Source organism: Spinacia oleracea, chromosome 1 (assembly GCF_020520425.1).
Source record: "Spinacia oleracea cultivar Varoflay chromosome 1, BTI_SOV_V1, whole genome shotgun sequence".
Taxonomy (NCBI): domain Eukaryota; kingdom Viridiplantae; phylum Streptophyta; class Magnoliopsida; order Caryophyllales; family Amaranthaceae; genus Spinacia; species Spinacia oleracea.
In genome coordinates this window covers 104,205,578-104,264,674 of record NC_079487.1, presented here as the reverse complement: position 1 = coordinate 104,264,674, position 59,097 = coordinate 104,205,578, and the positions used below count along the sequence as shown (strand labels likewise).

At 34.2% G+C, this 59,097-nt stretch overlaps 4 protein-coding genes and 1 long non-coding RNA gene across 12 annotated transcripts in view; 2 read left to right on the top strand and 3 right to left on the bottom strand.

Annotated features, from left to right (window-relative positions):
• Window positions 1-5,959: 5,959 nt before the first annotated feature.
• Window positions 5,960-10,508, bottom strand: LOC110786690 (WAT1-related protein At2g37460). Of its 2 annotated transcripts, none has more exons than XM_021991256.2 (7): window positions 10,167-10,508; window positions 9,940-10,002; window positions 9,715-9,831; window positions 9,360-9,606; window positions 8,639-8,800; window positions 7,761-7,912; window positions 5,960-6,917 (listed from the first exon to the last, which is right to left on the bottom strand). In XM_021991256.2, exons 1-7 carry the CDS (start codon window positions 10,358-10,360, stop codon window positions 6,821-6,823), a joined length of 1,032 nt encoding a protein of 343 aa, XP_021846948.2. In that variant the 5' UTR covers window positions 10,361-10,508; the 3' UTR covers window positions 5,960-6,820. The 2 variants fall into 2 exon arrangements, with proteins under 2 accessions (XP_021846948.2, XP_021846947.2); XM_021991255.2 differs by having other exon boundaries at window positions 5,963-6,477; window positions 10,167-10,503.
• A 2,854-nt stretch (window positions 10,509-13,362) lies between these two features.
• On the bottom strand, window positions 13,363-18,784 carry LOC110786689 (ras-related protein RAB1BV). Of its 2 annotated transcripts, XM_021991254.2 has the most exons (9): window positions 18,632-18,784; window positions 18,406-18,534; window positions 16,508-16,580; window positions 16,322-16,422; window positions 14,927-14,992; window positions 14,604-14,701; window positions 14,451-14,513; window positions 14,274-14,369; window positions 13,363-13,856 (listed from the first exon to the last, which is right to left on the bottom strand). In XM_021991254.2, the coding sequence occupies exons 2-9, from the start codon at window positions 18,476-18,478 to the stop codon at window positions 13,773-13,775; spliced, it is 654 nt and encodes a 217-aa protein (XP_021846946.1). In that variant the 5' UTR covers window positions 18,479-18,534; window positions 18,632-18,784; the 3' UTR covers window positions 13,363-13,772. The 2 variants fall into 2 exon arrangements, with proteins under 2 accessions (XP_021846946.1, XP_056694059.1); XM_056838081.1 differs by lacking the exon at window positions 18,632-18,784 and having other exon boundaries at window positions 18,406-18,625.
• Window positions 18,785-23,038: 4,254 nt separating this feature from the next.
• On the bottom strand, window positions 23,039-26,483 carry LOC130466087 (uncharacterized). 2 transcript variants are annotated; one of them, XR_008926109.1, is made up of 7 exons: window positions 26,191-26,483; window positions 25,549-25,614; window positions 25,387-25,446; window positions 25,211-25,256; window positions 25,043-25,113; window positions 23,937-24,162; window positions 23,039-23,268 (listed from the first exon to the last, which is right to left on the bottom strand). It is a non-coding gene; the product is annotated as an uncharacterized lncRNA (long non-coding RNA). The 2 variants fall into 2 exon arrangements; XR_008926108.1 differs by having other exon boundaries at window positions 24,101-24,162.
• A 5,404-nt stretch (window positions 26,484-31,887) lies between these two features.
• Window positions 31,888-50,312, top strand: LOC110786687 (uncharacterized). Of its 4 annotated transcripts, XM_056838070.1 has the most exons (21): window positions 31,889-32,189; window positions 32,332-33,254; window positions 33,346-33,414; window positions 33,499-33,688; window positions 33,807-33,876; window positions 39,766-39,843; window positions 39,949-40,017; window positions 40,300-40,381; window positions 40,525-40,584; window positions 40,675-40,727; window positions 40,827-40,993; window positions 44,411-44,576; window positions 45,829-45,886; window positions 46,004-46,060; window positions 46,139-46,384; window positions 46,982-47,043; window positions 47,875-47,961; window positions 48,554-48,610; window positions 49,085-49,178; window positions 49,332-49,472; window positions 49,811-50,312. In XM_056838070.1, exons 2-21 carry the CDS (start codon window positions 32,487-32,489, stop codon window positions 49,895-49,897), a joined length of 2,661 nt encoding a protein of 886 aa, XP_056694048.1. In that variant the 5' UTR covers window positions 31,889-32,189; window positions 32,332-32,486; the 3' UTR covers window positions 49,898-50,312. The 4 variants fall into 4 exon arrangements, with proteins under 4 accessions (XP_056694051.1, XP_056694048.1, XP_021846943.2 ...); XM_056838073.1 differs by lacking the exon at window positions 39,766-39,843 and having other exon boundaries at window positions 31,888-32,189; XM_021991251.2 differs by lacking the exon at window positions 47,875-47,961 and having other exon boundaries at window positions 31,891-32,189.
• Window positions 50,313-52,623: 2,311 nt separating this feature from the next.
• Window positions 52,624-59,097, top strand: part of LOC110786686 (uncharacterized) — a 9,852-nt gene continuing 3,378 nt past the window's right edge. The window contains exons 1-4 of one of the 2 annotated variants that reach the window (XM_021991250.2): window positions 52,624-53,295; window positions 54,151-54,208; window positions 54,297-54,414; window positions 54,518-54,626. In XM_021991250.2, coding sequence (XP_021846942.1) covers window positions 52,774-53,295; window positions 54,151-54,208; window positions 54,297-54,414; window positions 54,518-54,626 — 807 coding nt within the window. In that variant the 5' untranslated portion in view covers window positions 52,624-52,773. Of the gene's footprint in view, window positions 53,296-54,150; window positions 54,209-54,296; window positions 54,415-54,508; window positions 54,627-59,097 lie in introns of both variants that reach the window. The other variant, XM_021991249.2, reaches the window with a different exon arrangement.

The window sequence follows — 59,097 nt, the reverse complement described above, 5'->3', positions numbered from 1 at the left end:
TGATTTTTTTGGAATTTTCAGGTCCACAACAAAACCAACAATTTCAAAAATCAAAGGTTTCAATTTCCCTAGAAAAAGAAGATTAAGTGCTGCGTTTCGTGGAATGAGTTGAATGATTATATCCATGCAGCATCATGAGTCGACTTCATGAGTGGGAGAAGCTTAAACATTACTGTAAATTAAAGCAATTGAGTATATATTGCCTAATGCCTATCCGGCTATCCCTATCCCCTATTGCTTCTTTAACGTTTTGATCGAGCCTTTAAAAAATCAACAAGTATTAGATAAATGTAACGAGTACTTGTAAAAAAACAGATTACTCAAAGAGTCAAGAATCAAGATATGAATAAAAACTAGTATGATACAAGTTAAAATGATCAAGTACTCATAATTTGGACACCAAGTACTAAAAGGTTTTGTAGTACTTTTTCTTTTCTACCCTAAAAGTTACGTAGTAATCTCTCCGTCTCAAAATTATAGTCATGTATGTATTTTAATGGGTGTCCTATAATTAGAATTTTGTTTCTTTATTCGAATAAAAAATACTTTTCATATTACCCTCATTTGATACCACACAAAAAAAAATGCATTGAAAACCTCCTCATGTACTATATTCCATTTCCCCGTGTATTTCATTCCTTTTTACAAGTACTATATTCTACTTTCTCATACAAATTTATCATCAATGTACTATATTTCAATTTCCCACACACTATATTTCACTTTTCTTAAAATCTGTGTTTTTAGTTAAACAAGACTATAATTTTAGGACGGATGGAGTACTGCTTAAAAAAGAATGTACTTTCCACTAATTTTCTTATTAGTATTGTTTCTATTGTAATACTCTCTCCGTCTCTTTTTGTTTTTTACGTTTTCCTTTTTTGGTATTTCAAAATGTTCTTTACATTTCCTTTTATATTATCACATAAATGACTTATTATTCTATCAAAATTTGTATCCAATTAAATTCATTGGGACATTAAAATTTTCACACTTTTTCATTGGGACATTAAATTTTTCTCATTTCCCAATATCAGAATTTTGATAAAAGTGAAAACATTATAAATAAACGTAATTTATCTTGTTTAAATAAAAGAATTGAGGAATCTCGATGAAAATTAATTAATCGTTAAAACGTGTGAAAAATACCAAACGTAAAAAACAAAAAGAGACGGAGGAAGTACGAAGTACTACGAGAAAATAAGATAAGGGAGTTGTAGGTGTTAGTAAATTCCAATTGATCGACGTACTTAATATTTAAAAAACAGCCCAATAAAACTTTTTTGTCTGAATAAGCCGCAAGCAAATTACAAATTGAGAGAGAGTGTGTTTGGATGTGTGATTTATCGTACACATGTCCTTAGTCTTAATTATTAGGCGCGCAAAAACCTCATTCATACGCCTACTAATTGATCCATTCTCAAGCTTAATGCAACTTATGGAGCTCGATTTTGTGACCTCCACATCATTCAAGTCACAAGTTGCGTAAGAGCATCAATTGTAACCCACTCTTAACCCCCTCTTAAAGAGAGAGAAAATTTAAGAGTTACCTCTTAAAAAATATGAGTTAACTCTTAGCTACCTCTTATTTAGAGGTTGATTGAGACTTCCTCTAAATAAGAGGTAGCTCTTAAAAATAATAGGGGGGTGAGGTGGATGGTTGTGGGGAAAATGTGCATGCTTTTGATATTTTTGTTTTTTTTTTAATAGAAAATACATGTAAAAGTTGTTTAAGAGGGAGTAAATAAGAGATAGTTATTTTTTAGATTTTTGATAGATAACTCTTATTAAGAGAGGGTGATGAGGTGGATGAAGAGAGAGATTAAGAGTGGGTAAATAAGAGGTACCCTTACAATTGATGCTCTAAGTTTCTTGCCAACTTGTACTTGTTATTGAACTTATGCATTACTTGGGTAGACAATTGCACTATTCAAACTAATATGTTGACCTTTTTCAACGGACACGTCAATACCGAAGACATAAATCTCTTAGTACTACCTCCGTTTCAGAAAGTTCTTTACGCTTTGGAAAATGTGTCCAAAGTATAAAAACTTTGACCGTAAATTCTCACAATTATATACATAAAAACGTTACATGTAAGATCTTGTTAGATTGGTCTCGGAATGTATTTTCAAAATATCAAATTTTTATAATTTTTTCACATACGAAATTGGATATATTAGTAGTTAAATATTGCATTGGAGTCCGTGAAAATAGTAACTGTAAAGATTTTTTTGAAACGGAGGTAGTATTAGATTTCATTCTCCAATAAAAGGAATGAGACATTTCAAAGCTCCTTAATACCATTTCACATGATATGGTTCAAAAAATCAAAGGAATTCCTATCTCTCAACTTGACATAAACGACACCCCTATATGGGGGCTCACGAATTCGGGTGTTTTCTCTGTTAAATCAATAACCTGGTTAGCTCAGGATATCCCAAATAATCAACCCCAATGGGAATCTCGTTGCATTTGGAAATTGGAACTCCCACCAAGGATCCAGATCTTCCTCTGGCAAACTTGCGACAAAAGTCTCCCTACTCGGGACAATATCTTTAGAAGGAATATTTTTCCTTTTGATGTTTGTCCTCTTTGTGACACTTACATTGAAACTATTAATCACTTTTTTTATCAGTGTCCAACTGCATAACAGGTTTGGACACTCGATAATACTAAAACTTGGTTAGAGTTCGCTAACCCTCACCATAACTTTTTTAATACCATTATGTATCTAAAAAACTTCCAAACAACTCTTTGTAAATTTTTATTTAATGTTTGGGCTCTATGGATAGAAAGAAATGAATGCATTTTTAACAATGGTTATTTTAATACTCATAGAGTTTTCTTTAAGGCTAGTATAGCCCATAAAGAATGGCAACTTCAACTTATATCAACCTGCATCAATTTAAGGGCACCTCTTTCACTTCACTCGCACACAAACACTACAGTAACCACACTCCTCATATTCAAGTTCGATGGTATCCTCCTCCACCGGGTACGTTCAAGCTCAATTTTGACGGATACGGATCGTGCAAAACTTCATCAGCAACAACAGAATTTATTATTCGCAACAACAATGGCGCCTCGGTCAGTGCCCACATTCACAATCTGGGCATTACACATGCTTTCATGGCAGAAACAATTGTGCTCTTCACAAAGGACTCCAAGAAGCAAGACGCCTCAACATGCATCAAGTATATTAGTATTGGAGGAGACAATTTGATGGTCATTAACGCAGTGAACAGAAGCGTGAAAGCTTCACTTCATTATTCAAGATATCAAGAATATTCTCACCTTCTTCGACAATTGGGATATTAAGCACGTCTACCAAGAAGCTAATCGAGCAGTGGATTGGATCGCAAATGTTGGTCACTAAATTAGCAACACCATGAGTATAGAATCTTATAATAGTCCCCAACTACTTTACATTTTAGACAGTAATTACTTAGGAGTAACCCTAGTGTAGTAGTGTGGAAGGACTCCGGGCTAATGTACTACGTACTCCTTTTACCAAAAGCAAGAAAAAGAACTGCGTCGGTATTGCGCCCTTATACATGACATGTAGCTACGGTAGGTGTATCCATTATATCTCAATCATCGAATTTCAACATTTGAATACTTGAGTGGCTTAGACAAATAGACAATAAAAGTAGAAAAGCAACAAGATTTGTTTTTAAAAATGTGGTTGCCAATACAACATTATATAGATACGCAACACTTGTTCAATAGTATTTGAATCTTCTTGTATCATGCATGCATGTATGATGGAAGATGACTCCTCACCAAAGCGTTTGTTTTATGTCCTACGCTTTGGCCTTTCCATTCCAACTTGAAACCCTTTTACATTAATCGCATCCAAGTTGAAGCCTACACACTACCCATCTCAACGTCTTCCACCATAATAATACATTAATATTCCACTTTTGTCTTCTTATTTTTCATTCATCTTACCTTTTTTTCTCACTCTGTTAAGAATAAAATACACATTTGACTCGAGACTAATTGTTCCACATAAAATAAGAGGGAGAATGATTAACATATGAAATTGATGAGCTACTATATCTATTACCAGTTGGTTTATAATACTCCATATCAGACTTATATGTAATTTGACTCTCCTACGACGATCTATCTAAAAAGGTTGCCACTAAACTTCAAGCCTCGCTTCAACCTCCAAGGCTCCAACCTAAGAATACTTGCTCTAACCTAGCCATTATGTTGAGTACTCATGAATAGTTAGTAGCTAGTGCCTAGTACTAGGAGGTATTCGATTGGTCATCTATTCATATCACTTCAATTCAATTCATGTCAATTAACGTAACTGTTAATATTCGATAAATCAGTATCCATTACAGATTAACTTTAAATCAAGTCGGTCATTTTAATTTGGAATGATTTATGTTTGAAGGCGGATAAGTTCTTACAAGCAACGTCTTATCCTAAAGATATGCATGGAGTAGAACACGAAGAATAATTTAAAATGCATCAAATAATTACCCATTTTTGTAGCTACAATAAAGTTTCTATAATAGTAGTTGTCACGATCATCATGGCTAGAAGCCTAGAACTCTCATTTAATATTGTAAATGTAAAAGTAGTTTAATATAGGCATAGATTCGGAATCTCTCCCTTGAAAAGTTAACGATGTCTTATTAAATATTCCTATGCATGTTTGGTGTAATTTCACTTAGCACAAGGAATCAAACATATATTAAATTGTTGTTATCTTTCTTTCGATTGTCACTATGTGAAACAATTATACTCGGCAGTCGGCACAATTTCAATGGAAAGAAGAAACCGTCACTTTGAAACAATGAAACGTTAATGTTGTTAAAAGTTTGAGAAAAACTAGTAGTTACTACTATAACATACGAAGTCCTAGGGAGTATCTAGCTAGGGATGGCAGTGGTAATGGACCCGACCCGGATCCGTTTTTAGCGGATCTGAATCCTCAATTTTTGGACCCGACGGATCCGGGTAGGATCTGGATTATTGGTTTTAAAAACGGATCTGGATCGGGTCCTAAGTCATTACCCGGATCCGGATCCGTTTACCCATTTTTATAAAAATTAAAATTAAAATATAAAAATAAAGACTTAAGATTTGTAGCATTATTGAAGTTTGTTGAACTTTTAATATTATTTATGTTGGATTTGTTAAATTTGATTTTAGTGAATGCTTGTATGGACAAATAGTGTTGTTATTGAAGTTTAATTAAACTATGTTTTAAGGTTAAAATGAAAATTAGGGTCGTTTGATGAAAAAATAAGTTAGGATCCATTTTGGATCCGTTTTGGACCCGGATCCGTAGGATCCGTCGGATCTGGATCTGGATCCTCAATTTCATTACCCAACGGATCCGGATAGGATCTGGATCCTTGCCTAAAAAACGGATCTGGATCTGGATCCTAGAGACCGGTCCAGATCCTACCCGTTGCCATCCCTATATCTAGCTCTATCGATAACTACCCGTTACTTAAACCATTATCCTATTAAACACTTCTAAATTTCCTAATTAGCCGGTTTGCTCTAGTTAAAGAGTTACATGCTACCTAAAAATGCTATCACCAAACATGGCACTGAGCTTATTAATTTCTTTTCATCTAGAGCTTTTGTTTACGACTAAATGACTTCTTAAAGCACATAATTTCATAATCAATCACCGAGATAAACTCGGCCTAATGGAAAGGTCAACATTTTTTCAACCTAAAGGTTGGCCTATTGGGGTTTCAATTCCATTACAGGCACTTTGAGGGTGTGGATTCAGAATGAGCACTCTTGCATATTAGCGACAAGAGTGATGGTCGATGGCCGATCGGGGGTGTTTGCGTATGCACAACAGGCACAATAGGGATCGACAACAAGAATGTATCAGTTTTGGGAAGACTTTGTTGAGTCTTGAAAAACTTAAAAATGAGCAACAACACACAAATAACTAAGCAAATACAACTTTTAATGAGAGATATTGGTCTATCCATGAACAAAGTCGATTTTTCATTAACACAAGGTTAGTATTCTAATACAGAGTACGTGAAATTATTAGACGATATATCCATGTTTCATTTTTAAAACTCAACTAGCAGAATGTACGTACAAATTAAAATCAACAAACAAGTGATCAAGTTGTACACCATAGGATCACTTGTACACCATATATACGTACATAACTTATGTAATTTAAAATTGAAACTGGACTCCATCTCCTCCATCAATCATCAAAAATAATGTTGGTTATTATTTTAATTACTCAATTATTTTTGTTGATTAGTACGAAAAAATTAACTCTATACATGAATATGATCTCGATTAATTTGCAATCCTTGAAAATTGTTGTTGGGATCCTTCTCTTGTTCTTGTAATTGAATTTGTGTGTCAATTTTTTGGGCTTCATGAGGTGGAGGAATGTCATAATCTTTGCCTTTACCCCAAATCACCATGTATAAGCCTACCACAATTACAATTGCACCAAGTAACCTGCAAATTTAATTAAATTTATGTTTAATTAATTAGTTGCCTTCATGTATTTACCACTCCCATTTCCTAGTCAATTCATGATCGAGTCACATTACAAAAATTAAAGTAAAATCTTTATTGAACAACAAACTATTTTCTTATTAGTTCCCCACAAGAAATGACCTCAATACACAAGAATCAAGATGGCCCACACAAAATAGCACACAAATTAGGGTCCACTTGGCAAGAAAATTGAGTTGTTAAGATACTTATGAAAATAGAGTGTTTTATGTCACACGAAAAAAAAGAAATTTAAAAAATAGTGTGTTGGGCAAGGGCCAAGGCTTCCTCAACGGAAACTTGATCATCGTATACAGACACACCAAGAAATTGACTCATACTCCCTCCGTCCCGGAATACTTGACCTGTTTTCCTTATCGAGCCGTCCCTTAATACTTGACCTGTTTCTAAAAATGGAAATATTCTAACAATATTATATCATTTCTCACTCCACCCCTATTAACCCGCCTACCCCCTACTCCACACAAAAAATAATTAAAAATTCAACCCCTACTCTCCCCCAACCCCACCTCTTAACCCACCTCCCACTAACTACAATAAAATAATACCCCACTATCAACTACTACCTATTAAATTAAATAAGTCAATTCAAATCCCTTAAACTCTGTGCCGGCCAAACCGGGTCGAGTATTCCGGGACGGAGCGAGTATATAGATAGTAAATTTTCTTATTTTTTATCTTTCGATAAGTTAGGATATAGTCTTGAGAGAAGACTATCCTAACTTTTATTGTATTTTTCTGTTTTTTTTAAAAAAATAAACGTAAACTCGATGACATAAATAATGTGTTATTCTTTTATATGTTGTTCATCATCAATAATGTGTTGGTCTAATAGTTATATCCGTCAACACATTATACACAATAGTTCAAGGGTACAATTATATCCGTCTTCTCCTTTTATAATTTGTATTGCTTTTGTGTCTTATACGCACTCAAAAGAAATATGTTATTCAATTCATTATTCTTCTTATTTTTTTACTATTTTAAAAAAAATATTGGATAACTAATCTCAACTTGTAAATATTCTTTAACATAATTACTTTTATTTTTTTTACCAAATTTTGGAAAAAAAATGTAAGGAACGTAAAATTCTCACACAAGGCAACCTTGTCATTGAAAAGTGTACTTGTATTTAACACCTTTTTACAGGCTAAACTTTAAACTTTTTATTGGCGTAAAAAGTAAGAGTAAATTATTAATATAGTGAGAATTAAGAAGATTACCTTCCAAGATAGGTCTTTTCTGCCATAAAAATTGCACTCAAAATAGCTACGATAACCATGCACAGAGGACTGAAAGCTGTGACGAAAACGGGGCCTCTTACTTTCATTACAACTCCTTGAATAAAATACAATAATCCTGAACAAAATATACCCTACAATAATCAACATGAACATTACATAAGTTACTCATGTCATTCGCTAATGTACCCTATAATAATAAAACGTGAACACAATATAATTAATCATGTTATTCGCTAATTATCATGTGAAGTACGCGCGCTATCCATTACCTACACTTAAATAAATGGGAAAAAATGTGACCTAACAGAATAAAAATTCTAAAAAGCAACATAACGCCGCATAAGTTAATTAAACAACATTTATTGTATTAGTTTTTTTTTTTCTTCCTTTCTATCTAACGTCATAAATAATGCATACTACGTTCATGAGAATTTTTTATACGGCTTAATATTAAGAAAATAATATCACGTTAGTAATGTGATTGATATAACACCGGATATTTTCCAAACCATTAATTTCCAACCGTATTTCGTTACATGATGTTATATTTTAGTTGATGACACAAGAATACCATTTTTGTTCTCTAGCTAAACTTGTTTGTTTAAATTAGTTCATGCAGTTTGCATTTTAAAAGAAACTCTTTGTGCAAAACAATACTTATATTTAAATGTCTATAGTTCTCTCGACTTAATTAAAAACATATTCAACACAAAGTTTGTTAAAATATTCTATCTCATATGATATTTTATCCTCTATAATAACTACGTTATATATGTTCAACCAATATCAGTTTAGAATTATATACGGAGTAAATAAATTAAATATTGTTTTTTTTAAGGCGGATAGGAGAAACATACACTATAGACAGCAGCCAATAAATTGGCATCCCAACCAATTGCCCAAACAGAGGATCTTCCCTTCTCCATAACTAGGGCAACTGCCGTACCCTCTAGTGTCCCTAGCAAACATATCCATGCCGTAAGAGATAGCTCCACCGGGTACGTCCTCAAAGTTATAGCCTACATCAACAAAAAAGACAAAAAAAAAAAAAAAAAAAGTGTTAAAACTGTCAGATTTTTTATTTTGAAAGTCATATGATTTAGATTTTACGGTAATCGTGTTGATTTTAAAAACCTTAAACAAAAAAACTACATTTTATGGTTTTCATATTTTTATTTTAGTTTTCTAATAAACAAAAAATGATACTGGACAAGGTTTTCATAATTAGTTTTTATTGTTTGTAATTAGTTACATAAATGAAGAAAGTGCAAAGTATAGAATTACTCACTACTCCCTCAGTTGTTGAATACTTGAACAGATTAACTTTTGCACTATTCATACATTAATTTAGACCAAAATTTCTTACTATTGAGTAATATATAAAATTCAAATGTTATTGTGTACATTTTTCAAATATCAATTTTTTTAAGTTTTAACTGATATGTACTTAATACCATTACCGTCAAACTAGTATATTGACAAGTGTGTTAGTCAAACTGATGTAAGTATTCAGGAACAGGGTTGGGAGTAGGAAATCCAAAAATGTAGACAATTAAGCTAGATATATCGTATACGTACCTGAAGAATGACAAAAGCAGCCCAACTAAAGCAACCAATAGTGATCATAATGGAACCTTTAATAGCGTCATGAACACTAATATCAAGTTGTTTAATCCCATCACCATGTCCATTATCATTGTTCGATGACCAAGATGTAATAACTGGTCCTTTTATTAGTGTCATCATCATCGCCCCACCTATTGTTGCTATTGTTCCTACTATCTTTGCTTGACTACGAATGCTTCTACACTTCACCACTTCAAGCCTGTTTATTATAATTATCCGTCGTACGCGTAATTAAAGAGTTAATTAACATCCTCGACACTCTGACATGTGTATTAATTGTTCATTTTAAACGAGTGTACGTATATACCTCATTATCCATGCCATTAGAAACGTTATTCCTGGAAGAATGTTCACCATCGTCGCTGCAAATGTTGCTGATGTGTACTTCATTCCCATATAATACAAGTTTTGGTCTATTACTGGCCTGCAAATTTGAAATACTTAATGTCAAGTTTTATTGTAATTTGTAAACACAAATTGTCACAAGTGTAAAATCTACGTGGTTGTGTTCCATGAAAGAATTGTTACGTACTCAAGTAGACCTAGTAGCAATAACTTGATAAAAATTGATAATGTCATCTTTGGCCTCACTTTCCTGCACAAATTTCATTTGTTTGTCAGTACTCCGTACTATGTAAACAAATAAAGTAACATTTTTATATTTTAACAAACTCCATGAAAAAAGACTCTATATAATTTTGTAACATCTCGATCATGTTAAAAAAGATTGAAAAAACAGGATTCGGTATAGACATGTACTTGTCGAAAACAAGAGCAAACGGGGCGATAACAACAGTAGCAACGGCGTGACGATAGACGACAAGAACGTAGTTGCTCATTCCACGGTTAAGTGCAACCTTGGAGAGGATATCCATTCCTGCAAGACCAAATTGGAGAAATATTACAGCCAAAAATGGCTTTGCTTTATTGTATAAACTCCGAGTAGCCTCCATTTTCTTTGTTTCAATTTTGCAGCTTATTGTTACAAAACAACTTACTTACTATATATATGTATATATAGTGGAATTTCTGTAATATTTTTGGTTACGTTAAATCACTTTTCCTATTAAAAAATACGTAGTATATAATAAATAATATAATAAAAAATAAAAAATTTGCCTCGAACCTCTCAAATATTTTGCTTTATGTAGTACTCTCGATTGCTTATTGGCTGCTCCACTCACCAACAATAACGCAAATAAACCATTAAATTATAAGATTCCATTTTCCATTGCATTATTAAGGTTAGCAAGTACAATTAATGCTACCCTTAGGTGGATTTCCAATTATAGATTTGGATCATCTCTTTCTATTCTTTGCATCCAATTTTCTACTATGAGTATGAGGTTGGTTGCATTAGCTATAGGTAGGTCATAAAATCAACGCATCCAAATATTGGTATTACCCCGTATTTCAAATATTGTATAACTAATTAATTACTAGTCTTTTATCGGAGTATCTGTACTTTTTAATTGTCATGTCATATGTAATAGTATGCGTTGTTGAGTAGGAAATTAAGAGGTGGTATGATATGGTCTGGCAATTATTAGTAAATTGTGTATGTGTTGTCGACTTATCATGTAGAATTGATTTAGTTTGGTGCGTCAAGCAAAACCTGATGACTCCTTTTGGAAAAAAGAAGTGGAGAATCTATGAGTAAAATCTATGCAGAGCATGTACTCCTTCCGAACCTAAATGTTATTCCCGTTTGTCATTTTACGCGGTTATTAAGGAAAAAGAAACATTATAAGATTAACTATTATTAATGTAGTTTAATGGGAAATTGTTGCTTTTTGATTCCATTTTCACAAGAAAACAAAATAGTTGAACCAATAGAATTTAAGGAATAAAAATGCCAACTCATTAATCCATCCAAACTTAAATCAACCAATGAGACTACAAGGTTTTTTATTGATAAACCAATAGAATTACAAAGTTAAAATTACAAGGAAGAGATTAAAAAGGAAATAAAAGAAATGGGAAGATTATTTTGGGACACTAAAAAAGAAAACGGGAATAACATTTAGATTCGGAGGGAGTTAATAAACTTAATTAGTATCTAATGAATTAAATGGTAACAATAACCTCAACCATGTAATCTACATCTTAAATTGAGAGGGACACACACAAATCGTATGCTACAAGAGTTTGTATCTTTAATGAAAATCTAATAACGACGGGTCAAAAATCCCGTCGCAAAAATCTTTTGCGACGGAGCTAACAACCAAATAAAAATGGGAACAACCGTCGCAAATGTCTTTTACAATGAGTGAAGGACGAAATTTTTCATTAATTACGGCCCTCTTTTATGAAAAGCACTAAATCTTTCTCTCAAAATAAATACTCCGTAATAAAAAGTTATTAATTGAATTTGTGTGATAAATTGATCATTAATGATCAACTTTCGTCCCCTAGACATCATGCATGTGGGACAACAAATTTTATCTATGGGGTTCACTTTTAACACTTATTATACGCGTAACCCGTCTCACGATAATTTAACTTTTAATATACATAAAAGTGAAATAATATGCATTTTTTCCTTGCCTCTTTCTAGACTTGAAGTATGGAAAATGTTTTTGCATAATTGCATGGCTCCTTATCTCTAAGTAACTAACCTTTACCAAAGACTCTTTGAGCTCCTTAAAATGATGGTGTAAGGACCATAAACCTCACGTCCTCACATACATCATCATTAAATTAATTTTCTTGGTTATATATCCTGTCTGTCCTTAAAAAAAATCTCATACGCTATTTACAACAAAGTATGTACTTGAAGTGTCACTTTGAGTTTTTCTCGTCGTATTTCTTTAGTCAATTTTCGCAAAATCCCACTAATGCTCTCTTTATCGCTCTTATCGTATTCACGACTTCACCTGTTTTCTTTAGTCAATTTTCGCAAAATTCCACTAATGCTCTCTTTATCGCTCTTATCGTATTCACGACTTCACCTATTTATATGTACAGTACAAAAATTTGTCCAGATCTTAAAGTAAGAGTTTAAATATGGGTAATTTTGAAGGGGCGGAAGATGAAAAAAGTAGGAGTGAATAAGTTAGGAGTTTTGGTTACTGCTTTTTCTTTCTTTAAGATAAGCTTAAAGTGAAATGAAATTATTAGTGGTCTTTATCAACAACCCTTTAATCTTCTAAGATGAAACTGAATGGCTTTCCTTATCTGCAGAACCAATAATACTGCACTTACTGCCCCTCTTGATTGGACAACATTGACTCAAATTTATACTCACTCACTAAAACAACATTTTAATTTGGAAGATTTGTGAAAGTAACCCATCTTTAGGGCCAAACATAACTGGGTCAAATCAGGTCACCAGTCTGGATCTTGGTTTGGATAGATTGCGGAAGCTGGGTCACGTCAAAATCGGGTAATGTCGAGTTTTTCTTTCTAGTTAGGTTGTTCTATGTCGGTCCGGGTTGTTTTGAATTAAAGTGAGTCCGCTCATTTATCTTTTTGGGTTTAATTCTATTTCGATTATGATCAATTTTGAACCGGTTCAGGTTTAAGAAAGGCTTGTACCAGTTTGATTTGGTTTTGTCTGATTCGGATACAATTTCGACCATTTTACTATGGATACGAGTTATGCTTGGATCAATGAGTTTTGATTGGACGAGCCTCAATTTCAGGTCGTTTTCAGGTTGATTTGCAGTTAGGGTTCAAATCAGGATAGCCTTGGATTCATATAGTTTTGGATCGAGTGAGGGTAACTCTACATAGTATTCAATTCAGATAGTTTCTGAGTTACCCATAGTTTTACTTATGTAGAGAACGGTGTGTTTCTAAAAATAAATGGTAAAGATATTTCTGATCACTTCCAAATTACTAAGATCTAAGAAGAACAGTTTATGCAGTTTATATGCGTTTATGTTTTGCACGGGGTTACCCCTCTTTTAGAGTTTAGGTTAAGGTTTTTGCTGAAAAGAATGACAAATGAAGATGCATAAAAATGAATTACAAAAACTTTCTGTTTAACCGCTAAAAACATCACCATTCAGAAAAGACTAGTACTGCTTTAAAGTAAATTTACAAGAACAACGCCTTAAACGGATCCATAAACACAAAATGGATCCATCGTTAGTTTCCAAAATGTTTAAAAACGAGTGGGCTTTTACTTTCTACATGAATTAAGCAGAAGTTCTCTCAGTGAGGTCTGAAGAGTGAACAACATAGTAAAGAGATAAAGATATCAATATAAATTTGGCATACAAGTAAACTACCATTCACACTGGAAATGATAGCAGAAATTAATGATTAGGAGAGCTACAAGCGCACCCGTGGACACTGCATCAGAAATAGTTTTCCCGGGCAAACTCCTTGAAATCCTCTGCCAAAAATCCGCTAATTAGCTTAAGAGCCACAGCAAGCCGACTTGGGAGCAGCTGGGGTTGGGGCACCTGAGTCTGTTGCACTGATCTTAAGTCCCCCACCAGGCTGCATGTCAAACACACAAAGGTATCAACTATCAACCCTTGGGTTCCAGGAATCTTATGATAACTAATGATCATTTATAACTTCACTATGAACGTGGTGTTGAGCTATACAACGTTCGTTAATCAGCAAACAAGCTGGTAAAGAAGCACTTCAGGATCATTCATTCATGACAGAAGATATTCTGATATTCTCTACAGGTACTTCAAAACCACAGAAAGGGTTATCACTTATCACCAACCCAAATTAGGTAGATGGATCTTTTCTACTTTCTAACTGAAAGGTTGAAATGGCCAAAGCCCCTATGAAGACAAAGGTACTCTGCTCACCAACTTTAGAAGTTCGGCATTAAATTGAATTTTCCATTAGAAGGCAAGAGTTTATCAGGTACAGAAAATAGACAGATAAATGATGACTTACAGCCTCAGCCTTGGAGTCAGATTCTGCAAGTCTCTGTTTAATATCCCTTGCTATTGAAAAGAAGACCTCCTCCACATTCAAGTTTGTCTTAGCACTCTGTTACATTTTAAATTCAGCAGAGCATGACAGATAAAGTACAAGCTAAAAAAAGCAACCACCTGCAACAAGTTACTCAACTGTTTCAAAGAATTTGATACCATACTCATCAGCCAGGGCTTGCCCCTTCGAGGTAGGAACAGCCTGTAAATAAATAGAACTCTCAAATCAGTACCAAACACTATAATTTTATAGACAAACAGCGAAGGGGAGAGAGGGGGCAACAGAAATTACCCTTTTGCTCTCATCCATGTCTGCCTTGTTACCAACCAAAATCTTGTTCACGTTGTCTGAAGCATGCTGTTCGATATTGCGGATCCAGTTCCTTATATCTGAGCATACAGATGGCACATCAGCATTCTACTCCAAGGTGTCATTTAAGAGATAACTACGGTTATCGATGCGAAGAAAGGTCATATACATAGATGAAACAGAAAAAAAATCACAAAATCTTTCCTTATTACAGAATTCCCACGGTTCTAGTGCACTCAACTTGAAGTGAAGGAGAAACAAAAGTCAATACAGAGAATCAGAGATGAAATGAAATGAAGAATTACTGTTAAAAGATGACTCGTCAGTGACATCATACACCAGCAAAATGCCCATGGCTCCACGGTAATAAGCTGCAGAAAACATAACACGGATGTAATTAGTTAGTAAAAAGCGCAGTTCAACTTCCCAGCACTTTAACAAACCAGGCACTTTGAAACTTCAAAGACTTGAAACAATGTTTATTGGAATGTCTACAAAATGTTCAAAGATAACACTAACAATAATAAACAATTTAACGACAATGGTCCTATCCTGCAACGTAGACTAAAAACAGCAAAACTCTAAAACTAACTATTTAGAGAAAAATACCATATAATAGAACTTCACTTGATAGAATATAACTATTGAATTACTAAGAGGAAGACCTTGAAGTTCTTTGACACCCTAAATTGGCATTAAGAAGTCTATACTGCATGTTCCTCGAGTGGCATAAAGTTAAAAGTTCAAAAACATGAACTTCTACAGGTTCCCAAGTAACAGTGCTAAACCAATTTTTCGAATCAATTCAGTTGAAGTAACCGAAAGCAGATTAAGAAAAAAAACAATGAACCTTAGAAACAAGGTGATAAGTTTTTCTATATCCGCGGTTGTTCCATTGTAAAGACCAAGCTAATGATCACCTAAGGAATCCTATCAACATCTTTTCGACCTTATCCTTCTGTCCTTCATTTAAGCATAACTGTGTTCTCAGTGTTATTATTGCCAGCTAGTCAGCTTCTTGGTTTAAATGGCTTCATCGTAACTTATATACAGCTTCATAAAATCCTTGTTTCACAAGAGTTCATGAAGTTTCTTGTTTTAAATGCCATATCATGGTAGTTTATATACAGCTTCATGAAATCCTAATTTTACAAGAGTTCATGAAGCTTGTGAAAAATTAGTTAACGGGTGATCCTCAACCACAATTACAGGGTTGTCGCTAAAAGTAAACAACTTGCTGTCAAGTTGCAAAAAGAATTCAAACGCTGACGTCAATCCTTTGGAGACCCGATACTATCATCATCCAAAACACAGGGATGAAGTTTGAATTTCCAGATCAATATCTTAAGGAACACGTCTCAGGGAAGCACACTTCAAAACAGAAAAAAAATACGACAATAACCTAAAGGCTAAAGCGCACATTTGCAAAATAAACCTTGGTAGCAGTTCAACCAATACTGCGTCTAAAAGTTGACAAAAAAACTAAGATACCAGAAGATTCTATTCCAAACGCCAATTTTCCCAAACCCCAATCCCTAAAGGATAGACATGTAAACCATGGAACAAAAAGAAAACCCTACCATCAGGAAAACATAAAACTTCATAAACCAGTGTAAGGGTTTATTTTCTGTGTGTGAGTGTGCGGAGGGAGAATAAGACATGTAAAATGTGTTAATGCAGTAGGAAGAAAACTAAATTACCAGTAGTAATTGTTCGAAAGCGTTCCTGACCAGCCGTGTCCCATATTTGAAGTTTGATACGTTTGGCATCGAGTTCAATGGTTCGTATCTTAAAATCAATGCTGTAGAAAGAGGCCTTGTGTTGTAAAAATACAGCTCACACATGAATATATATGAACTTGTATTGTTAAATATAAAGCAAACTACCCAATGGTTGTTATGAAACTTGTGGTGAAAGATCCATCAGAAAAACGCAGCAGAAGGCAACTCTTACCCACACCTACCACAGATTTCATAAACAAACAATTAATGTTAAGCAGAGGTTTATTAGAAACTCTAAAATCTTGTTCCAGCAACCCAGGACCGTAAAAAAAACATATAACACTACAAAAATGAAGATCAGAGGTAAGTACAATAATGGCCAACACCTAACATACATGTCACAACAAACAATTAATGTTAAGCAGTCTTAATACAGCCACCCAAGAGTGTAAATAAATAAAACATACTTCCTGCGTTCTTGTCTAGTTGACATTGTTTGACTTTAGCACTATTCATACACCCTCCTTTGACCGTATGTTGTTATTTATGCGAAAGGTAAAATAAAGTCACGTGAGATCTTATTAAATTCATCTTGATAAATATTTTCAAAATATCAACATTTTAAAAAAAATTCTTCAACATAATTGAAGATATTAATGTTAAAAAATTGTGCATTGGCAAACGTGCATAAATAAATGAGTCAACTAAATAAGAACGGAGGAAGTATAATACTGCAAACAGTCCAAAGAAGACCAGAGGTAAGTACTATAATGGCCAACACTTCCACTTAGCCTTTGCATGAGATGATTAAAAATGTTTGTTCAGCCAATAAATCATATTCATAAATACCAACATAAAGATAGAAGGGGTTATGTACATGAAAAAAACTATCTTTCACTTTTCCCTACTTCACACTCCAACTATACACATTAATTTAATCAAGAAAAACACCAGCAAAAACCAAAATGCGTGAAGAGGAAAAGTTACAGCTTTATGACGGACAAAGGAGGTAATTCTAAGGAGCATTCTTAGGCTCTGGTTGGCAACAGATTTCCATGTAACTTTTCGCTGTAAAGGTTGGGATAGTGTCGTGGAATGAAGTAAAATATGTGGGATTCTAAGGTACATATATAGCTTAGGAAGTTTTTAAAAATGTACTTTTACTAGTCCAACAGCTAGTAATTTTTACAGCTAACCCCTTACTAATTGGAGATAGAACATAATAATCTGTCAACAACAATGCCAAGTAATTCAGGTAAAGTAGAAGTACATATTCCTACACTTTCCTACAAAAAAATATACTTCATTTAGCTCCAAGAGGAGTGCAATTTGTTTGCACCTATAAATGACCATTTGCACCATCTAAGTTAATTTTTAGACTATACAGATAATAAGGTTAGCACAAACAGAAAGGGAGAACAACATGCCACATGCACAAGAAAAAGCAAAAAGAAAACAGGCAACTTAACCCTCCCCAACTCATCCAATGTACTTCCATCCCCATTTACAAGCTGCCACAAAAAACTAATTCTTTGAGGTCAGCAAATACTCTCAAAGTTCAAACTCAAGCCTTTGCAACAAATAATTCAGGAAGATCAACATATTACCCTCGGCATACCTAATGATAAAAGAAGGAAAGCCAGACAATCTTAATAATGTTAGGATAATGCGTTTGTAATAATCGGTAACATTTGGAGACGAGCTCCCTATGTGTTGGCCATTGTGAAAACTATTTTTTCCAGCATAATCCTCAAAACTAAAATTCTCCTAGGGACTCTTCTTCGGTCAACACTCCATTCAATAAAGGGCTCACATAAACCAATGTTAGCATAACAAATCCAAGCTCGAACAAATCCTCAATTAAACCAGTAAAGCTAAATTTGTCCTCATCATACATCAATAAAATGCCCAAATAAATTCATCAAAAAAGCATAAAAAATATCCAATCAAATTCGTAAATCTGCAATCAATATAGCCTGATCTAGATGAACAGAAAAAACAAAATCCAATCCAAATACACAACAAAAGAGAGAAAAATGAAAGCCTCGAAATCAGGAAATTACCGCTATCACCGATCAAGAGAAGTTTAATAAGATAATCGTAATCGGCTCTAGCCCTAGCAGGTGGAGCAGCCATTGATTTGATCTTGTTCAACCGCTGGACAAAAATTCAATTGACGAGAACGAAGAACCCTAGAAAATTAATTGGAAGAAGAAATTTATCATGAAATCATGCAATTTTATTTAAAGGGTCAAATTTTAGAGAAAAACAGAAATGGGGGAAAATTACCAGATCGAAGCAAAGCGGAGAAAAGGAAAATAAAGGAGCGATCTAATAACGAAATGTTAAGGTAAGAGGACGTCACCACCACCCAAGATATTTTGCATCAACTTTTCTACTCAATTTTTATGGGAAAATTCTCATTTTGGGTGTTTGAAATTGGTCAAATTTTTATGAGATTTTGACTTTTGTGTATTAAGAATTGGTATTAGTAAATTTTGCATAATTTATTTATTTTTTGCAAACTAAAATTTTGTATAACTTTAACAATAAGCTATATTTTTAATAGATGGTGTGACATATTCACATTAAAAACGAATTGAACACTAGACTGGTGACTGGTTAGATGTACAAACTATATATTAGATGTGTGTCTTTATTTTAGCACATTTGTATTGAATTAATGGTAAACCAATCTATCTATATAATAATCTATATAGTAATATACTAAAAGAGAGCAAATCAATGTGGTGATGACATTTGTCATTCAATGATTGGCCTCTTATTTAATATTAAAAATAAAGTTTAAAAAAATAAAATTAAGCAACAAATATTTTACAACACAATAATATCACGTAATATATGTTCAACTTACTGTATTTTTTGGTAACCTACTATATTTTTTATTACCATAAAATACGGTAAGTTTCTTTCCCCTTCAAAAGAACTTGCTGTATTTTATGGTAACAAAAACTAATATGGAAAAATACATAAAGAATTAAAAAATTCATCAATATTTTTACTAACCTGTATAGAGGATTTTATATATATGTATACATAATCAAATTCTACACATAATCTAATTCAAACATACATCGCATATATCAGGAAAAAGTATTTGAAATTTATACGGCTTATAACAGCCATATAGTACGTATAACTATCGTATAATCTATTTACCTTATGCACTAACCCTGATCTTACCATTTATACGTTTGACCTAAACTTTTAAATGGCGTTTGACACTTTGACTGTTATTCTAGGTTTAACATACATAGGCCCTGTTTGACAATTGGCTGTTGGCTGTTGGCTGTCGGCTGTTTTACTTGGCTGGTTTGACCGGCTGTTCAAGTTGGCTGCTTTTGTTGGCTGTTTGACTATGGATTGGTTACAAATGTGTTTGGTAAAATCAGTTGTTGGCTGTTGGCTGTAGCTATGTAAAATGACATTTAAGGACATTTAATGTCTTTTATTCATTTTTCAATACATACTGTGTATTGTGTACGGAGTAAAACGTAATTACAAATAAATAAATATACATTAAAAATAAATTAATTTTTTCAATAGTATTAATAAATTATTATTTTAATTAATAATTGCGGAGTAATAATCAATGATTAATAATTAATAATTATTAATTATTAATTATTAATTATTAATTATTAATTATTAATTATTAATTATTAATTATTAATTATTAATTATTAATTATTAATTATTAATTATTAATTATTAATTATTAATTATTAATTATTAATTATTAATTATTAATTATTAATTATTAATTATTAATTATTAATTATTAATTATTAATTATTAATTATTAACAATTAACTGTTGTCAATTAACTGTTGTCATTTAACAAATAGTATAAAATAAATTGTCATTTAACAAATATAACTGATTCATCACCGGTTAACAATAAATTTGAGATCTTTATACACACCATTTAACATTAAGATATATTGTTCAGAATCTGACATTTGACACCCTTCCCAAAATATTAAGTTTTAATAGTTGTAATATATAGAATCCTAGTGCATACGGAGTGAAATTTAAACATTTTAACTATAATAATTAAGTTTTTTTAAAAGTGGTAAAAGCTAAAGATAAGATTTTGAACGCTCAATAAATTATCCATTCGTCAAGACACTGTAGCTATAAATCTGACAATCGTCCTACAATAAAATAACTACGGAGTATCATATTTCATAAAAAAAAAACACGTAAAACCTTCTAATTACGTATAGTACGTGATAATCTATTATAATACAAAACTAGATTATATCCCGTGCACACACATACTCCGTATATTCTAAAATTATTATTTGACTGGCCATATTGTTTACTCTGTATAAAATATTTCCCCCCCTAAAGCTAATGTATAATTAATAAATATCGAAAGTACATATTGATTGAATCATCTAATATGAAATTTTCGTCCTACTACGTTTACATATTTCATATGCTTAATAAATTTGACCAAAATAATGATTAAATACATTTTCCATTATTGATATGCCGATTTGACTAAAATATTTCAAAAATAATTTTGAACAAATTATTATTAAGTGATATTTATTATTATTCTATTATGTTATCCAATATTTTCTCCATACATAAACCATTTATCGAAAACGATAGAAAAATAAAATAAAATAAAGTATATATATATATATATATATATATATATATATATATATATATATATATATATATATATATATATATATATATATATATATATATATATATATATATATATATATATATATATATATATATATATATATTTTAGGAAAAAAGTTTTTGGCAGGGAAAATTTGCACTAGGAAGTGACATGTGTCATTCATGGTGTCTGTTTTAGTATAAGGTAATAGATATATTTATATTGATGGCGGTAAATTTCTTAATTTAAACATACTACTGGGTACTAAATTAACATTCTTGAATATACTCAATACATCAAGATAATTGACTAAAAGAATTATACCGAATATACTTCAATATCACAATATTCCCAACCATATGACAATGATTTGTTTAAAACATGATTTATTAATTCACACACACACACACACACACACACACACACACACACACACACCCACACACACACGCACAACACACAACACACAACACACAACACACACACACACACACACACACACACACACACACACACACACACACACACACACACAAAACACACACACACACACACACACACACACACACACACACACACACACACACACACACACACACACACACACACACACACACACACAACACACAACACACACACACACACACACACACACACACACACACACACACTTAAATGCACAATTGTTACTTGGCCAAATTTGGTGTTCCATTCTCAAAATGCATATCTTTAAACCTATCTTTGAGCTCTAGGTATGGTATTTTGTTAGGTAACCAATTAATAATAGTGGATGTTATGGTGTCTTCTCTCATTATGGTGGGTTGGTTTTGTATCTTAGCAAAATACTCACATACAAACACAACTTTCTTCACAAAAAGACGTGCGGTCTCTTCGTCGATCTTCTCAAGGGATCCTATGTTGGTGTACTTGGAAAGAAACATTTTATTCCTGAAAGAGACAGCTCAAGGTCTTACTGATTTCCCAACCAAAGCATAATCAGAATTCAATAAAACAATAAGTTTGATGGAATCAAACAATTTCTATGCACATTTAAATGCAACACTTAAACATTTAACACATGCACATAGCAATTAACTTCTTATGCTAGCAATTAACTACTAATGTACATATAATTCTATCCTATATGTCCTTTCCTATATTAACCATCTCTCGAAATAAAATAAGTAAAACATTGAGACACTTAAGGAATAAAACAAGAACGATTAATAAGAAAAGAATTTTTTATTAAACGAATAAATTGAATATATTTAATTTAAATTCAAAAAGAAAAAAAACGTACGTAATTCACATAAACGAAAAGTTTCGAATAAATAAGTTAATTTCAAACTTAAATAAGAAATATTAATATATTTTCAAACAAAATAAAATGAATTTGGTCCCCCCCAAAAAAAGTACGCATTTTTGAATGATATAATGAGTATGAGCTCAATTCTAGGAAATTCGTTTTAGGTAATTAGCTAGTTTAGGCGCCTAAAAATTATTGAAGCAAAACCATAAGCTTCTAGATACCACTTTGCACTAGAGGAAAAAACCTCAAGTGCGGGCTCATTTTAAGGGGTTTAGTGCGGGCTTTTACATGTGCAGCACATGGCCTGCCCGCACTTGATGTTTCTCAAGTGCTGCCAATATAAAGTGCTGCCAAAATATTGGCAGCACTTGATGTTTCAAGTGCTGCCAATTTGGAAAATGAGCCCGCACTTGACATATTTTGTGCTGCCAATTTTGAAAATGAGCCCGCACTTGATATATTTGGTGCTGCCAATTTTGAAAATGAGCCCGCACTTGACAAATTTAGTACTGCCAATATTGAAAATGAGCCCGCACTTGACATATTTGGTGCTGCCAAAATTGAAAATGAGCCCGCACTTGACATAGAAATTTGCAATTTGCATTCGCATTCACACTTTTTCATATTTTATTGATATACTAGTAAATACAATAAAACTTATATACAATAAAGCTTATATTTTATTAAATGATAATATATACTTCAAATTTGGGTTGTATACACAAATGAAAATTTTATTGGCAAAGTACTCCAGCATATATTTCATATACTTCATATATAGAACAATATACATACAATCGTCATATATATGAACCAATCTAGTGTCTATTAAGCTATTTCTATACAAGTATCAATATACTACTTCTGAAATAAAATAAAAATTGAAATTTTTACGTCATTAAGCATTCCAATCTTGAACAAAAATGTCTCCAATTGTATCTTGCACACCTGAAACAAAAAAGGCATATAATAAACCAAATCCACTAATTGCATCAACAAAAAAAAGGTAGAAAAAACAAACCAGGGGATTTAATCATGAAGCACCTTAACCAAAATATAATTCAATCATCAAATTTAAAATTCACAATTTAGCAAGAGATCAAATCAAGAATTATTGACCGAACTTCTCTAAAAAATTAAAACTATAAATTATACAAAAACACAATTTTTAATCAAAACTAGTTTTTAGGCCCGGGCGATGCCCCGGGTTATTACATTAGTAACATTTATATTATTCTTACTTCGTATTTAAAAATATTATTAATCAATTCATTTTTATTACATTTATTAGTATATTTTTTTACAATGATAGCATGCAATGTGTTATAGCTCGATGATAAACACTTTAGTGTTTAAACGTGAGGTCGCGGGTTCGAATCTTATACATGCTACATTTTTTAATATGTGAAGATTACGTGAAATGAAATAATCACAAGCAGAGCGCCACGTGGCACATAAACTTCTTTGGAAACGGCTTTTAATATATGGTATAGATTTGAGCAAACCCATAAGTTGTTAAGGAAGGAGGAAGGAGGAAGGAGAATCAGATGAAGATATCTGAACAACAACACAAAACCATTAATGCAGCAACCAGATTCAATAAAATCAACACTCACCCTAAGATTCCCATTATAAGCTTCCCTAAGTATCCCAATACAGTGAAAGCCCAAGTGGTCTCAGCCTTAATGAACCAAAAGGATACACTAGCAAGACGCACTGAGAAAGAAAGTAATACAATCATAAACAATATGAACATAAAACTCAAATTCACAGGCCCCACCTTGTCCCCTTGCCGATACATCTCTTCCAAATCTTCATAACTTATTCCAGTAATAAGTATTCCTACAAAGCACAAAAAGTACAAATAAATTTTATGTATACAATTAACAAAACCAGTATACTATCATAATTTCAATTAACAAAACCATATACTATCTTAATTTCAATTAACATAACCAGTATACTACCTTAATTACTATGACATTAGAACCATGAATGATGATATAAACCTCTTGATATGCCCATGGCCACAACTGGTGAGGTAAACCTCTTGAATACTTGATATGCCCATGGGCCATGCCATTTCCTTAGTTCTAGGGTTCCTTGCAGTCCACAAAGAGGATGAAATATAACATTTTCTTTATAATTTTGGAGCAGTAAATACTACGGAGTACAAGCCTTTAGCGAGACATAAGATGTTAAGATATTTCCCAATTTTAATCATGATTCAGAAACAACTACGGTCCCTCAATCCCCTCAAACAATTGCTAAATAATTAAATATAAAAACCAGTAGACATGACGTGGAATATATAATTTCGAAATAGCATGAAGTCGTGAAGAAAGGTTACTGAAGTTAACCCAAAGAATCAACTCCCGTACCTCTCAACTGCTTTCACATTTTTTGTTATTATATTTAAAAAAACACTTCGCGCACTCATTCATACTCGCATTCCATATTCAAGAGTCATATTCTCATATATCTCATATCAATTCAATAAATTATCTGAGAAATTTGGAATAGTCAGCACTCAGCAGTCTGGGGGGTTGGGACAGAGAATTGGTTTTTCTCTACATTAGGTATGAAATTATTGAAGAAATCAGTCAAGGAGTCATGTGAGCTCATTATTCTGCAAGTGACTGCAATCGGGGGCTAGCTGAGTACGTTCTTGAAATAAGATTTAAAAAATCAATAAAGAGAACTCAGTGAAACCAACACTCACAAGGTCTAAGAATTGACAAAATCCCCATTGACGGTGGCAAATGACCACTTATGTTGTTTTTAGAGACATACCTACACCAAACGAATACGAAAAGTTACATATAAACAAAGGTCTATAAACATGTTAAAAGGAAAGAAACACAAAAAACTTATTACAAGTTTGTTATACCAGAGAGTTGTTGAAAGCTATCAGGTAGTCCCCCCGCCAAGTTATTCTTGTTTAACGACCCAAATAAGGTAGCAAACAATGATTTAGAAGAAATGTCACAACTAAAACTGCGAAACACAACTAACTACAGTGAAAAGAAAAGAAAAAAAATCAAGTAAGGCTTACAGTAAACTTACTTAATACAAACAAGTCATAAGTTCCTCCCGGCTCCAGTAAACTGATTATCAGAAAGGAACCTGAGATAGTAAATAAATGATGCCATAGTTTTAGCAAACAGTAACATTGCTCGTAATATTTTACTAAGATTAGCAAAAAAAAAAAAAAAAAACAACACATACAAGGTCCTCGTTGTGGGAGATAAATTTGGCCAGACTGGTACCCCAATGTGATTGTCTCTGAGGTATCTGGTTCCAAAATCATCAACAAATTCCAAATCAAATCTAAACCATAAACAAATTTCAAATCAAACAATCCGAACCCGACATACATCACCAGTGAACACAATCGCAATTCAAATAATAAAAAAAAAAGTTTAAAAAAATCAAAACAAAACCCTAAAAAATCAAAAGATAATTAAGAGAAATTAACAATAATTACACAATAACTAACAATTAATACTATAAACATTAAAATATGAGGATATAAAACAAATTAATACTACAAACATATTTATTCGGCAAAAAAATTAGTGAATTGTCCAGTTTAATTATTACCCTACTCTATGTATCAAACAATTAACATCAATGATTCAATCTAAAACTTTGAATGAAAGTCTCTTGCACAAACGATAGAGTTAGGGTTTGTAAGTTCAATCGAAGGAGATCAAAGAATCAAATAAATTACTCATGATCAACAAAATAAAAGATAGAAAATTTTAAGATTAACCAAAAATCAACTAAATAGAAAGTTAGGGTTTGTAAATTTGGGGTTTTGATTTTATTCAAATTCAACTTAATTGATGAAGGGAAATAGGAAATTACCGATCGATAGGGTAGCGACAAACCCTCAACCACCACCCTCGGCCACCGTTGGCGGTTTCGATACAAGGTAGTGACGAGAGAAAGATGGGGCAGGCGAGAAAGAGCATAGAATCAACAACTGGGACAGCACGACAACGAAACAACTACGACAAAAGCAGCCGTGCAGCCGGCAAGTGAAATGGTGATGGCGGGTTACCGGCGGAGAAGCAACAAAGGGAAGAGAGAGTCGTTTGAGGTGGAGATTGAATGAGAGTCGTATGAGGTAGAGAAAGAGAAGGAGAGAGAGAGAGAGAGAGAGAAAAAAAAAAGGGGGATGTCACCTTATTATGTTTTGTGCGGCTCATTTATGATATGAGCCCGCACTTGAGTTCAAGTGCTGCCAATTTGCTAAAATGACCCGCACTTGTGATTTTTTTTTTTATTTTTTTTTAGTGATCTCAAGTGCTGCCAATTTTCTAAAATGACCCGCACTTGTAATTTTTTTTTTTTTAGTGATCTCAAGTGCTGCCAATTTTCTTAATGAGCCGCACTTGAAGGGAAGCACATGTCGATTTTTCTACTAGTGTTGTAACACCCCGACAATTCTCCTTTTTCTAGAATAACCATTTTTATAAATATAACTATTGAGAATTATCAAAGTATTATCGCCCGTGTGAAAATGTAACGGCTTATTCAGAATTTTGCAGCGGAAAACATAAAACTAACTTTAGGTTTATAAATAATCAATTACAAAGTTAATTCCCAAAACCAGTCAACGAAAATAAAGTAATGTATATAGTACGACAAGTTTAAAGTCCAATTTAACAAACCCAAGTCACTTAGCAAATCAAAATAAATACAAGCTCTCTAATCCTGTTCCCAATGATGCATCATCTTCAAATCTGTAGATGGGCAACGCTTATTGATCTTTAGAGACTGCTCACCAAAATGGGTCATCACATGATCAATAAGGCATAGCCATGATCAACACACACAAACAAAACACGTAATCAGCAAAGCTGAGTACTACATACTAAAACAATAGTAATCCTAACATGATACTATTAAACGAACAACCCTAATATGATACTAATAAAGCGTAAGTAAGGACAACCAAAACATACTAACTTGAAGACCATATTTGACTAGATTAGACATTTGAATCATTAACATTATTTTAATTGAAATAGTCAATGGACTGAGTTGTCTACTAAAAGCCTTCATTTCGGAAGACGAGGTACCTGCGCGACTCCGTAACCCCAATGACCTGCGATATCGAGGAACTTTTAAATAAAATAGAACCGGCGATCAATCCGGCCCCAGAAAAAGCCATAGGCGACCAATGACCCCAACTCCTGATTGTCCTTCACTTCAGATGTGCACATTCTAAAGCTACTGCTACTCATTTTCACTTTACATGATTTACAGATTAATACTCCGCGCGTTATGACTCAACAATCACGTTAATCATACAATCAACAAGTATTCGCAACTGTTTTTATCTTGGAATTAAATAAGTGATCACAAAGCTGTCAATCAAGAATTCATTTCAATTAATTCAACCTTTCATTTAACAATGGTTAACCCCTTGATATGGGTATAAAGTTTCAACTTACGAAACAAGGTCCTCGGCCCTCATAAAGTAGTGAAATGCAAGGGAACAACGATCAATCGATCTAAACCAATATATATATATATATATATATATATATATATATATATATATATATATATATATATATATATATATATATATATATATATATATATATATATATATATATATATAATGTTCCCAACCAACATGGTTGCATCAATCATCCACGCCAACATGTTATAATTCTCATAATAAAATCCATGTTCAACACGTTTATCCAACAACATTAAACATGTACATTTCAACATAACCAAGTTCAAAGACATAACAACACGGTTTCAACATAAGCACACACCCCCAAGCACACAGGTATGTACGTACCTTGTGTAAACAAACTGATAGGCCACTTTAACACTTTCAAAAGTCGCCTAAAGAGAATTCTCCGCCTAAAACAACCAACAAGGATTTCCAGTCAACTTCTAATCATCCACAACTATAATAAAGCATTCTAAATACATCCTAAACATATTTAGAACCTTCCCTAATATGGAAACTTGAATATTTGATTTCCTAGCATCATAATTATTGAATTAGTGATTGAAATTCGTTGAAAACTCTTCAAAGCATCATACTTTAAATTTTCAGCAATATAAACTCGTTTAAAACTTCCCCAACATCAAATTATCATGCTTAGAGTATAAAAATAATAGTTTTAATCATTCCTAATCATTCTACCATAATTTAATACCATTAAAAACTTAGAATTCCCGCTTTAATTAATTCAAATTCTCGTTTCAAATAATTTATGAAATCTGAAATTTAATAATTCAAATTATGCAAACATTAAAATCTGAAATTCGTAAATAAATCATAAAAAACATAAATTTAGGGGAGTACTATACGCAGCCTAATTTTATTTGGCGCAACCGTTTTTATTTTCATTTTTTTCATTCTAAAAAAAAAATCTACCCTCACTTTTATTATTTTCTCTCAACCTTTTCGATATTATTTTTGTTCAAATAAATTTGATTTTTTTAGTTTCATGTATATCAAATCAAATTAGAATAAATATTTAGATTGCAATGGACAATATTTTTGATTTGGAATTGAAGTAATTTTTGTTCTTTTTCGTTTTTTTGAGTCTTTTCATACAACTTGTATGAAACCAAAACTTCTATTTTGTACAGATTGAACAAAACATAGTTAACTATTTCGTACAGATTGAACAAAATATAATTAATCATTTCGTACATATTGAACATAACAAAACTAAGTATTTTATATAAATTGAACAAAATATAATTCCGTTCAAAATTGAACATGACAAAAATAAGTTCTATCATCACTACTACTCCGTTCAAAATTGAATCTAACAGAAATAGAGTAGTGTATAACAAACAAACACTACATGACCAATCGAAAGCTCTTTCACTATAGACAATAGAAAGAACTAGTATCATCATTTTGTTCAATTTGCACGGAACATTTAGTTCTGTTATGTTCAATCTGTATGAAATAGTCAAATATATTTTGTTCAATCTGTAAGAAATAGTTAATTATATTCTGTTCAATCTGTACAAAATAGACGTATTTATTTCATACCAATTGCATGAAATGCTCAAAAAATAGGAAAAAAACGAAAATTACCTCAATTCCAAGGTCTTCCAAGTCAAAAACATTGTTCATTGCAATCAAAATATGTATTCTAATTTGATTTGATACACGTGACACTAATAAAAAATTAAATGTATTTGAACCAAAATAATATCAAAAAAGGTTGAGAGAAAATAGTAAAAGTGAGGGTTATGATTTTTTAAGAAAGAAAAAAAATGAAAGTACAAAGGGTTGCGTCAAGTAAAACAAGGCTGCGTATAGCAACCGTGTAAATTTAATTCAATCAAAACATAACTTAAATTAATAACATATAATTAAAACATTTAATTTATTAACTTAGGGTTCAAGAAATAACCAATAAAGAGGAGAGAGGAGTTGCTGGCCGGCGGCAGTGGCGGCACGGCAGCAGGCGAGAAGGTGGCGCAACGTGGCTGGGCGACGCTGCTGGTGGTTGCGGTGGCCGTGCAGCGACGGCGTGTTTGCGGGGCAGGAAGAAAGAAGCAACGAGAGAAAGAACGAGAAGGGCACGACCTGCTGGGAAGCAGCGACGACCCGCAGTGGCGTCAATGGTGGCGCAAGCCAGTGGGTGGTGGTTGGCTAGGGGGCAGCACGACTGTGGTTGCTGTCATGGGTGAGCATAAACAAGGAGTAAGGAGGAGAGCAATAAAAACGGGAGAGAGAAAGAAAAACGAGGAGGAGTTTACCGAACAGCGGTGCTGTAAGGCGACGCGGCAAGGGAGCGGCGCAACAACATCGAGAAGGTGGTGGTGGTGCGCTGCTGGTGGTGGCTGAGCAAAGAGAGGAGCAAGATTTGGGTTTTCCTGGTTCACGTGAGGGAGAAAGATTAAGGAGGGTTTATGAGTTTTGTTTTTCACGTGAATGTTTAAATAAGGGTAGGAAAATTATGGGCTTATTTATTTTGGGCTTTAGCAAGTTGGGCTAGGATTAGAATTGAGTTTTAGTATTTGAATCCAAAATCGATTAGAATTGTTTTCCAAATTCAAATGTGTTTTCGTGATTCAAATTCTTTTCAACATAAAATTCTAAAATTATTTTTAATTTCATAAATCGTTAAAATATTTAAAATGTAATTAACTAAAATAAATATACGTTAATTATATTTATTATAAATTCGTGAATTCTATTAAAATATAAATAACTATACGTTAAAATATATTAATAAAATTTATAAATTTACAGGGGATTACAAATACTGTTAAAAGGAAAAAGGTTAAAGGAATTATGTTAAAGAAATGATGTTTTCTGAATTGATGTTCCTGAAACGATGTTTCTAAAATGATGTTTCCGAAATGATTGCTTCTGAAATGATGTTTTATTAAACATTTTACTATATTATATTCTCTCTTTTTATTAAATAAAATGAATTGAAATGATGTTACGATGCTAGAGTAACTGGTTACTGAGTCTTCGGCTCACCGTTTTGTTTTCTGTTTTAGGTACTGTTGGGGACAGCGAAAACGAGTAGTGGCGAGGATTTCACTTTAGCAATATTCACCTAAGTTAATGTTTAAGTTGTAATAGTTTAAGTAAGACTCTTTATTAACTTACGTACTTTTAGTAAGGAATGAAAAAGGATTATTATGTTAATTTGGAGATTTAATGGCTTATGTTACGATGTTGCCTTGTAATTCCCAAGAGGGAGTTACGGCAGTAATGTCCCGACCGAATTAGGATGTTTTCCGCTACTAAGTATGCTTTAATACTTGAATTAAAGGTCGGGGCGTTACAGTTTCCGACATTGACGAGTTCTAGAGGTAGGAGATAAAGAATCTAGAAGCAACGGTATGTCGTCAATCACACATTACTTGAGATTTAGAAAAGAAAAAGAAGGAAGCAATAATTTATATATATTTTTATTGAAAAGTTAACCATATGGTTAACAAAGTTATATTTAATGTAATAATTAACCAATAACCTGTGTTAAAGTAATTTTATATAAAAATCAAGAATACAAGACTATTTATGAGATTTTGGATATTTTTAGGCTACCAAATATAATGTGTAAAAGTTTAGGGTTAATATTGAGAATTATAAAAAATGGATGACACGTGTCATCTAATCAAATGTGGTGACATGTGTCATGTAATCAAACATGGCGTCGCTTTTTAAATATTAGGTATAAAATATTTGTACAAACAGTAACGATAAAGATCATTTAGAAATAGCGGCAGTAAGAGTATGATTATTTGCATCAACTTCAACGATTAAAATGCTGAAATCAAATCAGATAAGATCAGGCGTAGAGAACATACAGTTTGGTAAATTAGACTAAAAGCTTAGCTATCTTCTCCCAAATTCCACGTATGTACTGGGCTCCACTAAAGCCTAAGAACAAGCTACAGTCTATCATTTCACTTGATTTGATGACATGTTCTTCTCGTACCTTCCATCGGATCGCCGTTACCTTCCCAACTTTTACCCAAAAAAAAAAAACCAAAAAAATAAAAAATCCCTTCTTCTCAGCTTCTCTTTTTATTTTATTATTTTTTGTCATTTACTTTCCTTTCCCCCCCCGCCCTGAATTTTTTTTTATCAGGCCTTTCTTCCTCAAAAATCTCGACCGCGAAACCAGTTTTTTTGTTTGCCGCTCAAAATCAAATTCCGAAAAACCCTAATTTTCTCTCTCCATTTCCCCCCTTTTCCCGAGTTTTAATAATCTCAGATCTGTTTGTTTCCTTTCCGTGGGAATTTGAATTTTTCTCAACTGAATCCCGGAAAGATGTGTTACTAAATTCTAAAATTAGTAATGGTTTATCATGCAGATTAAAATCTACATCATCTGAAAAAGGTAATTTTTCAATCTAATTTAATTCCTTAAGTCAATTTCAATTTGTAATTTCTCATTCAATTTTGTTTGTTTTTATTTTTATGTTCTTCCATTTCTGGATTGAATTTTTATTAGTGTCGTATTTTATGATTTGTTAATATAGGGTTGTTCGTCGGAAGATTGTGATACAAGTTTCTCGGAATGGTTTCTTGCTTGCATTGAAATTGAAATTTATATTTGGATGGTGTTGTTACTAAATTGGGAATTTATTTACATAGATAGATATTGTAATTGTTGGGCACATCAAAGTCGGTTAATATGGGAGAAAGGGAAGTCTGTGTGGTGCTAGCATTATCCAGTAATAATGTAGAAAACCCGAGCAATTTTAGAAATGATTTGAAGAGGGAGCTGGGTTGTGTTGTTAATGTAGCAGAGTTAGGAGATTTGCCTAGAAAGAAACATGCTAAAGAAGATGCTTCAAATACAAATGTCGAAGATATAATATCGGAAGTCTTGGACCCGGTTCGGCCAATTGTTTCGACAACAGTAGAAAATGATAATGAACATGAGTTTGAGAATGTATCTAGCTTGGAGACTACTACTTGCAGTCATCCAGCTGACTTAGGTGGCTGTAGTAATAGTAATACTCGAGTTAATTCCAATGAAATGACATCTGAGAGTTCAGGGAACTCGTGTACTGTGAGCTGTAGTGATGACACGACTAGGAACTTTGACAGTATAGGAGCTTCAACTTCCAAAGTTACTCTGGAAATTCCTGAACATGCCAGGACTACCGGGATTCGGAAGCTTACACTTAAGTTTAGTAAGAGTAAAGAGGAATATGAGAGCAAATTGATTACGTTGACACCTCGGGTTTTGTCTAATGGTCTCCATGATGGAGATTCAGTTATTGATTCCAATGACGAGCCAGGGTTGGATGAGTCAATCGATAATTATCCATATAATATGGAGTTGAAGATGTCGAAGAAGGTTGTCCTTGATAGCTACCCCACAAATGTTAAAAAACTATTGGCTACTGGTATATTGGAAGGAGCAAGAGTGAAATATATTTCCACCTCTGGGGAGGTAGTTACCAGTTTTATGTAACCATTTTCGATTTTGATGTAATATTATTCAGTTGACATGTGGAACTAACTTGTTTTTGCATGGTTTCTAGAAGGACATACCTGGGGAAATCAGGGGTTCTGGATACCTGTGTGGTTGTTCAGCATGTAATTTTACCAATGTGAGCTACTTGACCAATATGCTTCATTTCGAACATGAGTTTTTTTGCAGCAATTATCTTACAGTACTTGATAATAATGAGCAGGTCCTTAGTGCATATGAATTCGAGCAGCATGCTGGTGGGGCGAAAACTAGACATCCGAACAATCACATTTTTTTGGAGAATGGGAGGCCAATTTACAGCATTATTGAAGAGTTGAAGACTGCTCCACTTGGAATACTCGAGGAAGTGGTGACTGATATGGCTGGTTCATCTGTCAATCCAGCTTGGAGAGGTGATTCTTTTATCCATTTGATTTATGTCATTCTAGAACTCTCTAAAGATTATCAATTTTCTATTATCTTGATGGTTTCCTGCACATAACCTTATCAGCTTTTGTACACATGCTTCAGTAAATCAAGAACAGTGCAATCAGTTGGCTCAGACAGAAAGGAGATATCAAAGCAAATCTGGAAGTCTGAGGTAGGACCGTAGGAACAATCTGTTTCTTTTCTGTTAATTTTGCAACATTTGATGTCTATTTTCCAAAATTTTGTTTACTTATGTACTTTCCTATACATTATAACATATGTACTTTCCTATACATTATATTGACAATTGAAGTCTCTAGATGATAAATTGAGTTTATGATTTTCTGCTTCAGGTTTTATTTGGTTGTCTAACAGTAAGATTTCCCCTCTGGAAACCCCCTTTTTAATAATCGTTGACTCGTTGTGGGTTAGGCTCTTTGGCAGTTAGACTATGTATATGAGGACCTTTAAAAACACGTTTTTGTAGAGTAAGATTTTATCTTGCGGTTGATTTCATTCACAAAAAGCCTAATACAAGCATACATCAATGCTTGTATTCCAACGATTAGGAAATGTATAGAGTTGGGGCACAATAGAAGTGACATGTAAAGACCAAAGACCAAATTGTACCAACTTTGATATTCATAGTTTAAACCTGGATCATTATGTTATGCTTCAACTAATTATAGATATGACCTGTAGAGAGCCTTGTTATTAGGCGTAGTCTATTTGCAGCTTACTTATTTTTTGACATGATATTATGTAGTAAACATGAGTATAATATTTTGCCAGCCTTCTCTTGGAAAGAGCAGGAGTGTCTCATTTATTATTGAGGCCCTGTGCCGCTGAGATAGTATTGGGCCCTTAATTTAATGATGGATTAAATATAAACTAGCAAAAGAGACATAAAATGCAAAAATTTAAGCTTTTATTAATAAGGAATGCCAAGAGTCAAAATTATCAACACGAGGACATGAAATTAAATGATATATTAGCCAACATCAAGAGGGACTCAAATAACTAGGAATAATAAAGGGACTATATTATTACTACCCAACCATCTGCAGTTACCATTATGCCATTATACATTATATGCTTTCTTGTCATAAAAGTTTGTATATATCATAGGAATTAGAGGCTATAAATATCTTGGGGCCCTGTGCGGTTACCCCTGGGAAAGAGTAAAAAGTGGTACAGGTGCATTGTTGTGTTCTCTAAAAGGCCAGCTGAAAATGAAATCAAAACCTAGCAATCGAAATTAAAACCTGGCAGTGATTTAGTATGCTCTGTATCAGTCTTGCAAATAGGGTTGTTCGGAGTACACGGTTTCAAAGTTATGGTGCACTTTGGGATTTTGATTTATCCTTGCGGTTTAGGAGCAGTTTCCCAAAATCATGAAACGAATCTGCACCACAAACTGCAATTTAATGTGGTTTATGGTTGGAACTGCAAATTACAAAACCGTTATTGTTTTGCTTTATTGCAAAGAACGATTAAAGAAATTAGCGTAGGGTTATTTGACGTTTCAAATTTCATACCCCAGTGATTTTCTTTTTGGACAATTTTTGGCATATACTATTTCGTCTTTGTCTAGTTGTTTGTAACTTCATATCCTTGTGATATCTGTTTTTTAGGGTTTTGTTTTGGGTGTTTAAACGGATAGTGCACAACCTTACTTGCTAATGCTTGCTTTTCTTGTAACTTCTAAATATTCGGAACATAAGAATTAGCATGGATGTGTTGATAAACTTAAGCTTATAGGTTTTTTATATCAACTGTTATGTCTGAATTAGCTTATCCGTTGGTGCAAGATATGATGGAATCTGTCTGCAATTGTTCTTAGATCTATATGGAACTGAGATGTCCTTGATTATCTAGAAAACGGGAACGAATTGGAGTAATCAGATCACCACTAGAGGTGAGAAATCTCTGAATAAATGGTATCTCCATTTTCTAAGATTTCTTTTTAGCCTCAAATAGCATTTTAATCTGGTATTGTCGTTATGTGATGATAAAACTTTGTTTGTGTGCTTCTGACATATCTTCTTCAAGCAATCTGTTAAGCCTAATTGTTTAACCGTGGATTTACTGTCATGCTTTTTAACCTCCCCTTTGGCCTTTTCATCCTTCGAATATGGTTAAGTCTGGAAATTGGTTTAATGATTTAATCCACTGGTTTAAGTCAGAAGAGAAGAGGAAAAAGTTGGAAACAGGAAGAAAGAGCATGGGTAGGGGTGGAGAGGTGTTTGATATGGATGTATCCCTTTTTAGAATCCTTCGCGAGTTTATGTTTGATATGGATGTATCTCTAAATGACAATGTGTGGCGCACTTGTACACTCACTATTTGCTTCTAACCATGACCAATAGTCCAACATTACTAGTTAGATAATAACATCTCTCATTCGTGTAAGACTGTAAGGTGTACCCAAACATAATCTAATATCCATACTTGACTTTCCTGCTATTATACCTTGATGAGATGGATTAAAGTAGCCATCAAAAGGCTGGACCATCTTCTCCCATCAGCTTGTCGTAGGCCAGAGCCTCAATCGAGGCACTACGATTTTTTGTTGTTGTTGTTGTTGTTGTGTGGCAACAACAACAACAACAACAAAGCCTTAGTCCCAAAATGATTTGGGGTCGGCTAACATGAATCGTCGTAGGAGATCGTCATTGTCATCAATCAAACCAGAAAGGAGCAGGAAGTAAAAAGAAAAAAACAAGGAAGAGAAAATGAAATTAATGAAAGTAGGATAAGAGAGAAAATGTATATATATATATTATAGAAGAAATATTGTAAGAGATAATAAAAAATAAGTAAAATTTAAAATAAATGAATAAGTAAAATAAGTACATTTCAAAATAGCATGTGAAATTAAAAAAAAAAAAATTTTTTGAAAGAATTTTAAAAATAAAATAAAACAAAAAATAAAAATAAAGAGAATTAGAAACATTGAAGTTGTTTAAGTCAAATGAAGTCATCAATGTATATTCTCTCCCTCCACTCTGTCTTATCCAACACCATATTTTCCTCAATCCCAAAAAAGCTCATATCGTGCTCAATCACCTTCCTCCAAGTTTTCTTAGGTCTTTCCCTACCCCTTGCAATTCTATCCTCCTAGCCGGGGCATCATTTGATCTTCTGCTTACATGTCCAAACCATCTTAAACGATTTCCCATCATCTTAAACTCAATCGGTGCAACCCCTACTTTCTTCCTAATAATCTCATTCCTCAAACGATCCTTTCTTGTATGCCCACACATCCAACGTAACATGCCCATCTCCGCCACATTCATCTTGTGCATGTGACAATGTTTCACTGCTAGCATTCCGTGCCGTATAACAAAGCCTGTCCAATTGCCGCGCGGTAAAATTTTCCCTTTAATCTTTGGGGCATGCCTGAATCACATAGTAACCCCGTGGCACCTTTCCACTTCAACCAACCTGCTTTGATTCTATGGGCCACATCGCCATCCAATTCTCCATCCTTTTGGATAATAGATCCTAAATAACGGAACATTTCAGAGCCTTGGACCATTTTGGATAATGGAACTAATATGTTGTTGTTGTGTGGCAAATATAGTAAATTTTATTATTTATACCACAGGCACAACTCTACCACCAAGCAGGAATACAAACTAAAGTCTCATCAGAACAAAAAGAAAGATTCAAGATAAACCTTCCCACCTTTTAGGAAGAGTGAAAGGCAATCTATCATTAGATAATTACAAAAAAGTATCTATCAACAAAAATTCCCTCACTTCAGTAACGCCTGCAAGACTACAAGCTACTTTAAAGACAATCGACGTAGCCGCAGCCTCTAGTGCAGTAGTGCTTCACGGTTGCCTTGAAACACCTTTTTATTTTTGCATCCAGATAGATGAGCCTCGGCCAAACTCATACTGTACAACTTCTGCCTGCTGATTTCCCCCCTACAGGCCTTAGAGCTAACTCCACATCACTGTTAAACGGAAGATACCTTCGCTTAATCCGCAGGACTTGAAACTGGCAGAATAAGAACAGCTAAAAATAAGTGAGGAATACTCTCTTCTGCCTCGTCACAAAAAACACAAGTACTGTCAACGTTGATGTTCCACTGTAGCATCCTGTCTTGTAAACAGTCTATGCTGAACTGGTAACCAAGCAATAAAGAGGATCCTAAGACTAGCAAGGTTGCTGTAGATTAGTCTTTTCCATGGAATAGCACTAACAGTAGCTTGCATACTTATTAACTTTCCTTGTAGAAAACTTACTGTCAGCTACATAAGCTTGAACCTACTTTAACTATCAATGACTTCACTACATTGAAAGATTTTCATCCCAAGACATGCAAGTAGGAGTTGCCATTGTCCATATGGGTTGGTACTTGGTAGGAAAGTGTTGTGGGAGTCTAGGAGATTATGTGAGTAGTTTAAAGTTCGTTAAAGAAATCAAACTGGAAATGTAGGTATTAAAAAAAGTGGTGCAGACAATTTCTTAACTTTAATGTTGAGTATAAAGTGGTCTACTTGCTTTCTTTTCTACGAAAGATAAACGGTTCGCACGACAATTTTATTAGAACTAATATGTTTGTATGTCTTGTTTTTTTGAGTCTCTTTTTTGGTTTGTTTGGATTTATTTAGATTTCATAAAATCTGGGCTTGAATTCTGTTTCCATTTTAATACAATCTAACTATCTATGTCAAACATTAACTTTTCAAGAGCATAGAGAGTGCCACATAAGCGTTCCACGTCACAAATATTTTTACAACATTTTTAAATAGACAAAAATAGAGCTTAATGTTAAATAGAAGACTTTAAGATATGAGTAAAATAGAGTTTGATTTTCAATAACCAATTAAAAATATTTAAGTTATCTAAATTTAATATATTTCCTTTTCTTTGTAGGTTTAGGGGTTTGGTCCTGTACTGCTAGAATTGCCTCTTACAACGTTCTAAGATTTGGGTTAATAGGTTTTTTGCCAAAAGAAACAGCTTGTGTGTAGTAGTGCTGTATTGATACATAAGAACTCTAGTGAGCTTTTACCGTCCATTCGACAGATGACATTATGACAATACGTTTTAAGGGTGTTTTATGCTTATATATTGTAGGATATACTTAATTTTCTTTTGGAATTTTCCTGAACACCCTGGACAGTTTTGGGTAACTTATCTTCCTTAGGCCGTTATTTCCATCTCAATTATCTATACCATATTCATAATTTTAAAAGTATGTATTACCAAATTAGGATTTTGTCATATGTCAGTGCAGGCTGAGAAAATTAATTTTTTCTTCATTTTTCTTGATTGCGTTTCTTACTGTGTGAATTGTGATCAGTCTTGGTTTCTCCGCGTAATCCCTTCAGAGAAAATGCATTTCCTTTGCCTCCGGTTCTATAAAATATGATTAATAGGTTCAGTGAAAATGCACATCATTCGCTCCACTTCTCTTCCTTCCGTTTTGTTCTCCAATCATTTTGTTCATAAAATGCTTATTCATTGTTCTCTAGTTTATAAAACACAGACCATTAGAAACTTGTAGCCATCTCTAAGAATATCATTTTCAAGAAAATGCTTGGAAGAAAAAGGTACAGGTTTTGTTTAGTATGGCTATTTTTTTGTTTTTTTCCTTTTTCTCCCTGGTTTTGAATAGACTCTATGATGCCTCTTTGTTTCATTTTTTTTTGTTACTGTTGCATTTTGGTGACAATATTTTAGATTTACATTTTTATATTACATAACCTATTTTCCCTCTTCAACTGCAAGATTTGAGATACCAGGCTGTTTTTTTATTTGCAATGATGGATCATTCACACGGTTGTAAAGTCTGTTTGTCATTTTACTCTAGATACTTTAGGCTAATGATTGAGCTATGATATGTTTTGGGGACTGGGATACCACAAGTCTTTAAGTATGATATTATTGATTAGTGATCTATATCAAAAGCAACAGCAAAAGGAATAAAGCTTTTATGAATTACAGATTACATCATACGGTTCTGATTTTCCTCTTTGGCCATTCAAATTTGTTGGATAATGTTTGGAAATTTATGATTTCCCCCCGTGTTTTTGACTCTCAGCCTTGCAAGTAAATATATGGATGATGAGCAAAGATTAATCAAACGAAGAGCATTACCGTCAAAACATGTGGGGATTAGGTTGGACTCAGAAGTCTCTTTCCATCTCTTTGCATTGGTGATAATGTGATATTGGCATGCATGTGTGAGTTTCATTTTTCTTATCTTAGTTTCATTTTACTGCAGGTCAAATGACTCTACCTCTTTCTTTACTGGATCGCAGAAGAGAAGTGGTGAAGGTGGTGTCAAGAAGAGGTGATTGATGATTCTGTTCATCTAGGGTATTAAATCATGGCCACATCACAACTGCTTTGTAAAGGTTTTTGAGCTTACCGTGGCCGTGATACTAGCCTGCGGTAGCTGCAAACCATTCATATTGTCTGTGCTAGTGGTCTTGTGAGTTGTGACTGTAACCGTAGTCGCATCACAACCGAGATTTAAAATTCTGTGCCTACTATTTGCTTTAATCTTTTGGAGCTGCTTTTTGTTCTGTCTTTACACTGGTCTTTGAAGCTTTTCATATGGTTCATGTAACAGGGATAATGATCTGCACCGGTTGCTCTTCATGCCAAATGGGCTTCCAGATGGTGCCTATTTGGCGTACTATGCTAAAGGACAGGTGAACTACAGTGTCCAACTTCTAAGCAATGTTTTTTCTTTTGGATTTGTCTGTATTCAGTATTGCATTTCTTGGTTTTTTTCTTTTATTTCTCCTTTTATCAGGAGAGTTTGTTCGTTATTATGACATCTCTTTCTATACAGAAAGTTCTTGATGGTTACAAGCAAGGGAATGGTATTGTCTGTGGTCATTGTGAACATGAGGTAAAGCGTCGAACCTCATAGATTATGTTTATCTTAACCTTTCTGTTTTGTGTTTCTTGATGATAACTTTCTGTATCTCACGAGGTGCAGATTAGCCCTTCGCAGTTTGAAGCTCACGCAGGATGGTCTGCCAGAAGACAACCGTGAGTGCTACTTAACTTTTTTGGTGGTTCAATGGTCTAGTGTTTAAGATGTCAATTAACAATATGGTTATTGAAGCATTGAACCTTTTCCTTCTGCAGTTATCGTCACATATATACTGCCAATGGGCTTACTCTGCATGACATAGCCATTTCATTGGTTAATGGACAGACATTGACCACGGGAAACAATGATGACATGTGTACACTTTGTGGAGATAGAGGAGAGCTGATTCCTTGTGGCGGCTGCCCTAGGGCTTACCACCAAAGTAAATCTCTTCTTATGATCTCTGATATTTTATATTTCACTTGCCAAATTGTTACGAGGTTTTAGAGTTGCATTGTATAATTTTGTCCCTTGTTGGATATTGTGTTCGAACAAGCTGTCTTTTAACTACTGCCTGCTGTAATAGTCATGTTTGTAATTTTTTTGTACATTGTGGATTAGGAACTGCCTCCACACTTTCCTCAGCTGGTTGTGAAAAGCAGTGAGTCTTTAACTTTCTTAGATCTGTCTCCTGCTGAAAGGTTGGTTTTGGATTTTTTGAGGATAATAAAATTGGTAATTGGGTGATTATATTTCATGGAAATATGCTTACAATTAAAACACACTATTGTCGTATTTCTTAGAAGAAAAACTAAAACAAAAAACCACTCTAATTATTTCTTGTATTCGTTCAACTACCCTTACCTGAAAAAAAAATTGTAACTAGACTAACCTCCCTTTAGCTGACAGCCTGACAGTTTCCAGTCAGACGTATAAACGGATTGAGACAGAGATATACAGTTGAGAAGACATAATTAAAAGAAATACATTTGATAAAGCTCTCTAATACATTTTTACAACCAAAAGTATTGGAGCTTTTTTTTTCTTCCGAATTTTAATGCTTGTGTATGGGTAGAACTGTAGAATGGCAAGTTATGTTAAAGTTAACTAGGACATAAAGTAATTTTGTAAGGGGTGGCTACCTGAATGCAAAAATGGTATTTATAAACAGATGATATTTTATTTATTCAGTCAACGATGGTTGCAAAAACAAGAGACCCCCTTTTTGGTATAAGGGATTTGGTAGGAAAAGAAAAGAGTGGCTTATATCATATTCCATGTTTTGGTTTGAAAAACAATTAAGGGATCTGATTATGAAAGTGTCTTCATAAAATATTTACTTTCCTCTCCTCCAAAAACTGTTGGAATTTGAGTAAAAGACAAAATTAAAAGCTCTAAATCAAATTACCTTTCCCTTTACTTCCTTTCATTGAACCAAACATTGGAAAATAAAATTTCTTTCTTTTCCTCTCTCTTTTCCCTTCCCTTCTCTTCATTTCCTTAACTAATAATATTGTACCAAAAAAAACCTGTTGATTTGTTTACCCATTATGATTACTCATATATACAATAAAAAGAAATACTCCAACTGTGTATCTTAGACAGTGGAATGCCAAAAAGCATAAAAACAGAATGCCTTCACTCTCCTCGTTGTCCAAAATATCTAAACGCACACTTAGACGATAGGGGTCCGAGAGCCTAAGTGCAGGCATAAGGTTTGCACTTGATTGAAGTAAGGTGTAGTTAATTAAAACTAAAACATTTTGTGGAAAAAAAAGTCAGTTTTGCTCTTCAGTGCACCTTTTGTGTGCTTCTTTTGCACCCCAGTGTGGAACTTTGACAATTAAGTCTTTCTTAGGGAAATGAAAAAGAGAACAGAAAAGGCAGGAGAAGCAAGTGGTGCGGAATACTGCCTGCATAGGGTTATAGAGTTACGAAGAAAGGTACATTGCAGTTGCATGCTTTACTGTGCTTGACTTCTAGAACTATTCCTTTGCAAGGAGAGCTATGTCAATGTTGCATCTTTTTGAGTTCCTTCAAATTGGACACTTCTTAGAAGAGAGTATGAGGGACCTTGGAAAACCATTGCTTTGGAAATTGGCATAGGACATGTTGACGTTCCCAAATAAGATGCATGGTGCTAAAGAAAGATATATATTGCTATCTTGTGAGGGAAAAAAATGGAGAGAAGTGATATCTCTTGCTTCATTGTTTTTGTGGCTTAGGAATATAGTGTGGTGCTTGCTTTTTCACGAAGGAGGAAAATATCTTTTTTATGGGAGCCTATTTTCTGCTTGATTCTCATGGTTCCATTGAATAAAAATAACAGAATTCAACAGATCCTTATACTTACAAAGAATTCACAAGACTCGGATGAGAGATTCTTATGTTATATAACTAATGCTTAGTATGACAAAGGTATCATGGAAAAATAACAGTGAAAAAAGGTTCCTTAGGACTTGGGTTGGCACATATATTGAGCATAAATGGCAAGCTATGTAGCTAAATATTGTCATAGAAATCTGTGCGTAAATGTAGAGTAAAAAATTGAGGATAAGGATCTTCTAGGTTTTATAGCCTTTAAATTGCAGTTTCTAACTTACAATAAACTTTATTGAGTGGATTGTCGGGTGTCCCAGAGTATTTTATGATTGTGCTTGATGCTTTTTAATATGTATTGCTTGAAGACAACAATCATGATAATGGTTAAATGGTGGGGAATTGTTAAGTGAAGAGGGAGTCGTGTAGAAGAAGTGAAGAAGACATGGCTATGGAAACACTAGTTTTTCTTTATATGCCACTTGTCATGTATGATATTCATACAATGTCGGAATTTTGATAGTATATGCTGGTTGCTTTATAAAAATCAGTGAGGCACAATTGACTTAAGTGAAATACTGATTCCCATTTTTTTCAAGTATTTTAGATTACTCACAAATTAACATTGACAAAGGCATTATTTTAAGGTAAAATACTCAAGTTTTCTTGAATTTGAATAATAGTTGTTTTGTCATGGCAACACGCCTTAGAAAATTGATAAATTCGTGTGGGACATGAAATATCTATGCTATGCAAGTGTGAGATTGTCTTCATAATATTTGTATGAGAATGAAGTAAAAAGAAACATTGACTAGATAAGTTAAGTTTCCCCATAGAGGAGTGCAATTTTGTAAAGGGAAGGAGAAGAAAAGAAGAATTTGTGAGAAGATGGCTGGGAAAAAAGTTTCATCAAATCCGCCTAACCAAACATTAATAAACGTGCAAAATAAAAATGGTCCATACAAAAAGAGATGAAGGGAGTAACTGATGCTTTCATTGTCAGGTAGAAAATTGATATTTTCACTTATTTATGTTTTACTTGTATTTTGTGAATATATCTATGCTGATTTTTTTTGTTTCAATCCTTGGCCGTCGCATCATGGTGTAAATATGCATAGTGGCCAAAGACGGTCGTCTTCCTGCTTTTTAATTTTCTTTTTCTCGAAACAGAGAGGAGAACAGGTACATAATTAAGTACATTATCCCTGTGGTCACAGGGAAGAGAATCGCGTTTCTTGCCTTTCAGTCAGCCTGATTAACCATTGAGTAGATTTTTGTTTACACTGTTTAGTACGTTTATGAGCTCTGCGTCAAAGGAAATGAATAACGTAATGTTGTTTGTTCAGAGTTATTTAATTGTCTACTCTCTACTGTAATATTTTTTATTTTAATTTGTGGCGGTGGTGTGAAGAACTTACTATACCTAGAAAGAGACCTTGTTTTGATTTTTTGTCCACTGTGTCATTGTAAAAGTTCAAGAACATCTGAAATTTGGAACAGAGCGTTGAACTTGTGTTTCATTGTTTGGATTTGTTTTCAGCCTGTCTACGTTTGCAAAATGCGCCTATGGATGATTGGCGTTGCCCTGATTGCAACGACTCTAAAGCTGATGTAGATTCTTCTCGTAGTTCTAAGCCAATAATTATCAGGTTGACACGTGTGGTAAAGAGCCCTGAAACTCTTTGTGGCGGTTGTGCTCTCTGCAGGTTGGTCACCTCAGCCTCTGCTTCCTCAATATCATGTTTTTAATTTATCTTTGCTAAATACCTTTTGTGTTCAGTCATGATATAACTTATGCTTTTAGTAGTGAATGCTGGTCTTATAAGTTCAATTACTTTTCAACTAAGATAGCAGCACCTTTAGGACTGCGGTTGTATGACGAGAGGCTGAAGAGAGCATGTAGGATCATATATGCTACCAAGAATCATTTTATAGTCATCCTAGAAAATAGAAATCAAGGTGTTCTCTATGCCTCACATTCGTTGTGGTTAACTTTTGACTAGGCTGTCACTAGTTAGAAAACTAACTTTTGGGGTGCAGAAAATAAGTACCTTAGACATTAGCTATATGAAAAAGATTATCACTGAAATCAGCTGTCCTTAAACTGCATGTTTTTTTGTTTCATATCATTTGGTGTGTTCTAACTTGCATTGCTAAAGTGATAATTGAGATATTTGCAGGAATGCAGGATCTATAGTCTTTGAAAGAGTCTAGGTTCTGTGTTTAGTACTGCCAATCCTAGCTCACAACTGTTACACAGTAACACTAATATAACTGTGTTTGTACTAACCAATCCTAGCACATAGTATGCAGTAACACTAATATAACATACTTCCAAAATATATGCAATGTTGTTAACTTATCCTATAGCTTCTCAAATGTAAGCATTTTTACAACTCTTTAGATAAGGCTTCACCTATATATTTGAATTATATAATGTCTTTGAGTTTGTTTTACTGACTTTTGCATTTTACTATACTGATACATTTCCGTTATATTTCTCTATATCTATTCGAAGCAACTGTGGCTCTTTATTGTTAGTGACTAAATAACATAATCATAATTAAACGATGAACTTCAAGTTTTCTATAACTCCTACTACAAGTAAATGTCAGCAAATCAAACTAATACTATCTGTCTTCCACAAATTACATAGGGTTTATGCATTTATTATCTCATTATGTGAACCAATCCTTAAGATACCCAATGTTCCAAGGTAGGATCTCAATCCTGACAATATTGTTATCTTTGTTTAGATCAAATGCCAACAGTTCATACACTGGAATTATAGCTTGTGGGTTTGATATGTTTTTGTCTCCTTATTTTCGTGCTTTATTGTTATTTTCTATTATTTATGTCATGGGCGGAATGTTATTTTTCTTCTTGTAAAGGATACTTTGTTGCCTGTTCTTGCCATTATGGTATTAATACTGATATAATTTGTCTCTATGTATCCAGGGCACATGATTTCAGTGTTGACTACTTTGATGATAGAACTGTTATAATATGCGACCAAGTATGTTTTGCAACCTACTGCTACATGATTTTACATAGCGTGTCATTCCCTTTACCAATCTCTCTCCCCCATCAGGTTCTGATCCTCATAAGTGTCATTTTACTTGTGTCTATGCAGTGCGAAAAGGAGTATCATGTTGGTTGCTTGAGGGGTGATGGGCGTTGTGATCTGAAAGTAAGTATCCTACAAAATTCTGCAGTGTTTTGAATTCTATTACACCTTTCTTCTAATCTCATCCACAAATTACCGCAGGAACTTCCCAAGAACAAATGGTTCTGCTGCAATGATTGTGACAGGATTTATGTTGCTCTAAGGGATCATGTTGTAAGAGGCTCAGCAATAATTCCAGCTTTAGAGTTGATCAAAATAAAAAGGAAACTGTTGGAGAAAGGAATTAGTGAGATTGCTGATAACGATATACAATGGCGTATGCTGAGTGGGAAATGTCGCCGTCCTGAACATCTGCCTTTGCTTTCTATGGCTGTTTCTATATTTCGAGTGAGGATCGTCTGATTCTAAATTTGTTTTGCTCTTTCAGTTATTTTGTGTGGTTGAAGCTTGTGCTGTTGATAGGAGGATGCAGTTGCCTTTCTTTCTCTTTCTCATCTACAGTTGAAATGAAATAGGCCCTGTCTCTTAACCCGATTTTAACAAAATAAGATTATTTTACAATTAAAATTGATTTTGATTGACTATAGCTTATTGTTGTACAATTTTTTATTTTTTTACACCATTCAAACTTATTTAACTGAATAATATATTTGAAGGTGAAGAGAACAAGGCATATATAGTTATATGATCATGTCTTTTGTTCCATTTTTTTTTTGGTGGTACGCGTGGATGATTAGTTTTGTGTCACACTTGCATGGTTGCCTGCCCATTTACATATGAAAGTTTTGTGCTGCCAGTGTGCCCGTGCTTTTGATAGTTGTGTGCATCATCTATCATTGCTATCGTGAATATGTTTATTTTCTCCTGCCCTTCCCTCCTCGAGAGGGTGTAGGTACCAGAGGCCTTCATGTTGTCTAAACTGTAGGAATGATGGTGGTTAATCCAAAAGCCTGCTAAGTTACTTCATTCTTCTCTTTCATACAGGAGTGTTTCAGTCCTATAACTGCAACAACGGGGCGTGATCTGATTCCTGTAATGGTCCATGGGTAAGTTCCTTTATGGATTTTACATGCTTTTGAATGAGTGGACTGTGGACTTGTGGAGCAAAAGGGGTATGTGTATGTGACTCCATCCTAGTTTTTCACATGCTTTTAACCTGTGATTGATCATGTCATTGGCTGCAATATCCTTCTCTATCTTCTCACTACTAGCAGTTTCCTGAGGGTTATGAGCCACCACCAATCCACCATGTTCCTTACGCCCTTGGTCTACCCTCCCGCAGTAGTATTTGGGTTGGATTTAGTTGGGTGGGCCACAAACTACTATTTGACAAGAGGTTAAGGTGATGGTGTCGTTGGGAGTTGGAGGACTGTTCAGGCATTTTATACATTTGATGACATGGATTAACTTTGACCAAAGAGAAAAATGTTACACAGGGTTGGGTTCGTTACATTCTTCCCCCCAATAAATTTCCGAACTCAGAGAACATGTAAATCATCTTTGTCCTGCTTTTATTTCATGTAGTTTAATTATTATTTGATTCTTGTATTGGAAGCAGCACTCCAGTATTCCGTCATCTTGTAGTTTCTCACATGAAATGTCTGCCTATAGCTCCCTATAATGGAGGTGCGTGTACCTTTGTCTTTAAGAAGACTTGGGTAGAGAAGAACAGAATTTGGGGTAGTTCATTTAGTATAAAACAATTAGATTTGCTAGCTAAAGAGGATGACCTGGTCTCATTTTTTTCACTTGTAATCCCAAATTGTTTGCAGTTTCTTTTTCCTTTTAGGTTTGTTGTATCATTTTCAATCAGGTTGTATGACTTGTATCAATTGGAAAGGAGATGACAAACTGTGTTGTTTTTCCTTGCAACTTAGATGGTGGACAAGGGTGCACAATGAGCATGGTTCACCCAGTGAACATAAGTGTTTCTGTAAACGAACATTACTTTATGTTAAAAGAAGGCGAGTATGTTTCTTATTAAAAGTTTTAATAAAAATTAAAGAATTCCTCGCATGTTCTTTTCTCACAATGTCATGTTCTTTTATTTACGTGCAGTTTGCACCCTTGTCCATAGTCTACGAATTAGTTTTTCCTCCCTTTTATCCTGTGTCCATATTTTTCATTTTATCTTTTTCTTGTGTGTTTTTGAAATTATGCAATAAATTAATAGATGGTGATAGTACTTTCTTTGTGGGAGGATCTCAAAATTTAATTTCTCTTCATGAGTAAAGTCACTGCAGTAGAGAAATCTCAATTTATGATCTGCTGAATGTTATGTGTATATAGGAGAATGAAACTGGTAGGAAATGTACCTTTTAACCCCATAAGCCCTACTTTCTTCACTCGACTCACTCCATGTGTAAATTACCTATCTAGTAATCTAGTTAAAGGTTTGAAACATGCCAGCGTTGTTTAGGCCTCTCAGCTTCATATTTTGTCCAAGACTATGATAGTTGATGAATACCAAAGCCTGATTGCATTGGTGAACAGGCTATCATGTTGCACAGCCTCTTTGCTGATATTAATTCATCTCTTTTTGTTTTCTATTTTCAGAAGAAATATTTCTGGCCAGGAATTTGGAGGAATGTACTGTGTACTATTGACGGTCAAGTAAGATTTTACTCTATTCTGTATTTTATGTTTAAGTAGTTTTTATACGATATATGGAGTTAACTATGGTGTCTTTAGGCTGTGTTTTGATAACCGGATAATATTTTAAAGTATTTGAACCGAAATTCATTTTAAATGGAAATACTTTTCAATGGAAATCAAATTCTAAACTTCATTATCCTTTTTTTGGTTCTTTGGTGGCAAAGTTTGACAGAAAAATGATGAAAGGGAGGTGGGAGAAAGGTAAGGGTAAAGAGGAAAATACAGAATTTCAATCTTTAACAAAGGAAATATATGTTAACCACTTTATTAATTTACAAACCAAACCCAGGAAAATGGTAAAACCAATTTTCTCGGAAAAGGATTTTTGCACGTCCAAAAACATCCTCAACCTTTTATGTTCTCTTTCTCAAGATAAATTTCCTTCTCACTTGCAAAACTTATTTTTATGTGTGCTTATAAAATTATGTGTAGGTCAGTTGTCGTGTCAGCTGCTCTTCTTAGAATTTTTGGTCGTGAAGTTGCTGAACTTCCCCTTGTGGCCACAAGCAAGGAATATCAAGGAAAAGTAAGCATTTGATCTTGGCTAAGATTGTTCTCTTGAAAGCTATGTTTTTTCCTGTTGCTTTTGAAAAGTCTTTTCTGTAGGAATTGGGTCTCTGACTGGGTCATTTCTATACTGGTTACATTTATAATAATATTTTTTTGGCTTTTGTTCCAGGGTTACTTTCTTGCATTATTCTCTCGTATTGAGAAGTTACTATGTGCCCTGGAGGTGAAAAACCTAGTGCTCCCCGCTGCAGAGAAAGCCAAATATATGTGGGTAAATAGACTTGGTTTCAGAGATGTGAGCCAGGAAAGAGTAAGTAAACATCCTTATATATTGTTATGCTGACTAAATGCCATACTTCTTTGAAAGCAAAGTAATTGCTTCTTCTTAAATTGAAAATATATAGGGGCTTGCATGAGGCCACTTTGTTCTAAAACTAGTTATGCCGTTTTCAGTTTTCCCGTTTATTCCTGGTTCCTGTATGATAGTATCTGAGTGAAAAACAATAGATAAAAACACTGAAGCTGCTGGGAGATGTTTCCTTGTGAATGTATTTGTTTTCGTTGCATTTTCCTTCGCAATATTAATTGTTTGCTGAAAAATCATGGAACTCTTCAGATACTGACCAGGGCAGTTTTTTCTTTCTGCAGTTGTCTGTGTATACCAGGGATTATCAGTTGACAGAATTCAGCGGAACAGTTATGTTAGAGAAAAATGTGGAGCGAGATATGGATTAAATGCAGATATGCAGACTCTTCATGATTGTTGAAGTTAACTTAGATCTTCAGCAAATCCTCGCCTCCACGGGTGAAAAGGAAAACAAAGAAGTGGTTTTTAGATTTAGAAATACTTGGGTCTTCTTTTAGGTTATAGGTTTTTATTCATCTTTTTCCTGTCATTTTTTCATGTTATATATGTAGTGGTTTTCTAGGGCTGCCTTTGCAACTTAGAAGAGGTGGAAAAAAGTGATTTAAGTGAATACATATCAGTAGCGGAATTGTTGCTCCGCTTTATCACTTTGGTTTTAATTTTATATAGTGATCATAAAGAGCGAAATCATTTCGTTGTAGATAAGCTTGTAGACAACTATATCATAAAAAGCAAATTGTGTTTATTGGAAGTTTTACTGCAATGGTTTTTTTGTTTTTGACATACAGACTGCAATGGTGATTGTTCATAAAAATGTTATTAATAAAGTTATGTTGTGCGAGAATATAATTGAGTTTTGTGTTGTTTTTGTAGATTTTATTGTAAATAATTTTTGGGAAAGTGAAGTGAACTTGCCAAAATGGTGGGCATTTCTAGAACTCATTGTATCAATTCTGTACGGGAGTGTTGCCTCTTCTAGATTTGAAAAGGGATTCGGGATAGTTTTGTTCGGGTCTCCCATGTAACTAGCGTTGGCCTTTATCGGATTATTTCACAATCTTGAAACTAATTATCCAATCTTTAACCAAGCACGCATTTCAACTCTTTGGTGATGATTCTGGTTAATGTGTTCATTTGTTCCCTTGTTTTTGCAAGTTAACGCAACTTGACTTTACTGGCGCGTCCTCTTTCCTAATTTTTCAATTCAGTAAAAAGATAATTTGGTACTCTTTTACCTTCTCATAATCTATTGGCTTTGCAATATATGACGTAAACAACTTTAAGGATAATGAAAGTTCTACGATTTTTTATTTTTAGTTTGTCCTAAATAATTTATTTATTTATTTTAAGTGTAATTTAGTGAAATGTCTAATACTATTCATGCGAATTGAATGAGGCATAAACTATCATTTCATATGAATTGGATGAAACACTTGTTTCTATTTTGTACAAATGAAAAAACAATAACGAAATCGAGAAAGAATTGTAGTGTCATTCTAATCGTTTTGACAAGAATGGAAATAATTCATGGGTGTTGATTAAATTTTTGACGTTTGCGTTGAAGGACGGCAAGGTTGGGCTTAGTATGGATGTGAGAGATGGTGTTGGCAAGCTGAGGAATCACTTATTGGCCTCAAATATGTGTATCATAGCTCCGTTCGATAGAAGTTGAATGACAGAATGTCTCACCCTTGTTGCTCTTCTTCCGGTGAATGCCACATTAGATGTAATGTCCAAATCACAGTGACATTTTGAATGAACAATCATTTTTATGACAATTAGTAGTTGTTACTCTTTATGAAATAAATTGTTTCATGCGGTGGGAAGTCTAGTTTTTTTTTTCTTATTCTTATTTTGTGTTTTTTTTGGGTGTTATCACCCGGTTCACCCTTGGGGCTAATCCGAATTCGGGGTGAGTTTTGGGTGGATAGGTTTCGATCCCATTCCAATTGTTGTTTCGGAGGATCGAACACGCGGTCCTTCCTACCAAGTTCAGCCCCAATCATTTGTGTGTAGAAGACGAGGGACTCTAGTCCAAAAGAATTTATGGTTTGTTCATTGTTAATGGGAAGGACACAAATGCTTTATGGATTGTTCCTTTGAACCAATTGATTAGACACAATGGTTTCCAACTTTAGCCTTTAGGATTAAAAAAATATGTTATTCTCTCCGTCCCTAAAAGATTGCTCAAGTGTTTTTTCACTTTATTAAGAATAAATTATACTCAAAAGCAAGTGGATAGATAAATTTGTCTTTTAGTATACAGATTTTTCATGAAATACCCCTTAGTTTTTGCGAAATTTACCAAATGCCCATCGACTTTTAGAAATTCACCAAATGCCCCTCACATTTAACTTAATACCCAAACTACCGTGTTCCGGCTGCTGTAGCTCAATGGTTCAGTCTACCGGAAGAAGGGAAGAAGTTTTAGAAAAGTGAAGAATGAAGAAAGAGAGAAACGAAAGAGGAGTCAGGATTAGGAAACGACGATGGGGACAAAAAGAACCAAAGGGTTTTAGGTTTTCATTTTATATTTTTATTTTATAATTTAATTTAATTTTTTTTAAAAGCGGGTAAACAAATCCGGATCCGGATAATAACTTAGGAGCCTATCCAGATCCGTTTTCTAAACCAAGGATCCAGATCCTACCCGGATCCATTAGGTCCAAAAAATTGAGAATCCAGATCTGCTGAAAACGGATCTGAATCCACGGATATGGATCGGATCCATTATCTACTGCCATCCCTAGTCTGAACATGTTGCATACGGTAAGGCCTTATTTGGTTGGGAGGAATTAGAAGGAAAAGAAAAGAAAGGAAAGTTAAAATAAGGTTTCTTGTATTTGGTACAAATAATTATATGGAAAGTGAAAGGAAAGGAAAGGAAGGGAATTGGAAGGAAAGCTCATTTATAAAATTTTCACTTTCCTTTCCTCCCAAAATTGGAGGAATTCGGAAAGAAAGAGAAAATTAAAATCTGTCATTTATATTTCTTTTTCCTTCTCTTCCTTTCTTTCCTTTAAACCAAACACAGGAAAATTAAATCACTTTCCCTTCTCTTCTTTTCCTTTCTTTTCCCTTCCTTTCTTTTCTCTTCCTTTCCTTTACTAATAATGAACCAAATAGGGCCTAAATGTTTACATCGGTTTGCCGGACAGAACCCGATAGCTTCTCCAAATTAATTCCGGGTGGGTTAATACATTAATAGCGGCAACTAGCAAACTAAATTTGAATTTTTGAATAGATGGCTTCACTTCCGGCGGACGACAGAGACTTAGACGACGCCGCACTATGGGCAGTAATCGATTCCGCCGCCGCCGCCACTTACTCCACCTCTCCCACCACCATCTTCTGCAAACCCTCATCAACCCTAAAACGCACCCCCAATTTCCAATCTCCTCCACCCAGGCCTCGAATCCGCGCCCCTTTTTCTTCACCATCTCTCTCCAAAACACCCCAAAATTACGCCATTAACGACTCAATTAGGGTTTCATCCGATGATGTTCATTACCAGGTCCGTCGCCCACAAAAGATGCTGAGAGCCGCCGGCTCCTCTTGCGTGTCTGAGACGAATGAGAGTAGCCCTAATTTGATGCTTGTCAATCGTTGTTCTCCGGTTAATCAGCTGTATTCTTCGCCGAAACCGGAGAATTCTCCTCAAATTGAGTACAGAGCTAGTGAAGAGAAGGAGAATTTTCTGCATTGTTTGTCTGGTCGATTTCCTACTGTTTCTCTCTTTAAGGACTATCAAAATGCAGCTATGTCGGTTAGTCTACCTAAACCTATTTTTTTGCTGACAAGGTTTTGAATTTCACTTCTTGATTCGAGTATTTCATCTGATTTCTTATGCATAATTGAATGAATTTGTTGGAAATAATTGAGAATTGAGCTGTGTGTATTCAATTGTTACTGATGTTTATTCAGTTCATATGGATTTCTAGCGTGTTTTTGGTGCATTACGAATAATTGATAATTATTTGTAATATATGGTTGAAGTGAAATGTAGATAATTATGTCATTCTCATTTGTCATTTGAAATAATGAATAGATTGTCTGAGTATAATAATTTCCTTGTAATTTGTCTTGGTTCGTTCATGAATTCAGCTTGATTTTCATCTATAATGGGGGTGTAACTTAATTTAGGCATGTGAATAGTTCAGACCAGAAAATATAATCTTAGCTAACTGGGATGTACTTGACTGGGATGTAGTGGTTAGTGGTGCATAGAATCCTTTAGATCGACCTCCGTTTCGTGGTCTGTTTCCTATCAGAATATAATCTTAGCTCTTGATAATCCTAATACTGTTGTATGCAATGAAATCAAGTTTAAATCAACTTCTTTAAAGCCAATCAAATATGGTTTACTTAGAAAGAGCATCTAGCCATCTAGATGTGGAGCATGTCATTATTCTCAACTTTTGATAGCAGGAGTATTTTATTTCATAGGAAATTTTCTTTGAACAGATTGTGAACCACCTTATATGTGAATTTCTAATTGTACTTCTCATGCCCATAAACTTTTTGATTAAGGTGGTGCTCTTAAAATGAAGATGGTATTGTGGTGGCTTTATGCTATTTCTTTTCCTCTTTACGCTTCTGATCTATTTTTGGCGATGTCCAGATTCTCGACAAGTCAGATTATACTATTATATCTGGAAACCCTTTCATTAAGAAGTCAGGTAGTGGATTAAAATGCTCTTTTCTACGACCTTTATTTCATCCCATTTGAGTAGTTTGTGACAGTATGAACCTCTGTATATGATTTAGGTTGGAGGAAGATAGCATTTTACTTCAATGTCTCATTTGAAATAAGGGATAAGAACATTGAATTTGATGAGAATCGTAATGTTCAGCGTGCTGAATTTGTAGCTCGTGCATATATGCAGTAAGTGTACTCAAATTTCCATGTTTGAGGAGCTATAGTAGATCTTTACCACATATCCACAACCCATCTAACAACCAATTTTGATCTGTTTAAGGGGAGGTAGGTTTTCTGATGGGTGGGGTTCTTGTGAGCGACGGGAGAAGAAGTTTATGAAGCCCAATAATGATATACCCAGTACTGCAGAAACCAGAGCCAAAAACAAGGCTTGCCAGGTATGCCTTCAGTTCTCTTACTGTTCCTTTTGTGATTCCAGTAAATAGTGTAGTTGTCTTGTGTATACCAGTGTGCTATCAACTGCTTTCTCTTTTCTCATTTCCCTCTGTTGTTTACCTTGGTGGTTGAATTAGCCTGTACAGAAGATGCATTAAATAAATGCCTTGTTCTTTTTCTTTCCCCATATTTCACAGCTTTGAGACAGCCTTACTTGTTGGTTTGTGCTCGCTTACTCGCAGCTCTCTCATATCTTGTGATTTGTGTTATTATGTAGCACCAGAGAATTACTTCTATATGTTAGAGGTACTTCCACTTCTCTGGATCATACACCCTGTGACTGCATTATGCTACACAGGAAGGTGAGTTTATATCTACGGTGTCGAATCCCCCACGGTTTTTGCATCAAGATCGGCTGCTCTTCAGCCATTGAATCTTTAGAAAAGGATATTTCGCATTTAAAAGTAATAATGCTGCGTTGCACGATTGGGGTAGTCTACATAATGTTTGCCTCCTACCCTATGTCCCTATCCTTTGAAACTTTAACTCAAATGTCTCAATCTCTTTTCCTTAAATTATCTTCTTCAGGTATATTGTATGTGAAGCTTGGTAGTCGAGTAATATTTTTCTATCGTATTTGTGCCTTAATCGCCTCTCTTTCCTACTTTACTATGGTCTCTTGAAAAAAAAGAGCCTTGAAAAGTTGAAAGCAACAGATTGGCAATAATTTTCAATGCTCCACCTCTCTTTTCCTCCTTTCTCTTTCCTTGTCTTTGAACTGGGTCACAAGGTTCAACGAAGAATTTCAGAACGTGTGAATCCGGTTTGTGGAACAGGGTCCGTATTGTGGTATGTACCATTGGGCATGAATCCTTGCCATTTATTCAATTAATTCCTTTGAAGTGCATACCTGACCTTTTTGTCCTTCATGTTAGAAGGGCACAAAAGGACTATGCTAAAGCCTTTCTCAAGCTGGGGAGATGCGTTGAATTATACTAGGCCAATTCCTCATTTGAACAGCTGTAAAGCAAACATATTCAGCCTTACCTATCCAATTGCAAGTAGGCATTGTTTGTTTGACCGTTAAGTTGACATTCAATGACCAACTATTTAAAGACAAACAAAAAGTACTACCTTCGTTGTTGTTTTTAAATGCATTACTTGCATGGGCACATAGTTTTAGGAGGCCCATGCAAAATGATTACTAAATGGTACTAGTGGCAAGTAGATGATTTATTTATTATAGTAAAACAATAATGGGTACCATTGATAGTGATAACGTGTGAGAGATTATGGTTTTTTTTTAAAATTATTTAAGTGAGGACCATGAGAAAGAGAGAAACAATAAAATATTTTGAGTAAGAATTAATGAAAGAGAAAGGAATAATAAAATATAGTAGAAAGTGACCAAATGTAGAAGTGATGGGAAAAAAACAGTTAAAAGGCAAGTGATGCATTTAAAAACAACGGAGGGAGTAGAAGAGAACTTGGTAAGTCATTCTAGTTAATTTGTCATGATCTATAGTTAATTTTAGTTTTTATTTAGAGGAAATTAGAAGAAATTACAGAAAGGTTTGATTAAAATTTGGTTAGGAAGGAGAACACCAACATAGAGTTTAATCGGTTGTGTTTTTCCCTCATATGTAGTTTTGCCATAAAAACTAAATTCCAGCACGTAGGTATCCCCGACTTTCCAAGGATATGTTGAGCAACATCGACCATTCTCCTATTACCATATTGACATACCTTTTGGTTTGGTAAAAAAATCTGAGCTCGACAATTAATTTTTGAGCTCATCATTCAAGCCACCTACCGCCTACCCTCTACAATACGTATTGCGTAACATTTACCAGGATGTTAATTTTGTGACAAAGTGTATAAACTATAAATTTAGTAGATTTCCAAGAATATTTGTTGCATTGAGTGTGCGACCTGCCATGAATTATTGAAAGCTTGTTTTGATTGGATATAGGGATTTAGATGGTATAGAAGGGAAAGGGAGGGGAGGAATATACTGTGTTTGGATAGCTTTGTACAATTGATGGTGATATTGGTCCTGATGAGTTCGACTTGCTTGATGACAACTTATGATGGGAACTTTAATAAAGGTCTTTTTTAAGAGCAGTTAACCAATCAAAATGATTGAAAAGTTGGTCATAGTTGGACGTTTTCTACATTGAATCTTTCTTTGCGGCTCTTCCATATATACTTGATAAAAGTGTTTCACCCGAAAGCTAAGAAGGGACAACCTATGAACCACAACTTGAAGTTGCTTTGGTGGTTTCTTTATGGGGAAGCGAAGACCATGGGTGAATTCAATTCAATTGTGGAAAATTCTTGACTTGGCCACAATCTCACGATCACAGACGTCGGTGCTATCTTGCCAAGGTGGCGGCCACCTCTCCTACCACAACCCCCAAATTCTCCACCTTTTTACATATCTCCCTGTTAATCATTAAAGCCTAGTTGTTTTCAATCAATTTAGTTTTTTTTTTTTTTTTATTTCCTCTTAGTGTGGGGCAATTGGGTTACATTTGGGACAATTTTGAAGCATAAGTGGTTTTCAATCATCTCCTCGAATTCACTAACTTGGAATATGGTGTAAATATATTTTTCCTCCATTAATTTCACTTATGCCTCTATTTTGTGATATTAAGGAGATTTTTCTACCTCTACATTGTTGTGGGAGATTAATTGTTTGGTTATTGTGAATTATTGTGACAATTGATAGTTGAATTTTTTTATCGGGCTTTTGCAATTGGCGATTATTGTGCTTGCTTTTGGTGAAGTTGTGGTTGCTTCTAATGATTGTGCTTGCTGAATTGAAGTTGGCATCCTGATGCGAACCAAGAGAAACGTCCCAAAGGCTAAGGCGAAGTCCACTGTCCTTGAACCTAAAAAGTCCATTGAGAAAAAGAAACCAAAGCCAAAACCCGCACCTAAATCTCAATCAAAATCCAAGCAATATACATATTATTGTAGAAGGTACACGACTTGGTGAGTTGGTGCAAGAGAAGGGTATAATGTAGGTATGTTTGAAGTGGATGTGTGTTGCTTGGACTTTTTTATTGAGATTTAGGTGCGGGTTTTGGCTTTGGTTTCTTTTTCTCAATGGACTTTTTAGGTTCAAGGACAGTGGACTTCGCCTTAGCCTTTGGGACGTTTCTCTTGGTTGGGATCATGATGCCAACTTCAATTCACCAAACACAGCCATATAGAAGCAACCACAACTTCACCAAAAGCAAGCACAAAAATCTCCAATTGCAACGAGACGATAAAAAATTCAACTATCAATTGTGACAATAATTTTCAATAACCAAACAATTAATCTTCCAAAAACATGTAGAGGTAGCAAAATCTCCTTAATATCACCAAGTAGAGGAAAAAGTGAAATTAATTGGGGAATAAACATACTTACACCATATTCCAAGGTAGTGAATTTGAGGAGATGATTGCAAACACTTATGCTTTAAAGTTGTCCCAATTGCACCACCCATGGTATAAAAACTCGTCCGAGTTAACTCGGATCGCCCGAGTTAACTCGGATTTTGAGCCTACCGATACAAGATATGCCGATTTATCACGCCCTTTTATAAAACCGCGATATTTCGACCGATACGGTCTAAAATCGGCCGAGACAAGCGATATCACTCACGAATTCACCGCATCCTTGAGAATTAAATTGAAAAAATGAAAAACAAAGATAAGAAGAAACCGAATTGCATATCGCCATTGAAGGAAGTAAAGAAGACGAAGAGGAAGGAAGGAGATTGCAGAAATCCAGAAGACGCAGATGAAGGAGATTGCAGAAATCCAGAAGACGGAGAGGAAGGAAGGAGATTGCAGAAATCACGAAGAGGAAGGAAGGAGATTCATTAATTGAATATGGTATGGCCCACGTGGTGGGGGTGAGGTATAAAATCTGGTTTTGGCGATATATACAGAGTCATTTGGGTTTATTAAAGATTATTTTGGTCTACATGGTGGGTGGAGAGTTTGTAGACTCATTAATTAAATGGAAGACAGCTGTAACACTGTAATCCACACTTCATTTTTTTTACCCCTCTCACGTGGGATGAGTTTTGTAAAGAAATTAATGGTTGACTTTTCAAACTTCATTTTAAAAAAACAATATGCTTACGTAATTTCACATTTAAAAATATAATTCGTCCGTGATCCGTTCCGCGACAACCGTAACCGTTCCGTTACCGCATCACCGCGACGATACCGCAACCGCGACCGATACCGCATTTTCGATCTATTGCACCACCCAGTGTTACCTGATTCGCTAGTATGAGACTGGGTACGCAATTCGCTACCTAATTTGCTAAATTATACCAAAATTGTACCACTAATTCGCTTTTTCGGTACGCAATTCGTGGGGTGATTAGAGAATTAGGTAACACTGACACCACCCTTAGAGGAAATAAAACAAACCCCAAATTAATTGCGAAATCTAGGTTTAATTATTAA

Coding starts and splice junctions, on each gene's coding strand:
- LOC110786689 (XM_021991254.2), bottom strand. CDS start 18,478: ATGGCTGCTCCACCTGCTAGGGCTAGAGCCGATTACGATTATCTTATT. Junction 16,581..18,405: donor TCTCTTGATCGGTGATAGCG/GTAATTTCCTGA, acceptor AATCTGTGGTAG/GTGTGGGTAAGAGTTGCCTT. Junction 14,514..14,603: donor ACATGGATGAGAGCAAAAGG/GTAATTTCTGTT, acceptor ATTTATTTACAG/GCTGTTCCTACCTCGAAGGG.
- LOC110786687 (XM_056838070.1), top strand. CDS start 32,487: ATGGGAGAAAGGGAAGTCTGTGTGGTGCTAGCATTATCCAGTAATAAT. Junction 46,061..46,138: donor ATGGGCGTTGTGATCTGAAA/GTAAGTATCCTA, acceptor AAATTACCGCAG/GAACTTCCCAAGAACAAATG. Junction 46,385..46,981: donor TGGCTGTTTCTATATTTCGA/GTGAGGATCGTC, acceptor TCTTTCATACAG/GAGTGTTTCAGTCCTATAAC.
- LOC110786690 (XM_021991255.2), bottom strand. CDS start 10,360: ATGGAGGCTACTCGGAGTTTATACAATAAAGCAAAGCCATTTTTGGCT. Junction 9,832..9,939: donor TTGCTACTAGGTCTACTTGA/GTACGTAACAAT, acceptor TCAAATTTGCAG/GCCAGTAATAGACCAAAACT. Junction 7,913..8,638: donor TATTGGCTGCTGTCTATAGT/GTATGTTTCTCC, acceptor TGATTATTGTAG/GGTATATTTTGTTCAGGATT.